The sequence below is a fragment of the Malus sylvestris genome, chromosome 12, assembly GCF_916048215.2.
Source record: "Malus sylvestris chromosome 12, drMalSylv7.2, whole genome shotgun sequence".
NCBI lineage: Eukaryota > Viridiplantae > Streptophyta > Magnoliopsida > Rosales > Rosaceae > Malus > Malus sylvestris.
The window spans coordinates 158,657-230,745 of record NC_062271.1 but is presented as its reverse complement, the minus strand read 5'-3'; the positions used below and the strand labels follow the sequence as shown (position 1 = coordinate 230,745).

At 37.8% G+C, this 72,089-nt stretch overlaps 4 protein-coding genes across 10 annotated transcripts; 1 reads left to right on the top strand and 3 right to left on the bottom strand.

The window, feature by feature from the left end:
* Positions 1–10,799: 10,799 nt before the first annotated feature.
* LOC126593670 (NAC domain-containing protein 2-like) lies at positions 10,800–12,866 on the bottom strand. The gene is made up of 3 exons (XM_050259771.1): positions 12,455–12,866; positions 11,959–12,278; positions 10,800–11,827 (listed from the first exon to the last, which is right to left on the bottom strand). Exons 1-3 carry the CDS (start codon positions 12,615–12,617, stop codon positions 11,183–11,185), a joined length of 1,128 nt encoding a protein of 375 aa, XP_050115728.1. The 5' UTR covers positions 12,618–12,866; the 3' UTR covers positions 10,800–11,182.
* An 8,905-nt stretch (positions 12,867–21,771) lies between these two features.
* Positions 21,772–29,006, bottom strand: LOC126593667 (pentatricopeptide repeat-containing protein At5g15010, mitochondrial-like). Of its 7 annotated transcripts, XM_050259766.1 has the most exons (6): positions 26,404–29,006; positions 25,522–25,732; positions 23,643–23,716; positions 23,435–23,549; positions 22,331–22,395; positions 21,772–22,093 (listed from the first exon to the last, which is right to left on the bottom strand). In XM_050259766.1, exon 1 carries the CDS (start codon positions 28,301–28,303, stop codon positions 26,507–26,509), a length of 1,797 nt encoding a protein of 598 aa, XP_050115723.1. In that variant the 5' UTR covers positions 28,304–29,006; the 3' UTR covers positions 21,772–22,093; positions 22,331–22,395; positions 23,435–23,549; positions 23,643–23,716; positions 25,522–25,732; positions 26,404–26,506. The 7 variants fall into 7 exon arrangements, with proteins under 7 accessions (XP_050115723.1, XP_050115722.1, XP_050115721.1 ...); XM_050259765.1 differs by having other exon boundaries at positions 21,772–22,395; XM_050259764.1 differs by lacking the exon at positions 22,331–22,395.
* Position 29,007: 1 nt separating this feature from the next.
* LOC126593669 (apyrase 2-like) lies at positions 29,008–32,902 on the bottom strand. The gene is made up of 7 exons (XM_050259770.1): positions 31,994–32,902; positions 31,797–31,889; positions 31,215–31,420; positions 30,959–31,050; positions 29,868–30,085; positions 29,525–29,714; positions 29,008–29,420 (listed from the first exon to the last, which is right to left on the bottom strand). Exons 1-7 carry the CDS (start codon positions 32,486–32,488, stop codon positions 29,308–29,310), a joined length of 1,407 nt encoding a protein of 468 aa, XP_050115727.1. The 5' UTR covers positions 32,489–32,902; the 3' UTR covers positions 29,008–29,307.
* Positions 32,903–48,593: 15,691 nt separating this feature from the next.
* On the top strand, positions 48,594–50,427 carry LOC126593559 (uncharacterized). The gene is made up of 2 exons (XM_050259656.1): positions 48,594–49,990; positions 50,325–50,427. Exons 1-2 carry the CDS (start codon positions 49,377–49,379, stop codon positions 50,425–50,427), a joined length of 717 nt encoding a protein of 238 aa, XP_050115613.1. The 5' UTR covers positions 48,594–49,376.
* The last annotated feature ends 21,662 nt before the right edge of the window (positions 50,428–72,089 follow it).

Sequence of the window (72,089 nt, the reverse complement as noted above, 5' to 3'; positions counted from 1 at the left end):
TATCTAGGATTCTAATGTTATGAATATATGTGTGCCAACCCTTGTCGAATGAGGACCTACATATGTTCTAGAGTAGTACTTGTTAATTGTGATTAACATGTGAACCAATTTCTATGATAAGTAAGACAATGCTAGTACTTACGATGTCTTGTGATGACTCAAACTCTTTTTGTTCTTAATGATTTCTACTTGTTAAATCTATGAACACGTCATTCTAGATTGCATGCTAGGGACTAAGTTAAGTTGAAAATGCCATTCTTTTAACATACTACATAAGAAAGAGTAACAGGTTGAGTTCTAACATTAAGCCAACTTGAGCATCTTCATCAAGAAATTAAAAGAATTTGAATGAAACATAACATGTTTGCATGATTATTTGGTGGTGGATAGCAATTCCCCTAACTCGTTTTCTTAATTTGTGAACTACTTAAAATCTGTTTCTGTCCTATTGTTGTTCGATTTAATTTAAATATCAAATCAACTCCAAAAATCCCAAAATTTTGTGTGAGTGTAGCTATGTGTGTTTAGTGTCTTCATATAAAATTTCATAGACTTTAGATAAGTGTAATTCGGTCAAATAATTAATTTTCGGTGGCTGGTCAATAGGGACAGTAACCTAGTTTTTGTGACATTTTAAGTAGTTAGATAAGACAATCTTCCGCGGGAAAGACCCTTATTTTCATATGCTACAATTGACAAATCTTAAGGAAAATCAATAGGACATTTGTGTGCTACTTTGTGGTGTGCTTTTAATCCTATCATTACAAACTACTTTAAAATCTTAGAATGAATACACTCATATTTCTATAGAGATTTATTATCTCTTTTCAAATTTTATTAAATACCCGTTGACTTTAATGGATTCATTTAAAATCTTAATTGAATACACATGGATTTGTAAACTCTTTTAAACTCCTAATTGTATACATCCCTTATTTTAGAAATAAAAATTGAGAATCAAAATATCTATTTTTACTTAGTATTACAGTATAGTGATATTGGTTTTCAGTTATAAGTGAGAGTTTTTAGGTTTAAACCTCAATTAAATACTGAATTTGTACGCAATTTATTTCCACACCCCTTCACTCTATAGATATATCATTGTATAACAAAAAAAAACAAGAGGTGCCATTTGATAACCAATTCAATTTTCATTTTCCAATTTTTAGTTTGCATTTCTTTGAGCATTCAAAATAGTTACTAACCAAGTTTTCAATAAAAAGAAATGAAAATTGAAATTACAATGACCGTTAAAAATAGCTTTTAGTTTTAATAAACAGTTACCAAACAAGTTTTCAATTAAAAATTAAATAAAACATGAATTGAAAATTGAAAATGAAATGGTTATTAAACAACTAGTAGAAAAAGTAGCTTTCATTTTTCGGATTCCAGTTATTAACTTTCATTTTCAATTTTTAGTTTTTGTTTTCAAAGTGAAAATAAAATAGTTATCAAACCAACCAGGCCAACCAGCTGAAGCTTTCTAGAGGGAGAAAGGAAAAAGAATAGGGCCTAGGAAGGAATGTGAAAGAGATTTGCAATCCCTAATTAGAAGGTGTCATTTGCAAATTCATCTTACATGCCTTTGTTCAACCCATGGAGGGCATTCCTAATCCCATTGTCTAATATTTTGTAGACCATTTAGTGTAAAGTATCGATTGTACAAAAAAATATTTTGTTGTCCATTTCTTAATAAGTTTGGCCTCAATCATTTGGAACTCCCCTACCCACCAATCATAAATGAACATTGAAACCGAAGAGATTATCAAGCGATCCTTTATTAAAGTGGTGGTAGCGGCTGTGGAGTAAAAAATAATCAAGAAAATTATGGAGGTGCCACGTGGACTTTTGGATGAAAGGACAAAATTACCCCCAATTCATCGTGGGCACGTGATGCTTTTGGCCTTAATCTTAGGTGTTATTATTTTGCAGGTGCATTTTCGTCAAAGAAGAAGACGGCAGAAATTTGCATCCACAAATTGGTGCTTTCATTGAAGGTCTTGATTCACACTCTCGAAGAAGACTCTTACATTCAAAGATTCTCATTTTTTGTACGTTCTTATTCCTAGAATTTTTTATAAAGTTGATGCCTTCGTCAAAGGAGAAGGCATCACCTTGCAGCTGCAAGCCCAGATCGATGCCAACTTACAGCAACGAGCCTAGGCTCGCACCATAAGGGAGCTTAGCACGGCCTAGCGTAAGCAGGCCCAAGCTGCGACCGCAACTTCCAAGGTAGTGGCCTAAGATTTGTAGGCCCAGGACGCTGCGTAGGCCTAAACCGTGCCAAGGGGAGCCCAGCGCCCATGATTCAACCTGTGTCGACGACCCGACCTGACCCTCTCTTGTGGTCTAACTCGAGGTCTAGCCCACTTTCGTGGCCCTCCTAACATCCCAAACCAGTCCAATACCGGTTTAACCATCATGACTTCAAATTTCTAAACTGACGATTGAATCAGGGATATTTTCACCCATTTCTCCGCAGATTTGACATATCCCAACTCAAATCTTACGCCCAGAGTCCACTACATTTCCACTACTCAATGAGGCACATACCGTCCAAGTTCTTTCAACCCAAATGGCGAACAACACTTGTCCTAACAAGTCATAGAGTTAACAAGCGTCATCATGCAACAGAATACCTTAGTGAATCAGCTTTTGCAGCCCACAGAGATGCAGTGTGCCTTAGACGAGGTATCCTGAAGCAAGACAAGGGTAGATGACGAACCTCTCCAACAGCGTCCCAAAAAGTAGCCTCTCGACCAGCTATGAGCCGAGCGTTCAGGGTAGTGTACACTTCCAACTAGGCTCTCGAGATAGCGTATACTCTCGTTTTAATGCGAGGAAAAGTGTGCACTTTCAGTTAAGCCCACGGTTAAGCATACACTCACGGTTGGGGCCATACTCTGATAATCGACATGAGCCACCTTTCAGGTGAAGTGTTCATTCACGGCTAGGCTTGCAATAAGCATATTTCACCTCACATCAGAGTAGGTAGCAGGACGGACGGAGAAAATCAGTCATTCAATCCGGCTCAAGTTCAATCGATAGCTAGCGAGAAATTTGCTCGCTTGCTAGGAATGTACCGTATGCACCACAGTCGCAGCATAGACGAGCCGAACACATGGAAGAGCAGCCTAGACTAACAAGTCACAACCGGGGGCAGCTGAGAGCTCCGCTACGCCCAACAAAGGCAAATTGAAAAAGAAGTAGAGAGGCTCATAACTGAGCGATTGCGCAATTTCCAACGCAGCGAGGTACTATGACGGGATATGAACAACATAAGTAGGCCACCCTTCATGGACGAGATTGAGCAGGCAGAGCCTCCATGCAAGTTCAACATGCCACATTTCACATCCTTCAAAAGGGATGGAGACCTAGAGAGACACCTGAAGCACTACCAAAGCGTAATGATCCTTTATCGGAACAATAATGCTCTCATGTGCAAGATATTTGCCACCACTTTACAAGGCGAGGTGCAAGATTGGTTCTACACCCTGCCATCGTAATCTAACTGAAGTTTCAATGAGCTTTCTTTGGTTTTCACCAAAAAGTATTCATCTTATCGCTCGATCAAGATGAAGTTCGACCACTTGTTCAACATCAAGAAGTACCCTAAGGAGTCGCTCCACAACTATATGAAGAGGTTCAAATAAGAGAAGGCAAAGATAGTCGGATGCAACGACTCGATAGCTAATGCAGTCTTCCAAAAATGACTTACAGTAAACCACCCCCTGTTCGGAGAATTGATTATGAAAGAAGATCTTACTTTGACAAACTCTTTCACTTTGGCAGAGAAACATGCACTTTGGGACGAGGTTTGGCAAGCAAACAAGACACCCAAACAACCTCGAAAAGAATCAGCAGTAGCTTAAAAGAATAAGGATGAGAAACAATACAATAACAAAAGTAGGCAGGAGGTTGAACGTAGGGACCGATCCTCGACTAAAGGAGGCTTGACGCCCAAGAATTACTCAATGTTCTCGATCTCAATCCACCAAATCCTCTGTGACATCAAAAGTGAACCATGGTTTAAGTTACCGAAGCAATCGAAGGGAGATACCTTCAAGTTAGACCACGCCAAGTACTGCACATTCCATCGAGGTCCCGGTCATACAGCCGATGATTGATACACTTGGAGGAATTACCTAGAGAAGTTGGTGAAAGAAGACAAAGCCAATAGATACTTGGACAAGCCAGTTGCGCAGCTTAGAAGGAATGCAGACGCCGACGAAGAGCTGACAACCAAGACAATTCAGATCAATGGCATTTTCATCGAGTCCGAGCACTTGGGAGCCACCAACAACTCTAAGAAAAGGAAGATCCAACATGCTCTATTAGCCTTCCAGGTTTAGCCAGTAGATAACCAACTTGGACCTATCATTGATTTCACCGAGCAGGATGCCGACTGTGTTGATTTCCCACACAACAACGCACCAGTGATATCTGTCCAAATAGCCCACGCTATAATCGATAGAATGATGGTAAACAATGGAAGTGCAATTAATCTACTTCAGCTCTCAGTAATTCAAAACATGGGCCTAGAAAACACAATCATACGTCAAGCAGAGGTATTCACCAGATTCAACAGACACACCTAGGTTATCATCGACAACATTACACTTGACGTGAGAACACCGCTAGTTGTCTCAAAGTAGAGTTCACGATAGTAAGCGGCATGTTTCCTTACAATAGGATCATAAGGTAACCTTGGTTGATAAAGCTGGATGTTGTAACCTCTGTCAAGTATAAAAAAAAAATTTAATTCTGCATCACAGGATGAGGCGGAGGAGAAATCAAGTCTGACCAGGCCATATCTCAACGATGCACTGTGCAAGTATTGAAGGAAACAAAGAAGAAGATCTTTACCCCCGTAGAGGCTACCGAGGTCCAAATAGGCGATGAAGCTACAAATAGCAATCGTAGCAGACAGATCAAGAAGATAGTGTCACGGGATGGAAACACGAAAAGGATACCGAGCACATCATTCTTGATCCTCAGCAGCAGAAGAAAATTGCTAGAAGTCTGAGCCTGAAAGAAAATGAAGAACTCACACCTTTCCTTAGGGAAAATCGTGACATCTTCGCATGGTCACCTTTCGACGTGCTTAGCATCGACCATAAGATAGCTTGCCACAAGCTAGATGTTGACCCCGCTACCAAACCATTGATCCAAAAGAGAAGACATTTTGCACCCGAACGAGTGGCGATCATTGAAGCAGAAATCTACAAGCTATTAAAAGTCAGATTCATAAAAGAAGTAGCACATTCAACATGGCTTGCCAACATCGTGCTACTAATGAAGAAAGAGAATGGCAATTGGAAGGGTTGCGTAAACTACACCGACCTTACCAAAGTATACCCGAAAGATCCTTACCCAATTCCCCTAATCGATCTACTAGTAGATTCAACTTCCGAGAACCAGCTGCTTAGTTTCTTGGATGCAAACTTTGGCCACAACCAAATAGCCATGCATGAGCCCGACAAGGAGGAAACTACGTTCGCGATTGAGCGAGGCACCTATTGCTACAAAGTTATGCCTTTTGGCCTCAAGAACGCAGGAGCTACTTACCAACGACCGGTAAAAATGATGTTCAAGAAGCAAATTGGAGTAACCATAGAGGTCAAGCAGCGATCAGACCACAATAGCAACTTGGCGGAAACTTTTGACATCCTTAGAAAGTACAAGATGAAGCTCAATCTCGCCAAATGCACATTTCAAGTATCTTCAAGCAGATTCTTAAGGTACCTAGTAACCCAACGAGGAATCGAAGCACATCCTAAGCAAATCCGAACAATCCTAGAGATGAAATATCCAATTACCTTGAAGAAGATCCAAGGCTTAATCGGACGAGCAGCTGCACTGAGTCGCTTCATCTCGCGGTCCATCGATCGATGCAAGCCTTTCCAAGACTTGAAGAAATTTGAGACAAATGGGACAATGAGTGCAAAAGAGCTTTCCAAGATTTGAAGAAATATCTCACATCACCTCTTTCATTATCCAAGCCAGAAGCAGCGGAGGACTTATATATCTACTTGGCAATCTCAGAAGTAGCAGTGAGTTATGCCCTCATATGAGAAGAACTAGGGGCCCAACTGCCGATATTCTACATTTTTAAAGCTCTTCTTGATGCGGAAACCAGATATTCGGAGATCAAGAAATTGATTTTAGCGCTAGTTGTTACGGCTTGGAAGCTTAGACCATATTTTCAAGCTCATAAAGTCATCGTCATAACCTAGTATCCTCTACGATCAATCCTACATGGTCCGGACGCTTCTGAACGAGTAATGAAATAGGCGTTAGAATATGGCTAATACGGCTTAGTTTATCGACCCTGCATGACGATAAAGGCCCAAGCCTTGGCAGAATTCATGCCTAGCCTAGGCGAAGCAACATCATGGCCCAACGACGCCCCGGAGGCAACCAAGCACACCCTAGCTACGCTTGCATCACCTAAGGGAAACTTCTGGCATTTACACTTCGATGACGCATCCAACTACAAGGGCTCGAAAATAGGCATGGTTTTTATCGCCCCAGAGGGTTTGATGCTTGAGTAAGCGATCACTTTATGCTTTAAAGCATCCAACAACAAAGCAGAGTATAAAGCCTTACTAGCAAGCCTTCAAATGGAAAAAGATTTGGCAATGAAAAAGCTTGCAATTTATTTCGATTCCTAGCTAATCACCAGCTAGACTACCGGGGAGTAAATGGCAAAGCATTCGAAGATGGCGCAATACCTAAAGAAGGTACGAAAGCAGCTTGAGGTGTTTCAGACTTACACTCTCACTCAAGTTCTGCAGGCAGACAACGCCCACACAGACGCGCTAGCCAGCCTAGGCTCTACCCTCGACCACCATCACAAACGTTCTATTTCGTGTGAAGTATCTAGATAAACCAAGCATAAAGATGGAGCCAGCTATCGAGGTGTCACAGGGTTAGTACAACTCCAAACTAGCAAGATTCCATTATAGAATACCTGGTCAATGACAAACTCCCCACGGAAAGATTGGAGTCTATTAAATTCCAACCGAAGGCAGCACGATACTACATGTGGACCAACATTATCATCCGAAGACCACATCTTCGCTACATAGCATCTCCCGACAACTTAAAGGTTCTAAGTTCAATCCACAAAGGCGTTTGTGGAAATCACTCTAGAGGTCGATCCTTATTATAGAATGTTCTTCACGCATACTACTACTGGCTTTAAAAATGCACAAATCTCAGTAGCCTCTCCAGAAACAAGCTTAATGGATTTCTCACAACTGCCCATGTGAGCAGTCACCTCTTTCTCAACAGGCGAACCAATCTCAGCAATAAAAGGAATAAGCCTTAGCGCCACTTTAGCAGCGGAGTCCACCTTATCGCTCTTCATAATAGTAGGCTTCCCTGTAGGTGAACCAGACTTAGCTCCTAACAGACATCTTGGCACAGATTTCAGAATTGAGGGCACAATTAAACCTCTACACTGAGTAATCTTATCAATAATCGTACTAGCTATCTTTAGCATGGCAAGTGTTACCGGCTCAGATCTAACAACCTTATCTTTTTTCCCCTTGGAAGAAGTTAAATTAGTCACAAGCCTATCGGCTGCAGGCGAACCCTCACGAGCAACGGATGAAGCTTTCGATTTTTTCTCAACCGGTTTCTCTTGAGTAGGCAGGCCACCTTCATTCATAGCACGCTCCACGACAGTGATCGGATGAGCTAATGCCTCCGCCTTGATCAGCTTTATCTCCTTTCTCAAGAGCAACCTACATTTCTCCCGGTGAAAAGGACTAAGCAGCCAATGCCATTCACAGTACTGAGCAAGGATACCTAAAGCAACATGCACCTTCTTCATATCTGGACAAATCTTGGGAGTTAAGTCGAATTCTAAATCTACATAAGCAGATGAGGATAATCAACAAATCAGATAGTAGCTCAGCAAAAGCACAAAGTAGCCTAGAGACTAAGTAGTCTACTTACGGTGATGAAAAACGTTAAAACGCACAGCTCAGGGCAAGAATCAGACTCCCACCCTCCACTTATCTCTAAAGTCTCCTTAGCCTAGTCATGATCTTCCTTGCTTGAATGATCAAAGAGTCTATGGTGGGATCGCAACTGCCTAACTCCATCCATATGGCCTATGTCAAAGAAGTACTAAAATTCATTGACGGTTAGATCTAAGTTAAAGAATTGGCTTATATTAAAGAATATCACCATCACACGGACCTCATTTGGAGAACATTAAGCGGAGGCATACTTCATGGAGCAAAACACTTCTTGGAAGAAACGTGGCATGGGAAAAGTAAATCCCAACACAAAGTAGTAATGGGTGAAACTTAATAGCTCTCCGAGCCCTACTACATGGCTTACGGCAGCTACCCTTCTTGACACGCTTTACATGTATCCTAGACGGGAGGGTATGCCTATATGCTTCAAGGAAATCTTTAAACGAGTTGTCGAAATTAATTTTGAAGTGAGCTGCCTTGAAGTAGCCCACTTTACTCAAAGACATGCCTTGACAATACAACAACGGCATACCATCATCACTCTTGTGGCTTGAAGAAGACATGCTCGAAGAAATTCTACAAAGATGTGAGGAAGAATTGTTAGATGGCTTCAAAAAGACGCGTTGGCTCCCGTTTCTCTCTCTTGGCTCCTAATGGCCCAGACCTCTTGCCCCAGCGCCCATCAGCCTTGGCCCAAGCCAAGTGGCCCCTAGCCTATGCCAACCAAATCCAAGCCGAGCCCTAGCTCGTCTTCGCGACCCACGCCGCTGCACCCAAACCTCGGCCCATACTGAGCCGCCACCACACTAAGACGACAACAACCACCCAGAGCAGCAGCCATGCTGTGGCCTCCCCAGACATTTTTCACACATCCTAGACCCTCGTCGAGCCAAATTTCTAGCCTCAAGGCTCCCAAAAATTAAGAAGACAAGGAAAATTAATTTTTTTCTTACCTTGGTGTGGCATGAAGACGAAGAAAGCAACGAAATATGGTCCTTTGCATGGGCAAGTGTAGAAGATTGCTAAGGGAGGAGGAACAATTATCCTCTAGCTTTCTCTCTCTTATAGTGTAGAATAAATTGCTCTCTGAAGTTGATTTAATAATCTACTTAAGGTAGACTTAAATTGACTTTGGAAGTGATTTATTTCTCTTTCCTAGAAGAATCTAACTTCCAATTAATGTGGGAATCTACATCAAAATAGGAAACAATCTTATGTTTCCTAAAGCAAGGGAAGATCTCTACACTTGCTACCATTTCTTGCGAGCTGCGAGCAGCCCAACAGATGTGGGGGCATTTGTGGAGCCAAAGATAATCAAGAAAATTATGAAGGTGACACATGAAATTTTGGGTAAAAATGAAAAAATTACCCTCGAGTCACACCGGGATTCCCACGGGCATGCAACGGACAAAAACGGCTCAATCAAGGAAGAGTCAAAGGAGATCAAAATGGTATTTATTCAAATCTCTCTCATCACTCCTTATCAAATCCTTATTCAAAAGGTAACTCCCAAATTTCCTATTTAATTTAGGATTAATTGCCATGTTAATTGCAAGATATTATTTCACATAATATCTTGCAATTATTCACACAATTTCACCATATATGGTCGGCCACTATTCTCCAAATAGGGCCGGCCACTCCCCTCTAAATAGCTCTATTCTCCCACTAAAAGCAAAGCCATTTGCTACCCACAAACTCCAAAACACATTCTTTTCATAATTCTAACTTTGACATCATAGATTCTTCGGCCAACCCCTCCCCCAATTCATCGTGGGCACGTGAGGCTTTTGGCCTTAATCTTAGGTGTTATTATTTTGCAAGTGCATTTTCATCAAAGGAGAAGACGGCGGAAATTTGCATCCACATTGGCGATAGTGGTGGGATGGTGGTGGTGGTGAAGAAGATGGTGGAGATGGTTTGGCGACGGTGTCATGTTGGTGGTGGTGATGGGAGGTGGTAGTGGAATTTTGACCTTTGTTTTATATCTTCTGCTTTCTTAACTCTTTTTTTTTTTTAAATCATTCTTGAAAAACAAATGAACATTCAAAATGATGTTTAAAATAATTTAGGCTAAATATTATATTTCATGCTGCCTTTTATTTTCTAAATTTGTTCTTGAAAAACAACAAACCAAACACATTTTACAGCCATTTTTTGTATCTGTAAAACAAACAAAAAAAACTATTTTTGCACCCTTTAAGCATGTTTGGTATTCAATTTGGATTCAATTTTTCTAACTCAAAAACAATTTTTGAATCTCAAGCCTAATATTCTTGTTTGATATACTATTTCAAAAAACTGAATTGAAAACCAACTTGAAAATATAGCTTACATAGAAAATCTATTTTTAGAATTTTGAAAACTAACACTCTTATCCCATTTCTCTTGGAATCCTCTTTTCTTCGTTCTTTCTGCTCTTTGTCTTACCATTTTTTTTCTCCTTCTCTCTCCTCTCTATGCATTCGCTCGCTCTTTCTGTCAATCACTACTCTCTTTTATGTCTCATCTCTTTCTCTCTTTCTCCTCTCTTCTTCTCTCTCTTTCGATTTTATTCTCCATCTCCCTCATTTGGCTTGAGCAAGGAGTTGCTGACAAAGAGGCTTTTTTTTTCTTCTTTTTTTTAAGTTGTTAAGACTTAAAACTAATTTTGAGTTTTATAAAAAAATTATTTTTAAGAGATGGTCTTTAAGAAATGATTTTTGAAAACAACAAAAACTTTTAGAAGGATACTAAATCAGCCCTTACTTTTTCAAGATAAATATATCAAATAATAAATCTGATATGCCAATTGAACAAAAATCAACATCCTAAACCCTACATAAAGATATTGATTGAGATGGGGAATTGTAATTACATGAATTGGGAAGATGTCCTTAGCTTGTGAAAAAGAATTCAAGTCCTCAATTCTCATGTTCATAATTCATACTAAGAAGTAAATCTGATCTGCCAATTGAACCCATATTAATTAGTATTGTATTGTTTTCGACGATCAATCTCCCATGCATCATGCATGCCATGCCAGATTGCCAGATTGCATATACAAAAAACCAAACTCCTTTCAGTAATTAAATATGTGCCATCTTTTGTTGTGAACTATTGATACATACGAAACAGCTTGACCAAGGCTTGGCAGGTTCGACCGTCCGTAATTATTCTCGTCTTTCTTTCTTTCCTTCTTTTATATGGTTTTATTCTTGAAAATGAAAACTAGGACAACTCAGAAGTAATTGCTGATTCAAGAATGAATTGGCGGTGTTAGTGAAACTGCAGTTGGAGTTTACGTATTTCTTCGATGGACAAAATAACACGCCACGATCATCTGTGATGGAATGCTGGCGCTTGAGCCGGTTTTCGGTGCTTGGAGCTGATGATGGCAAGTTCAAACCGTTGTATTGAGGTAGAGTTTGAAGCAAATGACTGCTGCTGCTGTTGCTGCTAATATCGGTATTGAACAGCGGTTGCGGGTCTAAACCGATACTAGTACTCCCGGTACAGCTATAGCTAAACTTATTAGGAGTAGTTGATTGAAATCCAATTCCAGTTGGGATAGAGTATTGGCCATCCGCCAGAATACTGGTGAGTAATGAGTAGTCCATGGCGTCTGGTAAGTTGGAGAAGGAACAAGATTTCTGAGGCTTGAGACTGCTAGTATTACTGGTACTCATCATGTTGTGATCAAGGCCGGTAAAGGGACATTTCAAGCTTGGTGAAAGGACATCGTGTAGGAAATCTTCTTCTTCTTGAACTTCTTGGTTTTGATCACTTGGCAGTGCCACTGCTGAAGTCACAACATTCGACTTCTTGTAGATTCGACAAAGAACCCAATCATCCAACTGGAGCCACAAACAAAGTTCATATAGATATAGATAAGGTTATTGTTAATGACTAAGTATATATGTGGATGATATCAATTGGACAATTGATTATGTAAATCAAATGCTCATAAGATCAAATAAATGCTCACCCTCATGGATAAATCTTTGAGCTTCATGGCTCTGTGGTGGTTGTTGGTGGTGGTGTGGTTATTTGGGTTTTCTGGAAGGCGATACTCATGCATGATCCAGTTTGTCTTGATTCCCTTAGGGGGTCTCCCCTTGTAGAACACAAGAGCCTTCTTCACACCAACGTTCTGCCGCCGTCCTGATGGTGCCACAATCGTCTTATCGGTTCCAGTTGCCTTCCAATACCCTGATGCGGCGGCCCTGTTTGGCCTCGCACCATTCGGGTACTTGCGATCTCTTGGACTGAAGAAGTACCATTCTTTCTCACCAAACGCAGCTTTGGCTAATTAATTGTCGATATCAGTATGCATGAAAGAGCACAGAATTAGCCATATATTAATTAATCAACTGAAGCACTTAGCATGTATATACCATAGAGGCACGCATATGTGATATGTATTGAAAACATACAGTTGAATCAATTAATTAATAATTAAGGAAATTAGGTAGGTACCTTACCTGGCAATTGCCATGGATCAAACTTGTAGATATCAACTTCAGCGATGACGGAAACAGGTAAGGGAGTGCAGGCCACCTTCTTTACAAGGTAGTGAAGGATGAGCTCTTCATCTGTAGGGTGAAACCTAAATCCTGGTGGCAGGCTTGATTCTGGGTTTTTCATCCTCAATCAACCAAATATTTCCTTGCTAGCCACAGATACCTAGCTACCTAAATTGAACCAAATATTGACCAAGAAATTAAGGAGGAACGAGCGACCGAACAAACAAGCTAAAAATTAAACAAAGAGAAGAAGAATTTGAAATTTATTGGGAAAGCACGAAAGGAAGGGCTTTTATGGTTGTGAGAATTTGTCGGCATGCGGAAAAGAAAGATTAGGCCAATGGGTTCATTGGGTTAGTATCAACCAGATGATGTTGATGAAGATAGAAAAAAACAATAATCAGTTACATTTTCAGCTGAAACAAATATAATATATATATATATATATACACACATATATATATGTGTGTGTGTGTTTTTGTTTGTGTGTATTGCTGATAGAGACTAATTACATGCACCGCAACAAGACTTTAAGGTGATAATGTCTTAAATCCATCACATATTTTAATGTGTTTTAACTTGTTTACGTAACATAATAAAGTAAGTTTATGTCATATGTAAGGGTAAGAGTGCCAGCTGAAAGGCTTTTGGCGTATGGAATGCAACTGTTGGTTTTGTCCTTCCCAAATTTTCTGAGAGCTAAGTTTCTATTTTCACGTATTAACAAGGAAAAGGGAGAAAGACTCATGGGCTCAGGAGGGAGGAGCGAGAGAGATGAGATAAATACGATATGGGAATGGAATAAAGAAGAAGATGCATGGCGGCTGGACAAAGATGTAATCTTAATCTCATGACATCATACCCTCTTCTCCAAATTGAGTCGGGACACGTGTCCTTTCTTGTTTGGACGAACTCTCCCCCATGGATCAGGATCCTCTCCTGATCTTTAAAAACTGAGTCTACTGAGCAGGCAATTGTGATCGTTAAAATTTGATCGAAGGCTACAATTATTATAACTTTTAGAGGGCTCCTTGTTTGTAGTCATTGGATCAAATTTCAACGATCACGATTGTCTGCTCAGCAGACTCAATTTTTAAGGGTCAGGAGAGGATCTTGATCCCTCCCCCACTTCCAATGCCAATTAAGTCCTCCAGTCCACAGTCTCACAGAAAGCAGAAGCAAAGGCTCTTGTGGCCTGACCTGAGGCTGAGCCTAGTCATCAATCATCCCCATCTTGTGCCGTAACAATGCATCTCACTTTGGCTTTTTTATTTTTCTTTCCTTTTTCTAATGTTTTGATTACTTTAAACTAGGGGATGAGTTGAGTTTCATTCGGTTAATTTTTTTTTTAATCGGAAACCAAATTAAAATTGCTGGTCGATTCAATTTGATTTTTTTTTTCAGTTCGATTCGTGTGCCATTTTTTTTAATAAAACCTGAAGATTGGTTAATTACAAAAATAAAAAATAAAAAATAATATTATTTTTACCATCTATTTGTATTATTATTTATGTCATTTCTTTAATAGAGATGAGACCTATATGTATTAGTAAACCCTACTTTTATTATAAATACGATACAGATAATTATACAAATATATGAGCAATATAGCATCACTCAATAAAGAATCTGAAAAAGTAAGGATTTCTTGCTTTAGACTTTTTAATTAGGCCTGAAATTGGGCTTATGTTAAAATCAGGCTACTTGACTTGAAAAATAAATACACAACCAAAATAAATATTAATCTATATTCTTTCAACTCAATTTTTTTTTAAACAAACGATATTATATACACCAAGGGAGAGGAAATAGGTTTAGCCTCACAATGAGCTAGTAATAATGTGGTTCAAGTTCGCATTTGACGAAAATCGAATCTAAGACTTCTTACTTACAAGTAAAGAGAAATATTACTAGACTGTAGTACTAAGTGGCAATTCAGTTCAGTTTTTAAACCTCTAAAACTGACACAAAATCAATAGTTTTTGGTTTGGTTCAATTTCTTCATATTCATTTTTTTTTTCTTTTTAAGTTTGGTGAATGGTTAAGTTTTTCGAGCCAACTCAAAGTTCAAACCTCTTCACATAAAAATTAAGGTTTGAGAGACTAAGTTTCTAAAGTAAAAGATATGATTGTTGATGATTGGATTATTATTTAAGTATTAATTAACGTGTTTACTTTCTATTAGTAACACATCATTTAATTTGCTAATTTAGTATAAAAATTAGGCCTCCATAACATTATCCACACATAAATAATATGAAAATTGCCAAAAATGATCAATTTTCTTAATCTTAGGATTGAAATAGAACAAATTGGCCATGCACACTATGCACAAAACTGAAATAACGAAAGTACCCACATATAAATTGTAAAAACTCACAGGTGATGACGTCATTTTTCTGATTTCAAAGAGAGCGAACAAGGTCGCAGAAAAATTTCATCCATATCCTTCTCTCTTCCTTCTTTCCACTCTGATTTCTCTCTTTTCTCTCAAATTTTTCTCTTCTCCAAAAGCCAAGGAACTTTAATACGTTTTTTCTTTTAATTGCAGCCAAAGCCAAACCTTATTTTAATGCTTGTAAATTTGAATCGAGAGAGGGGGAGAAGGCAGAAGAATTAAAATCACCAAGATCAATAATTTCACATTAGAAGCAGCAAGGCTAGCTACGCAGCTACAGAGACGGCGTCGTAAAAGTCTTGAAGGTTATCCGCCTCATTTTCTGATGGTGTGCAGGAGGGAGAGGACCTCAAAGAATGTTTGATAGAATGGTCACATAAGATATTTAGACGGTAACTAAAACGCATGAGCTTTGGTTTTATCACTTTAGCGATCTATATAACTAAATCCGGCAGTAACTGAAGGATTCGGAATTGGAAGACGATTCGAAATTGGTCAGCATAGACCTTACTTTTTCTATATGCAGACCCAAAGATCGATCAGAGCTGACAAACTTGACAAAAATTGATGACAGAAAGCAGGGTCAACTAATGGGATTAGGGATTAGGGGTTAGGGTTCTTTGAATTTGGATTGGGCGAGAGAGATTTTTGGAGAAAGGTGCAAATAGTGACTAGATTAGAGGAAATAACCCATTTATATATAAGGGCAATTAGGTCATTTCAAGGTGTTTATACCATACTTAGGGTCTTCGTATTTAGATCTCGTATAAATACTCGGAGGACTCAAATGTAATTATGTAATAAATGGAGGGGCAAATATATAATAAGTGAGGATCTCTTATTCTATAAAAGGACCCCTCACCCTCACAATTAGGGAGGCCAATTCCTAGGCCGTCAGAAGCCTCATTCTCTCCCTCAAAGGCTCTGACTCTCTCTCCCTCACATAATAAGCCACAAGGCTCATAAACAAAGAAATACAATATCATTGTGGACGTAGCCCAAACCTTGGGGTGAACCAATATACATCTTATGTTATTTACTTTCATGCAGATTCACGGTCAGATTTACATTGTTCCAAGACCCCTTCGGTTTTGTGCATCAACATTTGGCGCCGTCTGTGGGAATCGATTCGAAAAGTTTTGTCGGTTCTCTTTCATTTTTTCATCTCACCACTATGATCTGTAGAAACCAAGAAACAAACACCTACACTGCAAAACCAAAAAAAAAACTCGATCTCTCTCTCTCGGTCTCTGCCCATAAAAGAGCCCCAAAGATTCTTTTTTTTTCTGCTTTTTAAATTTGTGACAACAATAAATTTGTGACACCAATATCTCTTATGTTTTTCTTTCTCTCTCTCTCTATGCCATGAGTCTGTCAGCTTCAAACGCCATGACCATTGGAGCCACAGCTGCAGCTCTATCTCTGCCAATATCTTTTTGCAGAACGACCAAGCTTAGCACCAGGAAATGCTTAAGATCAATGGGCCGGCGCCAGCTCAGGCGTCCTCCAGCTCGGCGACTGCTTCGCCACCGTCATCTTCGAAGGCTGTCGCGTATCCGACGAGGCCTGGCTACGGGAAGTTCGGAGATGTCAGGACCAACCAGTTGATAGTGGAGGTTGCAGCGGCGAGAGACCAATACCACTACGATGGTGGTCCTTTTTACTTTTTCAAGTCTACTGCTTGTAAACCTGAGTCGCTTATGGCGTTTTTGGACCCTGTGGGAAATATATTCCCCGGAAGCATATTCACAGCATCGGCGAGGTCAGAGCTTGAGCTCAGTGCCGAAGAACTCTGATGAAGGCTGCCTGGATTTCTTCTCGAATAATCGCTTAGTGTTGCTCCGTGTTCAAGGTTGTGCTCGCCAAGGGTGTGATCTCGGCCAACGAGATACTCAGTTCCTAGCTCATCCTGCAGATTTCGAAGAGCTACAATGCTTCATATGTGTCCCAATCTCCCAGGAAGCTGCCCTCAGTGTCCCAATCTCCCAGCTTTCCAATGATAACTTCACACATGAGAACATGCAGTGAACAGAGAGAAAGCAAAAGCAAAAAGAAAAAGAAAAAAAAAAGTAAGAATGGATGGGCACGACCAGGCTGTCCAAGAAAAGCAAGTGGGTTTGCAAACAAAAAATACCTTACAAAACAATATGGTTGGACAGAAAGAGATGCAGCAGAAAAGAGAAAAGAAAGAAAGCAAAAGCAAAGCAGAAAAAATCGAGAAAAAGTAGAAAGCTAAAGAGAGGCACATGGGGACACTGCAAAAGTAAGGAATAAACACCCCACCAGAAAGATGTGATTTACTTTTCTTATTTTTTGAATTTTGAATGATGTAATTTATTTTTCCTATCTTTCGGAGACATCTGTATAAACCCCATTAGAGGGTAATAGTAAAAAAAAAACGGCAAAGCCCAAAATAAATGGGCTGGCATGTTGTGAAGGACGAAGGCCCATAAGCCCAAAATTGCACCAACCAGGTGATCAAAAGTATGCCCAGTACTCCAAAATTATTCGGCAACCTGCCACTATCACCACCAACCAGATGATCAAAAGTACGCCCAGTACTCCAAAATTATTGGGCAACCTGCCACCATTACCACCAACCAGGTGATCAAAAGTACGCCCAGTACTTCAAATTATACATGAGCATTACTCATGTCAATCATACATAAACATTCATGAGCATCACTCATATCAATCATACATAAACATTCATGAGCATCACTCATATCAACATTCATGAGCATCACTCATGTCAATCAGCTTCAAAAGCTTCATTTACAAAAGCTCTAGCTTCAAAAGCTTCATTTACAGAGCTCTAGCTTCAAAAGCTTCATTTACAAAAGCTCTAGCTTCAAAGCTTCATTTACAGAGCTCCAGCTTCAAAACTTCATTTGCAAAGCTTCACCTACAAAGCTTCAGTGCAGGGTATACAAATACCGTCTCCGAACAACCGCCACTTCGGCCAACACATGGATTCAATCTGAAGTCTCCAGCCAACAGACTCTATTGACCGAAGACTTGGTGGACTACATTATGTACCATATATTGGGCCTCAACTGGGCCTCATGAAAAGTACAAAATACTTGGGGGACTTAGCCCATCACTTATGTATTGAGGAGCGAGCCCTTATTTTTATAAAAAGGACTCCCTCACTTTTATTAGAAAGCCCTCATGAAAAATACTTGAGGGACTTAGCCCATTATTTATGTATTGAGGAGCGAGCTCTTATTCTATAAAAGGGACTCCCTTACTTTCATTAGAGAGCACCCATTATTCATGTACTGAGGAGCGAGCCCTTATTTTATAAAAGAGACTCCCTCACCTTCATTAGAGAGCATCGTCGCCAACTAAGCAACCGTCTCGCCGCGAGCATCAACTCTAGCCCATATTTATGTATTGAGGAGCGAACCCTTATTCTATAAAAGGGACTCCCTCACCTTCAAACACCACAAGCCGAGCCAACCAAGGCAACATAAGCCACAAGCAGAGCAGCCTCGTAACATGTGCTACTTCTAGTTGAGCATCATTTCAGATTGGGTACCACCTCATATTGAGTATCAATTCTAGATGACATCTAGTTACTTCGGCCCACACATGAACTGAATTTCAAGTCTCCAACCAAAAGACTCTCTTGACTAAAGACTTGGGGGACTACTGTTTATACCATACTTACGGCCTCCGTATTTAGATCTCGTATAAATATTTAGGGGACTCAAATGTAATTATGTAATAAATGGAGGGGCAAATATGTAATAAGTGAGGAGCCCTTATTCTATAAAATGACCCCTCACCCTCACAATTAGGGAGGCCAATTCCTAGGCCGTCAGAAGCCTCATTCTCTCCCTCAGAGGCTCTGACTCTCTCTCCTTCACATACAAAGCCACAAGGCTCATAAATAGAGAAATACAATATCAGTGTGGACGTAGCCCAAACCTTGGGGTGAACCACGATACATCTTGTGTTATTTACTTTCATGCAGATTCACAGTTAGATTTACGTTGTTCCAAAACCCTCCGGTTTTGTGCATCAACACAAGGTATAGGAAAAATTCTATTTCTGTTCTATTGTTGTGCATGGCGTGTCCATGCTCTATGCATAATCAGTTTGTTCTATTTCAATTCTAAGGTTAAGAAAATAAGTCATTTTGGGCAATTTTCCTAAATAATAACCATTTTTATTTTTATTTTATTTTACTTTTTATGCTTGAGATATGAAGAAAATTGTGGGAAATAAATCCCACATAAACAAAGAATAACTCTGGTGTCCATGCAACCAACAAAGAAAAGACAGGCGAGACCTCGTCACTCCAATGTGGTGTAAGCCAAAAGGCCCTTTGATGCCTAAGTTAGATTTTATTGTTAGAAAAATGAATCTCAAGTTACAAGCTTCTTGACTAAGGAACAATTACATTTCACTTTGTGTATGCATGCCTTTATATAAAGCAAAACATGAGCTTGAAGATGATTCATTAGGGCACATGTGGTGCTCCCTAAGTGGTTGGTTTGAATCCCACGTTATCCTGCCTATTTAGCCAACAACGGTTGACCTTGGAAGACGTAATGAGGGGCCTAATGGAGAGTCCTGTTTAGAGATGACTATTGACAACATTGGTGATCATGGCCTATATCTAGGCCATGACTTTAGGGTCATAATATCTTGAAGATATTGGATCTTGCCTGCTAAGGCCTTTCTGGGTTCATCTCGTCTACGAGCCCTTATAAGCTGATGGAAATTTATGAGGAAATATCCCTCTTGTATTTAATGCTCAACTCATACGAGGGTTAAGCTTTGGCGAAACCAGGGTACTTACATTATGTTTGCTTTAGTACACATGACGTCCCCCTAAAGCAGGTGAATTTTGTTTACTACAAAAGTATATGGAAGAAATGAGAGATAAAAAATGATGAGAAAAAGAGGAAGAAATGAAGAAAAAAGAATGAAAACAAAATTTTGTAAGTAAAAATAACTTAAAATGGTATTTGTACAAGAGATAGGAAGCCCACGTGGGCATCACAAAAAGCGTTGTCGTATAGCTAAATATAGTCTGCTTCCTGACTAAGAATACATCCTCATTGCTGAAGACGAACTTTGCACATTTTCGAGCTAAAAATGGCCTATATATAGTCCTTAGTTTTCATTTTGTGTCATTCCTACTATATTTATTATCTCTCTCTCCTGCCATTCTTCTTCCACTCTTCTATTTTGCTTTCTCCCTTTTATCTCCAAAACAAAAAAGATAAAAACTAAAAGCCAAATAGTTATCTAATCAATTTTTTTACGTTTGCTAAAATGTATCTTTATCCACATGAACTGTTGAGGAATGATGGAGGGTATGTGGGGCGATGGGATTGGTTAGAAATCTATAAATGAGGAATGACGGCTGGAACAAAATTATATTTAAATTATGACATATTTGTGTTTTGATTAGTGGAAAGTAAACACATAGAAAGAGATGCATGCATGATATGTTGTTTGGTGGAAACTTATTAATCAAAATAAAGATAAGCTGAAATAGTTAGCTTGCACAGAAGACTGAAAAGAAAATTAAAAAATTAAAAAAAAAAAAATCAAGTTTCAAACCATATTGAAATATAGTAAGAAAACAAATGAAAGTCGTTTTTGTTCTTAATCAGTGCATGCAATTCCTCTAAACTGGAAACTTACTTATATAACCTGAAGGCTAAGGCCTTGTATGGTGCACAGAATTAGATAGATTACAATCTAGCAATACCTTTAGACTGGATATTTTTAATCCGGTGTTCCATATGGGAAAAGCAATCTGGATAATGTTATATAGTAGCTTCAACCTTGTAAAATAGCATTAGTTAACATTATCCGACTTGTTCATTCCATTGAACACCAATTGTATGATAGGATTAAAGTTATCCAGTTTAATCTAATGGTAGTTAGTTATCCCATCCAATCCAACATACTAAACTAGATGTAGAAATGAAACCTACAATTTCGAACATGTGGTTGAAACTCAGCCCTAGCAAAATTATAAAAGCTGCTTTGCTTGTAAGCAACTCAATCGTGTAGTTTGAGGTTTGTTGTTTGGATTTTGGACCACCCACTTGTATTCTTAAAATGCTTCACACACACACACACACTTCACAAGGAGTAGTAGATGGTCAAGCTCAAGCAGGTGGTAAGACAGACTTGGAGTTGGAAGTGTTTAATTTTCTTTGGCTTAGGTGGACTCAAGTGTTTAATCAACGCTATCATATCATGCCAGCTAGCCTTCACATCCGCCCTAATTAGTAATTACTGATTGGAGCTTTGATTTATTTTCAAATTGAAGACTTTGACCATGATTTATGCATCAAGTTAAGAAAAACATATGGTTATGAACTTATGATTTATTTCATGAATAAAACTATGATTATTCACTCATGCGCGTGTGAGCTAATCCTAATAATTGATGCATTGAAAGTCCTAGAAGAATAATCAGCCAAAATCAAGACACCCTTAGGCACGCGACTGTCCCTATAGTTGCCCCTAATTTCATTCATTCATCCACCCACAAATACTGATTCCTTTAATAACGGTAACATCGAGTAGCTCATATCAGCCAGGGAACCTTTCACAAAAAAAGCATTGACAAGGACTTGTACACCATAATTCATAATACAAATTAAGGAGAACGTGCACGAGTTTTATCGATGTTTTGACTTGACCATTAATTTGTTTGTTAATTGTTACTGATACCGAACAACACTACTAATTTTCAGATCAGTCTAATCCTCTAAAAGAGTCTCTTTACGAGTCACATCCTTATTTAGATATTTGTTTTCAGCCAAATCAATAATTCATTACTTCATTCATCTTCCAAGCCAAGTGCCCCAATCATAGCTAACCAAATGTCCAACCATTTCACTTACTTCCCAACCCTTTTGTCTTTTTATTATGAGAAATTTGGAGAAATATGTTTATCATCCAAAGTTATGGTATGCCCCAATCCATAACACAATCCTAGGTTAGCGTCTTTCAAGAATTGTCTCCCTAATGCGGAGTTTTCCCAGTTCAAACCGGCAAGGCCTAGTTTGCGGAATCACAAAGTATCTGCATTAACTAGTTTCGGTGCAAAATGCTTATACCAAATCATACTTTGAGGCCGCCGGCATGATTCCCCAGGAGGAGGAGAAGAAGAAGAAGAAGAAAACGACAAATAGGTGCGGTATGCAAGGTTTTTGGAGCATCTGCAAAGAAAAGGAATACTAATTTGTCCATTAGGAAATGAGCAGAAGCCAAAAGATATTCTACACAAGTCCTATTAAATTAATTATTGTTCTTCAAATATGCTTTATTCAACCCACAATGACAATGACAATGACAATGACAATGGGCTTCACTCACATTATCTTTGGTTTTATGCACGAATGCTCATTATAAACTCTTTAAATATTATGTCATGCCTGATGCAAAATAAGTAGTACCTGGGATTTTTAAATGCTCTTCCCCTACCTCCATTCCTCTCCTAAATACTAGGTAACTTGTTCACCTACAAATCAAATAATCACGTCTAATATGCAAACACCGAAATCAACAACGCTAATTACTATCCTGTCCTATGATAATTGACCAAGTATCCCAAACTTGAGCCTCCATAGGGTACTAGTTTGAAAACTACACATTAAATAACCAAGAAGCGAGGAGTGTTAAATTACCATGGCTAAGGTGGCGATATAGAATAAATAATAACAAATATCCTCTCCGGTTAGAAACTTAGAAAGCAAAAACGGACTAACAAAAAAGTAGTGATGACAATGAGCAGCCCCTGAGTTCAATATTCTCGTTCAAAGCCACCATAGCGATCCATTTCAACACTAGGTTTTACAACAATTATATTCTTTTTATCTTTAAACTACAGATTAGGTCAATGATAGGCATTTCTGCAACACCCGGTTTCACCCCAGCATGCATGAAGCAACTTCAACTCCTAGCCTAAACCAAATGTCATTGGTTGTTAGATAAATTGACTAAGCAGCAAGGGGGGTAATATTACACACACACACACACAAATATACGTATGTATATATACACACACACACCATATAAAGAAAAACAAATATATTGAACTGGTCAAAAGCATGGCCAGCATTGGCCGATTGCCAGCTACAAAAGTCGTGATCGTGACCCCCAGTAGTTTTCCACGTGCAGTTCACCTAATCTAATGGATAATGCTTATCCAATGTCAAACGCTCATGCACCAAACTATTTATTTATTTATTTTTTTGAGACAGTAAAAAATGAGCTAGGACTAACCAGAAACCACCCAAGAAAGTAAAAGAGTTGGTTTCTCTTTTCCGAGCCACCGAGCCACATTGACACAGTTAAAATGCTATAGGAAAGGAAATTCCAAAATTATATTCCAACAATATAGGAGGTTTTCCATGCTATCAAAGAAAACGAAAAGGAGGCTTTTTCCATGAGCATTTAATTTTACAATGGTGCTATACAAGCACTGTTATTAAAAAGGCTTATCCAACACAACAGGATCACGACTAAGTATAAGTGGTAAGAGACTGCAGTCGACTAACCGTGAATATGAGGAATTGATAAAGGCTGCAACATAGTTTCTGAATTAGAGAAGCACGGCCTCAACACAAGTTTGGAAAGAGTTTAGTTTCAATATTCCTTTAACAGCACAAAAATCTGCATGTTATAAAACTTCACCTCAATCAGCACGAAATTCATAGCACTTTAGCAAAAAGCTTTATTCCAATCCATTAACAGGTGAGCACATACCTGCAGTACTATAGCTTCGGTCTGCCAGACGGTGTCATAAAATCACCCATGCACCTATCTAATTTAATTGGATGCTGCAGAAATTAGTGTAAAGGTGGGAAACTTGAAAGTATACTCTTGATAATTCAAAACGCACATGTATTTCTCTAATCTATTATTACTTCAAAATAAACATGTTTTTTTTTTTTTTTTTTTTTCAAACAATGATTACATATTTTCTTTGTTTATTCTGTTCCCATTACCTTCTATACCGTTATGTTAATTGGCCGACATGAAACATAAATCATATTAACTTTACTTAAAAATGATAGCTTCATAGTTAATAAAGTCCTCAATCACTTTGCACCGAAATAGCGGAAGTGTAATCACAAAAACTAAAAAGACTAAACGCCAGAAATTCTCAAAGACATTCGAGAGAAGATAATTGCCCCCTTGACAAACTCCCTCAAATGGGATTATCCACCTTCTACTTTAATTTCTGAATGATTTGATAACTTTTCTGAACTGGATTATTACAAATGAGGGGCTAAGCCCCCTTTTATAGCTGCTCAAACAAATTTCTTTCATGAATGAGCTGAAGACCATTTGCAAGGAAACATCAATGTGAAATACCAAAATCATCTTCACACATGTTTTGGTACATGGCTATCTATTCCTATACGCATACCAAGAAGTAAAATTACTAGTTAGTAGATCTAAAAAACAGAGAAATCATCCGCGGCAAAACTCAATCACACAGGTCAACTTTGACCAGAGGTCTACCAGTAACACAAACATAGTCTACTACAAGTGGCTCGAGAGGTGTAATATTTGAGGCCTATTTGGTATCCCTTGGAAGTTACATCTGGGATTAGTTATCTTACTCTTTTTTTGTTGTCTCTGATAAGAATGTAATCTGACACTTTATTTGTCTAGGTTTTACAATAACTTCAGAACTACCACTTCTGCGAGCAGAAAGATACCAAATCCCACAACCTAAATGAGATCTAATACTTTTGCTCTGATACCTGACAGTCATGCCCAAAATTCGAGAAACGTCATTTGAAGTGTTAAATATGGAATATGAAGTAATCCAAATAGTTGACCAGTCCTTTTTTTTTGGTTGAATAGTCTTAAGTTTTTGAACGACTTCAAGACTTGTTTCAATGCAATTTCAAAAACTACAAAGTAATTTGACAAACTTAATTTCAAAGATCATTGTCAGCTAAAAAGAAAATTTATAGATCATTTTCAGACTTCAAGATCTATTCACGTATACTTTAATCATCATGATTATGACCATATTATGCAAAATTGGCATCATATCAACCATCATATAGCATAAAGGTCGTACCCAGTGCACAAGGCTCCCGCTTTACGCAGGGTCTGGGAGAGGTGAATGTCGGCTAGCCTTACCCCCATTTATGGAGAGGCTGCTCCCAAGTTTCGAACCCGAGACCTACCGCTCATGGGCAAAGGCACTTGCCATCGCACCAAGTGCGACCTCTAACCATCATATAGCATCCATAAACAAAATCCAAGTCAAATTACAAAGAACAGTAAGTTTCTGTTTTTATAATAAATGTGCCGTTATTAATAATAAGAACATTACATCAATAGTACAAGTTGTCCAATGGACAAGCTAGACTACTCAACTATAACTGCAAAACAGAGCTAAAACATCCTGACATTACATGAATGAAAACTAAGACACAGCAGTACTCCAATCATAAAATGGAGCCTGAAAATAACTATTCCTAAACTCCAATTGCAAATAAGACAGTCGCATAATTTTTTCGTATAAAGATTATCATTTCTAGTAAGATTATCCCAGCACGTATCAAATATACAATTTTGAGTAAATATGATGTCTATACCATTTTCAAATTACTATACATACCTATGGCCACTTGTCACCAACTGCAAGCAAAACACTACACAGCAGCACACAACACATCGATTGTCACCAACGTATACTGCAGGGATATTAATAAAAGTTGCCATGATAAGATGCCCCTCAGTCAGTCGTAACAGCACACAAAGCCACCACAATTGTGTGCATGTCATTCCCACCAGCCATCGTCGTATGAGCTAACTGTGATGACTCAGTCCTGGTTGAGTCACCAATAATGTCAGTTCAAATATATGTGGTGGAGTCACCACTAGAGTTTAGGGGTTATGTGATATTTTTGTGCTGACCTTAACACATATATCATAAATTCTTGAATATATTGATGTTAACTAGAATAATGCCCAACATCCATCAAAAGGTCCCAAAAACAGTGAACATGATCACCCTGCCAAGTAATACACTGCATGTACAAACAAAAATAGAAGCAGTGTACTGGAAGTGTTTCTTGTAGTTATGCATTCATAGAAGTTTTTTATGTTCCAATTTCTTCTGAATATTTTTCTCTCTCTCTCTGCCCCTCTTCTCCAAACCATTTTCTGTTCAAACGTGTAACTTCCAGTGTATGAAATAAATTTGAATCAAAATATGTACAGAAAAATAAACAAATAAATAAACAGAAGAGGGGATGATAAATTGCCAAAATAAAGAATAGAATCTGATTTAACTGAGGATATAACCCAAATCACAAATCCATTTGCATGATGTCAATGCCCATGTTGGAGTTCACAACATGCTTGAGTTGACCCGTGAGTCTAAAATATTTCAGTTCTTTGTTTGTGAGTTGACCCGTGAGTCTAAAATATTTTAGTTCTTTGTTTGTGACAACAAATGTAAACAGTTGAGTGTACACCGACAGAGAATGATATGCACCTGTATAGAGTCCACCGAAACTTGATGCCGAATGCTGGTGACCAGCCATGACCATGTGCATACCAAGATCAGCCACTACTGAGATTGCTTATTTCATTGAAACCTATGGCTCCCAGAAAGAAAAGCCCCGCTCTCTTACAACTTTCCTAGCTTCCGGCTGCCGAAGGAAATCCTTTTCCTGATGAGATTTCTTGGGGGTTACTCTAGCGTTCATGTCCAGGTGACTCCAGTCCAATTGATCATCTTCTTTATCTGTCGTATGGAATGTGGAAATCTGCTTACCAGACAACCATGACTGAAGCATCTCTTCTGTCCTTGGTTCTGGCAAATACTGTTTCTTTTTCATCTCTATATAATATTTGTAGGCTTCCTCCAACTTGCCATTCAAAAATAGCCCATGTATCAGCACAATATATGAGCTACGATCAGGATTTACTCCATTCTCACTCATTTCACTCCACAACTTGAACACGTGATCAAGCTGGCGCCATCGACAAAATTTTCGAATCAACATTATGTAGGTATCAGTATTTGGGTGGCAACCCAAACTTTTCATCTTCTCCAAGAGCTCAAACACTTGCTCACCAGTCCTTAAAATACGGAAGAAAGCATGGTAAGTCTGAATTGTGGGAAGAAGGCCTTGGTGCAACATGTCATCAAGTACGCGTCTAGCCTCATCAATTTTCCTGGCCTTGCAGAGAGGCTTGATGATGGAGTTAAAAGTGACAACATTGGGAGTAAGGCCTTTATCTTGCATTTTTTTCACTAGATTTATAGCCTCATTCACAAGTCTGCCTTTTCCAAGAGCATAAATTAGCGCATTGTAAACTTTCCTATCGGGCTCAATCTTCATTGCCTTCATCCGATCGAAGAGCTTGAGCACCCTGTTAAGGTTAGAGGCTTTTGAATAGCAAGACATGAGACATGAGTAGGAGACAGCATCGTGCACAACACCTCTGTTGGTCATCTCCATCCAAATTCTCTCGGCCTCACGGGGACTGACGATGATATTGCACCAACCATTGAGGATAATGTTAAAGCTCTTGGTGTTAAAGGGGAAGGTGTTTCTGTTGCAGAAGAGCAAGTGCTCAGCTTCTTGGACATTTTTGTAGCGGCAAAGGGCAGAGAGAAGGCCATGGAAGTCATCCATGGCAGCCACAAAGTGAAAGCGTTTATAAGCATAGAAAGTATTGATAGCCTTGCCAACATCATGAACGCAAGAGTACCTCCTGATCATGATCAAGAGAGTGTGAGGAGTGACGAGAGAATGACCTGTCATCTCATCAATCAAGGCCCAGGCAGTGTCAAACTTTCTCATTTTCCCTAGAATGGAGATCATGGAATGGTATTCCCGCACAGTGTGAGCGTAACCCGGCTGCTGCTTTCCGGCCCAGAGGAAGAAGGTGAATGCCGATTCCCAATCATTGCGAACGCGTGAAAGAACCGCTGCCACCAGCTCTGACGAGGCTGCTATGCCGCATTGATCGAGCTTCCTCTTCATCTCAGAGCCCAGCGACTCGCTCCGTAAACTTAAGATGTCGATAATGCTTTTCACATCTCGAGAAAGACCCGAATCCGAGACTCCCAACTCAGTATCATCATCATCTTCGTCGTCGTCGTCGTCCTTGTCGTCGTCGTCAGCAACAGCAACATTGGCATGTGATTCTTCTGCTGTGGAATTGTCATCAGCTGAGTTTGGAGACTTGGAGTGTGAGCTAGTCGAAGAAGAAGACCAAAGGAGGACGGGAGTAAAGAAATGCGTTGGAGGTGCTGATACAGCAGCAGCAGGGGATTGCTTCAGGGCAAAGGCAGCAGCAATGGACACGACAGAGACATGGCTATGCGTGCCTTTACGTAGCAAATTCGAGTACAGTGATGTAATTCTCGCCATTTTTCTCATTTCTACGAAGCCTACCAACTGTTTGTGAAAATAACCAATCCAATCCTAAATTCGAGTAGTAAAAGATGTACCTGTTTTCGACTGCTCTTCAATTCGGCAGAGGCAAGCAATCCTAAATTCTCACTCCTGTATAATACCTCAAATTCTGAATGATTTCCACCTCTCTTTTTATAACTTCATACTATCACTATCAATAGGTGTCGAGCGACGAGTCTGTCCCCAGTCTGGCTCTGGCGGTGTACGGGTGAAGGCTTGGTTTTAGACCAGGTTGTGCAAATAAAAAAGCCACAAGCAAATTCTCTATTTTTTGCACGGCTCACAACTGAAAAATCCGACTTGGCCCAAGGAAGGCCCAACTATAAACCCCACCGTCTCAAGCCCACATGTTATCCTCTGGCCATGGTTTGAGCTTCTTTTACACAGAAGTACTTTTTTTTCTTCCAAATTTTACGCTTCTGTTTATTTATATTCTTTGATTTTATTCAAATCAAAAGTCATGTTTAAGGATGTGTAAAGAAAGACAATTCTAGACGCAAAAACCATCTAAGTAAGAACATGTGTTTGATTTCTGTTTGCGCATGTAATTAGGGTTCCAACAACTTGAATTCAAGTTGGAAACTCAAATATAGGGAAATGAACTGAATGGCAACCACAAATTAGAAACAATTGTACTTTCTCCTACGACAAGGACAGACACGCAAACGAAAAAAATGGAAATGGTATGATCATTTTGTTTACTCAGCGACAAAATTAGTACAACTAATTGAATCAAATTGTTATCTCAAGAATAGTTAAGTCTGAATAATTACAAATGAAAACAAATTCAACCATATTCTCTCATTATTCCCATAATTATAGACCAAATCCAATTCCCAATTCAGCTCAATATCAGTTTATGAGGGCTTCTGAGGCAGTACTGATCATGGAGCCCAAAGACCGCCGGTGCCAAAAATTCAAGGGCTTGTCTTTCCAATAGGTGATTCAGCTGATAATGTAACTTGCATTTATAATGAGGACACAGCCTCTATGGCACTCCCTAGTGGCCATGCTGCTTCAACCAAGGAATTTTGATACTTAACTTTCTTCACCAATGTAATCTCTTGCCAGGGATCAAGACCTGTTTAAGATATTGAAGCAACCAGTTCGAACATATTAGAATTTTATTTAGATGAAACATCATTTTCCAACTTGCTTAACTCGCTAAGTATAACTAAGACCTACCAAATCCATCCACAAGCAATGTAGATTGGTAAACTAGATCCATGCACAAGAATGGCAGGTTTCCCTCCTCAACTCGTGGATACGTTGATTTAGCATCCTCAAGTTTAGTTTCACAAGCACGCTTAGCTGCCTCCTCAAAGTCACCAGGGTGAACTTTGGCAACAGGTTCGTCTGGGTTAACAAAACCAGCCTGCATTTGTACGACATTTTTTTGTTTTTGTTTTTTTGGTAAGGCATATGCATAATACGTGGTTAGCAAAACCATTTTGTTGTCTAAAATAAACCCTAAACTTTTTCATGCACATCAAGTAATAATATATAAAAATTAAGGATGGTGAAATACCTCAGCAGCTCTGTCAAAGAAAAATGAAGCCACAAATAGGTTCCTTTGTCCATCCCCTCCTCCACCATTCCATACCCCACCAAATGTGCACTTCATGTGTGAACATGTTGCTTCGTTTACTTTGAGTGCCCTTGTAACTACCCTCCTGCACTCCTCAACACTTGATCCAGATGAGGAAGCTGATGCTTTATAAGATTGTCCTCCATATGTGTAAGAACCTGAACAACATACCAAGATTTCCCAACAAACAGCATATTATGCACTAAATCCACAAACAGAAAGTAAAAGCATTAACACCCTGTGCTTCACCTCTTAACAATATAGAGCTGCCACCCCACATCTGATGATTTCTCACTCATTTAAAATATAGAACAATGGTCAATGTTCTGCAGTCAACAGTGTCGCAGACTTTACGACAACTTTGATATTCCAGAGGAGCATTGTATACAAAACAAAGATATAACAAAAAATATATAAAAGCTAGATGGTTCAGCTAGAGGGATGAAGAACAAGACTTGGGGATTTAAAATATAAGAAAAAAAAAAAGTTGTTCAGATGAAAATGGAGCAACTCTTGTTTTGTTGTTTGTTCTTGAGTTTTTGTTAAATTCTTGTCCACTTGTGTATTTTTATTGTCTTGAGTAGGCCTGGCATTTTGGACCCAACCCGTTAACCCGACCCGACCCAACCCATTAATATTTGTATTTGGATGGATGCTTAACGGGTCGGGTCGCTAACGGGTGAACCCGTTAACAACCCGTTAAATAACGGGTCACTTTGGGTCAACCCGTTAGACCCGTTAGGACCCGTTAACAACCCGTTAGCACCCGTTAGTTGAGGATATTTTAGTAATTTTAGTAAAGTCTTAATAACAAAAAATAAACTTTATGCAAACAAAAAAATAATAATTGTTAACGGGTGAAACGGGTGATCCGTTAGCTTAATGGGTTGGGTTCGGATGACCTGTTAACTTAACGGGTCGGGTTCAACCCGACCCAAACCCAATAAACCCGACCCGTTTACAGGTCTAGTCTTGAGCAATAAAATGTCGTTTCTTTCTCAGAAAAGAGAAAATGGAGCAACTCAGCATACCGTAATATCCAGCTAAGATGCAGGGGTTGGCAGAATCTTCAGAAACCTTTAAAATCTCTGCTCGAGCTGCTAGTAACCCGTAATGCAAGTAGCTGCATAAAAATAATACAAAAGCAATTAACCTAGGAAAACCATTCTACAGTAGTTATGTTAGAATGAAGTCAAGGAAACTACTGAATGCAATAAACAAAATAATGAATTATTAACACACAAAACCAAATCCTGACATCAATTAAGCAGAAGGAAAGAGGAGAACCTGTGAACATAAAGGTTATATTTAGCTCCCTTAAGATTCATTTCCCTTACATATACATCCTCTCCATCTGATAACTGGGGTGCTTTTGCAGCATCTGCCTCTGAGATAGCATAAGCCATCTGAACAGATCCACCCCCAAGGTCAACCACCCCTACAGTATCTGAATATTTCTTCCCCAAATTTCCTAGTAGATAGTTTATTGTCACCTGAAAAACAAGAAGGAAGTTAATGTGTAGCCATGACTGCTCTTGTTTTTTTTCCATTACCTTTTAGTTTTAGATAAATAATATGTGTGCACATTGCTTCCCCAAAATTTTGTTACTATACTCTCTCTCACATATGCAAGCTTCCCGGATAACAAATTTCAAAACGTGCTTGGTTTTCCAAAATTGTTGAGTTATTTGATATACTCAGACAGTCTAACACACACAAATGAATAACTAGATGTGACAGAATAAAGTACTGTGATCCAAAGTGCTGAATCATAATTATTATTCTTCTGTATAAAGGCATTGTACAGATTACTACAGGTACGGGTACAACTAGTATATAAATGAGTTAAAAAATTGGAGTAAAACGTACCCACTGGAAAGAACCCTCTTGAGTTCCATCAATGACAGTAACGGCATCAGGGCGGGAGCTGAGGCTGCTTCTTTGTTTGAGCAGATCCCTAACCTTTTGAAATTTGAAGTATTAACATAACAAACATATGAATGAAACAGTGAACGCTTTCGAAAATTAACGAAATTGCAATTTCCAAACAAGAAAAAGATGCATACGGCCTGGAGAATGCGGTCAGAAGCATCGCCCTTCAAAGACCTCAGGCCAGCCGTAGCCCCAACGCGGACGGGAGTGAAGGAACGTAGCTCCTTGGGAACTGCGCTCTCAGCCTTATCGAGAAGACCGGTGAGGGACTCGGCAGCAGAGCGATGGTCCTTGGCATAAGCGCTCAGGCCAGGCTTGACCTGAAGAAAGAGCTCGAGATCTTTGCCGATGGGAAGGAGCTGGAGGTTGTTGTCGAAGCAGAAGACGTGGACGCGGCTGCCGGAGCTGCCGGCGTCGAAGATCACGGCGTAGGAGGTCTTGGAAGGCAGCTTGTGAGGGAGCTGGTTGCTCAAATTACCCCCGGGGGGCATGACGTAGAGGACCATGGTAAGGAGGAGGAGAGGAATTGAGATGACGAGGATGACGCTCCTGTATCTGTACATTTTGTCGGAGAGGGAGTCGTACTGGGGATTCCCCATTCCAATTCCCCTGCCGGGACGCTTGAGCATCTTGTTTTCGGAGTCGGAGAGGGGGTCGGGATCTGAGGGTGGAGAATTGGTCTGGATCAGATTCTGAGCCTCGATCAGTTCAGCCGAGGAAGGCGATCTGTATCGGATCTGACCGTTGAGATTGAGGGGCTGCTGCTTCCCTTCCTCCAGATTTGAGTATTAGTCCTGGGATTAAATAATCCCAAACTGTCCCAGTCTCTCTCTTCTTGACCAACTCCTCAACTGCTGGTGCCTGCTGCCAGCCGCCTGCTGGGATCTAAATAAAATGTCCTATCTCTCTCTCCTCTCTCCAAGTCCACAATGCCTGCCTCCCTTTATCAGAATATGAATATCGTCAGAGAGAAGCCACTGCAATCGCCCGCACTGCAAGAGCAAATGGCTTTTTTTTTTCAGGATCTTTGCAAACTTGTATGAATTGAATTCTATATATGAAGGGTAAATTACATTTACCCCCATTTTCAGCTTTGGACTCGATTTCAGTTACTTACAATATCTTTAAAACATTTCAATATCATATATTTACTATCATTTTATTTTAATTTCATATATCTGTTAGAAAATCCGTTAAATTAAGTGATGACGTGACATATATAGGATCCACATTTGTGTTGACATGGTTGACAAATTTGTTCCAAGTGGCAAAAAAAAAATTTTTATACATTAAAAATATTATAATAATTTACCTTACTTAAAAATAAATAAAAAATATAAACCCCACCCCCACCTTCCCGCAACCCCCCACCCCACCAAAAACCAACCCGTCTTCTACCTTATCACCCCCACCCCTTTTCTCCCTCCCCGACCTGGAAGAAAACCCATTTCGAATAAACCCAATTGAACGCACCCTTAACCCCCAAGGGTGACGCACACAAATACTCCAACTGCATATGTGGTGCTGTAACAATCCAAAATTTCTAATTCGAAAGACAAACACACATGCCACAATAAAATAATGGTTAATTATAATTCTAACTAACCACACTAAAAAAAATAATCATTTTGTTTAATTTATGGCTACATCTAACATCCTTGTTAGACTGCCTACGTACCCTAAACGAAGGAATCAAGCCATTCGTAGTTCACCTTACACTTCTAGAACAACATACTAAAATTTCATTCTGATACAACAATCGGATCTCCGCCAATCACGAAATCAAGTGGCGGTCTACTTTTTATTTTACGAATTTACAAATCTAATTCGGGAAGATTTGTACGTGGGATTCCCGATCCGTAAAGGTCCTCAAATATTAAGTATTATAATGCCTCAAAGTTTGGTGACAATCTAACGGTCATATCATCTATTCATATATTGTCCAAGTAACATATCGTAGTGAATTTTGGTTCGAAAAAGCAACCTACGTCATACAAATATCCAAACTGAATTCAAGACATCTAATTTAGCCAAAAAAAATAGCATTGATGGCCTTCTGGCCACATGCCGCCGTATGCACCGCTGTGGGTGGCGGTCGGCCGCCAAAGCTAGTTGGAAAATTCAACTATTTTTAAAAATTCTCAAAAATTATAGAAATGAAGAACTCAAAGAGTAGAACAAACTTTATAACTGCGGCCAAGTCTGATTTGGCCGGAAAAGCTCCAATTTCACTCGAAACCCGCCGAAACCCTAGAAATTTTGATGGCCTCGATCATCCACCTCCAGTGCTCCGGTGCCCCAACCAAGGCTTGGGACACATTCATGGGTTCATGAGGAGTCGACTCATGGTGGTGGTCGATGGTGGTAGCTTTAGAAACGGAGGAAAATGTCGTGGGTGCCCTGGGACTAGCTGGAGAAGACAACGTTGGTTCATCGTGAAATGGTGACCCATAGCAGTCAAGCTTGGGTGGAAATGGAAGCTGGGATAATGTGTAGTCGTTTGATGGTGGTGGCGATGCCCAGTTCACCGGGAAGACTCCGGAATCCGCGTCAGGATTTTGTAATTTGGGTCGGGTCACGTGGGTTGAGGAAGCCCAGTTCCAATCCCCCTTATTTTCTCCCATCTCATTTCCCTCCATCCTTGTTTTCTGATTGGGTAGTCCTCTCTCTCCCAACCAATTCCACACACATGGCACCTCACAATTATCTGGAGAAATCCATATTATGGTTAAATGACCATTTCACCCCTAACTTCGCTCATTCATATCTCATTCGTTATAACTCTGTTTCACAAACGGTTTGCGCCTACGTGTTCATGAGATTGAGCTCTATCCAAATATGCCAAGAAATATGATAAAATATATAAGGATAAAATATGTCCTCACAAAATTATGTTTAGCCAACTAGGAGCATTTTCGTCATTTCCCCTTATCGATAAAGTTTTTCCACATAATCACATATTTAAATTTTTTCAAGGTATTACAGGTGCGGTGGGCTCGACGTTGTCGTCGGTGTTCATCATGCTGGAGGCGATGCGGTGACATATTGCTGATGCGAGGCCTAGCATTGCGGAGCCAATAGAGGTGAGGCAGCTGGTGGCTCTATTGGATCTGAGGAGGAGGACCCAAGTGAACTGCTTGGCATTTTTTCCACGGACCCGACCAGGCGACTCAGAGAAGAGGAAGTCCTTGTCGGTAGGGCCTTCGAGCTCGACCATGGACCAGTTGGGGTTCTCCATCTTGATGATGACGGGAGTGCCACGATGGGTGTCTTTATTATTATTCCACTAGCTGGAGAGATAAGGGAGGGAGGGAGGGTGGGGTGGGGGTTGTGGGGGGAGGTGAAGATAGTGGAGGAAAGGGAGGCCACATGGCACAAATGTGGTAGCCACGTCAGCTCTTAAAGGATCAATGGATGGAAAATGTCACGAATGTACTATATTGAAATAAAATAGTAGATGAGGTATGAAAGTGAATTTTTTTAAAGATGTTGTAAGGAATTGAAATCGAGCCTAAACCTGAAGTGGTAAAATGTAATTTACCTATATATGAATGAATGACTTAACCAACATTAGCATTACCCATCATGGCTCACCCTCCCTGCCTAAACATTTTTATTTTTATAAAAATAATCCCATAAATAATTTTAAAAAATAGGAAAAGAGAAAAAGCTTGGGTGATGTAAAGTGTACAAAGAAAGGAATTTCATTAAAATTACAACCAACCTCACATTTCTTCTAATTACTGTGAAGTTCTTCATGCCACCGTATTAGGTATGGGTTGGGTTGGTCCCCTTTTAAGACCAACAGAGTGGGATTCTCTCATCTCCTCTTTCCATCCCCTTTTATTCCCTTTTTTCACATTCTTTATTCTATCTTTTTCTTTCTATAAAAAATTAATATAAAATGTTGACGTAGTTATACCGTGACTATTCAAATATGAGGGGAGGGAAGGGGAGGGGAAAAAAAGAAGGGTAAGAATAATACTCCCAGACCAACTCCAATGGTTTGGGTTAAAATTCAAAATTTAAGTTTTAAACTCATCTAAAGCTTCTCCAAGATTAGCGGCGCTGGGACCCCGTTACTAATATTGTCAGCCATTTGAAGAAAGACAAACAACTACCCACATGTTGGGACTATTGGTTTAACCACGATCTGGATTCAGTATGTTTTCAAATCAAATTTATAAATACATCAAATACAACGATTGTGATCGAAAATCTAATGGTAAAAAGAAAATCTAACAACCCAACATTAACTCCATCGGCTAAAACAATTAAAAAATTATTTAAATCAAAATTCATTCAATAACTCTATAAATACCTACGTATTTTTTCAAACCTTCACACAAAATTCACTTTCATCAAACAATTCTTCCTTTTTCTCTTTCTATCCACCTATGTATTTGTGTTCACAAGTATTAGTAGCAAACAATAAGGGTGTCTCATTTGTTGGGAAAGGGGAAATTAAGTTAATCTTAGATCAAATAGAGTCAACGGCCTTGTATGTTCCTTCATTTCCATTTCAACTTTTGTCAATTGGAAGAATCACGAAACAACTAAATTGCCATGCTATTTTTTCTCTGATATGGTCATCTTTCAAGATATATATAGTTACCAAGAGAAAGATTGGTGAGGGTTTTTTCCTAAATGGGTTGTACTACCTTTCAAAGGACTTCCAAACACCTAAGAGTTTTCAAGTCAGCTCAAGCCCTTCTCAGGAACAACTACTTTGGCACCACCGTCTTGCTCATCCCTCAAACCATGTTTTGTCCATTTTGTTTCCCACATTGTGTATAAGTAATTTAGAGTGTGATACTTGTCACTTCTCAAAATCAAGTAGGTTACCCTTCAATTCCTCAATGTCTAGAGCTAGTAAATTGTTTGAACTTGTTCATTCAGACATATGGGGACCTATAATTGAATTTGTAAAGTCTAGTTTTAAGTGTTTGGCTTTCCTTGTAAAATATTATATTTATGTACCACATGCTCAATTTAGTTCTAGACTACATTATCTGATTATGGGATGCTACTACTATAATTAAATGTTCAAGGACGTGGCTTACCTTACGTCAAACATTTGTTCTTGCATGTGCATCTCATATCTCTATTTGTCTTGCATTCTATCTAGGTTAATTAATTGTCTACTCAGTTTTGCGCACTGACTTCCAACTGTCTAGGCACATAGATTAAGACAGCCTATATGGGGTGACTAACACCTTTTTGATGGTAGTCAGTTTATGTCCATTGATTTGTCTAGATTTCTTTTGCAGTTAACAAGTGTCATTGGGACAAGTTGGCTAATGGAAAATCAGATTTCCTTGGGTATATTTGTTCCCTAAGGTTTCATTTGGTCTTTGGGGGTTCATAATTTATTTTAGAGAGATAGTGCCTTCATAACTTTGAGCTTGCCTCTTCTTAATTTATGGAACCCTAGCTGCAAAACCAAGTTCATGCATTAAACTCCCAATCATTGTATATTAGGATTGCATTGTTTTAAGGTTTTGCATAAAGTTCTTGGTTTGGTTTTCAGCTTTCAATCCGTTTTAAACCAAGTTTTTTTATTCAAGTTAGATTCTTCCTTCAACTGTTTGATTGGAGAATCTGACTGGTCGATTGAATCCAAATTTGCATCAACTTCATTATAACATCATTTGCATAAGTTGACATTAGTGCCACAAGGTGAAAAGCTCAGGAGGAGCTGCCACTTCGTGAAGGGTGAAAGAGTTCATCTCGTGTAAGGCAATGTTGCACAAATCTAAAGCTACTATATAAGTAGGGATCTAGGAATTGAGCTTGTGTGGTCTTTGTATGAACCTTTGTTTATACTAGTGGATTAAATTCAATGGTGAATCCTTGGTTTTTTTTAACCCAAAGGTGGGTTTTTCCAGCCAAAAACATCTCGTGCAATTTATCACTTTTCAAGTTTACTTATCTTACTCTTTACTTGTGATATATGTTCATCATTATTGGCAAATAAATATGTCCATGCAACTCAGATTGTCAGAGTTATAATGTACATTAAACCGGATCTTAGTTAACTAGAAACACTTCAGTAAACTGAGCTTTGAATTGACTACTTCCGCTGTTAGAGTAAACTAACAGATTTGATCTTAGTTGATGAGTGTTGCTGACTAGTCAGACAAGCACGTATATAGATTTTAAATTACAGGGTATTCCACCTGGTACTAATTTCAATTGGTATTAGAGCTTTGCTCTAGATATACATAGAATGATATCTGGGAGCTACTGGTAATGAGCGGAATCTCACCATGGATCGTGATCGTGTTGTGAGATCTTGCAACTTTCCTCCATTATTTAATGGTACAAATTATGCTGCTCGGAATAAGAAGTTTCAAATTTTTCTTTAGGCTAAAGATCTTATAGCGGTTGATTATCTCACCCTTGAGTGGAAGGCTCTATCGAGGCTAGTCAATGAAGAGTCTATGATTAAGCCAAAAGGTGAATGGACTCAAGGAGAAATTGCTTCGGCCATGACTAAAAGGAAAGCAAAGAATGTTATTGTTTTTGCCATTTCGCCTAATCAGTTTGCTTACGTTCGATATTGCACAACTGCTAAGCAAGCTTGGGACAAACTCCAAATTCTTATGAGGGTCATAAACAAGTGAGAAAACTAAAGCTCTAGATGACTATTTCAAAATTTAAGGATTTGAGAATGCTCGAGTTTGAAACCTTCTTCGCCTTCTATAAGAAAGTTGAAATGTTGACAAATGAAGCCTTGGGGTTAGGGAAACCTATTGATGAAACAACCATTGTTCAAAAGATTTTGAGATCCTTACCCAAGAGATTTCAAGCAAAGAAGACTGCCATTCCTAAATGAGATAAAGCTTGGAAAATTCGTTGGAAAACTTATCACCTATGAGATGGAGCTTGATATGGATGAAAATGACTCCAAGAAGAGAAAAGAAGTTGCCCTTTAAAGTGTTGTGAACAGTGAGGGTGTAAGTGAATTATGTGGACAAGCCTCAAAAGATGATCTTGCCCTACTTGTCAAACAATTTAGAAGGATTCTCAACAATAAAGAAAGATTGGGGAGTCCTATAGAAACTCAAATCACCAATCACATGGAAAGTTCACTTTTGGTAGAAAACAAGGAAAATTTACAAGTATAAATGACAGATCTCCCTCAAGAGAATCCAGTCTCTGCATTTCTTGTGGTGGTAGTGGACATCGTGTTGCTAAGTGTGCAAACAACAGGGAATCAAGTCAGAAAATGGACAAAGCAATGATGGCTACTTGGAGTGAAAGTGAGGGTGAATGGTCTATGCATTCTGATGAGTCACTGAATGATAAAGAATAAATTGTTGCTTTTGTTGCTCCAATGGAGGAAATGTCTCCAAGTGATGATGATTTTGTGTTGAATGACAATGAGGAGATGACTTATGATGAGTTATGCATTAAGTATAATACTTTCTTTTATGGGACTTGTGCTACAAAAGTGGAAAAGATGAGCTGACCAAGAAAGTTGTTGAGTTGCAGAAAGAAAACAAGTCTCTTCGTCTAGTCAGAACTAAACTAGATGAAAATATTGGTTATCTTGAGGCACATATCGAGGAGCTGAATGAGAAGGATTTTCATTACAATGACAAAGAGGAAAAAGACGATGTTATTGCTGCTCTTGAAGCTCAAGTTCAAAAATTGTTGGAGTCTCAAGAAAACTTGATGAATTAAATTCGTGTTGAAAGCAAATAATATTTTGTATCATGAGACTAATCGAAAACAGCTACTTGAGCTAAATGAGGCAAATGACAAGGTTATTCATCTTACTATTAAGGTTGAAAAAACTGACAAGATGCTGAGTCTTGGGAAGCTTCATGGTGATAAAAGTGGCCTTGGTTACGTGGAAAATGACTCAAGCTCAACGAGTACCAAATCAAGATTTGTTAAAGAATATTTTCCGATAGCACGTAAAGTCAATCGAAGCTTGAAGTCTAGATTTATTCCCAACATGTAATCACTTTAGGAAGAATGATACCTTTAAAAATCAGGTGAATCGATTGGTCAATGAAGTCAACAAAATTGTCCAACTTGTGCAGTTATCCAGTATGGAAAGTATGAAGCCTTGCTCCAAATGGGTTTAGAAAGTCCCTAACAAGTGCCTTGTTGTTCTTAATGCTAGCTCTGCCACCAAACCAAATGTATAATATCTTGACAGTGGGTGCTCTCATCACATGTATGGGGACAAAGATGCATTCCTATCTCTTCCACCTTTCAATGGTGGTGGCGTTGTTTTTTGTAGTGGAGACATGTCTCAAATTACTGGAAAGGGTAGTGTTAATATTCTCGGTCTTCCTCAGCTCAAGAATGTTAGTTATGTAGAAGGGTTGAAGTCGAGTCTCATTAGCAGTAGCCAATTATGTGATGAAGTGGCGGATAAAGTTTGCTTCTCTAAGAAAGGTTGTTGAATTATGGATGAACATGGAAAAATATTCTTGTTCTTCCTAGATCTGGAGACAATTGTTACATTCTTGATACTTCAAAGGTTGGTGATTCCCTAAGGTGTAACAAAGCTTGCGATGATGTTAGTGTGTTGTGGCATAGAAAACTTGGTCATGTCAACTTCAAAGATCTTCAAATATTGTCTAATTGTGAGGCTGTTAGAGGCTTACCTTATCTTTCAGTTTTTGACTCATGTGTTTGTGGATCTTGTCAATTGGGAAAGCATACCAAAGTGGATCACAAGAGACTAAATGACATTGCAACCACCAAGCCTCTACAATTAGTGCATATGGATCTTGTTGGTCCAATTTAAACATAGTTTATGGGAGGGAATAAGTATATTGTGGTAATTGTGGATAACTACTCTAGATATACTTGGGTGTTTTCTTGAGGAAAAAATTAGATGTATAAAGTAGTGCTAAATGAATCTTTGACCAATCGGCTTTCTCTTGTCAGAATCAGAACTTATCATGACACTGAATTTGAAAATGCTCAGTTTGATGAATTCACCTCAACCAATGGCATCAACATGAATTTTCAGCTCCTACCACTCCTAAAAAAATGGGGTTGTTGAAAGGATAAATCGTGTTTTGATTGAGATGACTAGGGTGATGTAAAATTGCAAGAATCTAGCAAAACACTTTTGGGCCGAAGTCATGAATAGTGCATGCTACATTTCAAATCGTGTGTTTCTCAGGCCAATCACTGATGTGACTCCTTATGAACTCTGGAGAGGTAAAAAGCCAATATTGAAGTATTTCAGAATGTTTGGAAGTGTTTGCTATATTTTGAAAGACCGAGAACACCTAGCCAAGTTTGATACTAACTGTGATGAAAGAATCTTCTTGGGGTACTCCAACACCAGCAGGACATATAGGGTCTACAACTTATGAACAAAAACCATCATGGAGTCCATAAATGTTAAAGTTGATGACTATGTTATTCCTCTTGCTCCTGATGCTGGAAATGTTGATTTATTATCTCCTCCCTCGAATGATAATGGTGGTGTTTCTAGTTTGTCAGGAAAGCAGTCAGAAAGTGACACAGAAAGTCAATCTAGCTCAAATCAAGATTCTTGTATCGTGTTTAGGGATAAGCCAAAGTGGGCTTAGGGTCATCGAGTTGAGGAAATTATGGGTCCCGTTAACCAAGGCATTAGAACTCGAAGACAACTAGTTGATGAAGTTGCAAATGTTTGCTTTGTCTCCTAGATTGTGCCCAAGAATATTAAAGATGTCAATTGGGTTGGATGCATTGATGATCGAAAGAGTACTTCTGGGTGAGCTTTCTTTGTTACGAACAATTTGGATGCTTGGCACAACAAAAAGCAAAATCGTGTCTTTTTGTCTACTACTAAGGCAGAGTAGGTGGCTACCTGGAGCTGTTGCACTCAATTAATGCGGATGAAGCAAATGCTTAGTGACAATGGTATCTCTCAATCCACCTTTCTTGTTTATTGTGACAATATGAGTGTTATTGATATTTCCAATAACCCTGTCTAACATTCAAGAACCAAACCTATTGATATAAGGCATAATTTCATTAGAGATCTTGTGGAATGTAAAATTCTTACCTTAACCTTTGTGCTAACTAAAAAATAGCTAGCTGACATATTCACTAAAGCCCTAGATAATCGAAGGTACGAGGATCTTCGACGGTCTATTGGTATCTGTGATATGATTTGAATAGGTTGTATAACCTTGCTTCCAAGAGTTGAATATTTTGTTTAGTCTCTGTGCATGTTTTGTGTAGACATTTTTTTCTCTTTGTATGCATCTCTTATTTATCATACATTGTTAGTAATATATGGATTAACCTTGGATAATCTTTCATTATGATGTAAAAGGTTCTCCCAATTCTCTCTTATGGCCTCTGAAAAATCATTTTTCCAATCATCCAAATCTAGTGATGTTTTTGAATTTAATATTGCTTTGGTCCTAATTGAGTGGTAGTGACTTTACTTACTCTATAATCTGGACCTTGTGCCAATTCTCTTCTTTTTGTCTTCTCTCCAAATCAAAACAAAAATTTAAATGGGAGTGTCTTGTGAAAAGGGAGTCTTCAAAAGAAATTATATATTATCAAATGGGAAAGTAGGTCATGTATCAAATTCTCTTAAAATATCAATGGTGATTCATCAAAATTTCACCTCATTCAAATGACATTGGCATTTCTCAAATTGGTGCCTCACTCAAAGTTCCACACCAAAGTTGGCTTTTCCTTCAAGGCTTATGCCTTACTTTTTGCGAGTCTTGTCCATCGTTGATATTATGTAGGAAGTGTTGTCTCTTAAGGTTAATGGATTACTAAAAACTTGGTTAACTTTGAAAATGCTTTTGAGATTAAATGCTTGCTTCTATGATTTCAAAATGGCTGTCTCTAATCTTATCCCCTTTACTTGACACATCACAGTTGTATCATGAGTAAGTGTTCATCTCTATATTATTGTCTCTGTATGACCCTGAAGAGTTGTCTTTTGAGAATTGCATTGCATATTGTTTATGTCAAACACTTGTCATATCAATATCTCTTGGAAGCATCGATATTCAAACTACGTTTTATTATCCCTTTCATGGCTTGTGTTTTAGCTGTTGTTTATTGGTGCAAAGATTCAACTGTTATCTTGATCTCTACCTTCTTAAATAGCTGCCTTTGGTTGTTTCGATACATTTGTCTATGCCTATGCTCAAATTTATGTTTCAATGAACATCTTCATTTTCTGTTGAGTCACTGTCCCTTGTTAGAAAAATGAAGTCATGATTTAGGATTATGGGGGAGTGTGTTTTCATGAAGAGCATCATTTATGGGGGAGTTTCCATTATGGGGGAGTTAAATCACAACGCATGCATCTTTTTGTGCTTACTCATTGCTAGTCTCACTGTTGCTACACCTTGCTTGGGCTTATCCATATGATCTTATTTCGTTGTGTTTCATACTTTGCAATCTTTTTCTTACCCATGATAAATTTCACTTGTTCTTGTCAAGAGTTATTCATATGCAGGATTCATTCCTTGTCAAGAGTTATTCATATGCAGGATTCATTCCTTGGCTCTTATTTTGAGTATGAAGGAGTGAAATTAGTTCTAGGCTTAGGGTATTTTGTCAAGGAAAGCCAAATGGGAAGATTGTAAAGTCTAGTTTTAAGTGTTTGGCTTTCATTGTCAAATATTGTATTTGTGTACCACATGCTCAACTTAGTTCTAGATTATATTATTTGATTATGGGATGCTGCTACTGGAATTTAACGTCTATAACATCCCACATCGACCAACGGAGAGGGGGTGATGTGCCTTATATGTACATGCCTACCTCCATATAGCACGAGGCTTTTTGGGAACTCATTGGCTTTGGGTTCCATCTAAACTCCAAAGTTAAGCGAGTTCGGGCGAGAGCAATCCCAGGATGGGTGACCCACTAGGAAGTTGCTCGTGAGTTCCCAGAAACAAAACCGTGAGGGAATGGTAAGCCCAAAGCGGGAAATATTGTGTTATGGTGAAGCCGGGACTGGGATGTGACAGCATGGTATTAGAGCCACTCTGCCGTGTGGTGCAAGTGTGCCGACGAGGACGTCGAGCCCTTAAGGGGGTGGATTGTAACATCCCACATCGACCAACGGAGAAGGGGTGATGTGCCTTATATGTACATGCCCACCTCCATATAGCACAAGGCCTTTTAGGAACTCACTAGCTTCGAGTTCTATCGGAATTTCAAAGTTAAGCGAGTTCAAGCGAGAGCAATCCCAGGATGGGTGACCCACTAGGAAGTTGCTCGTGAGTTCCCAGAAACAAAACCGTGAGGGAATGGTAAGCCCAAAGCGGGAAATATTGTGTTATGGTGAAGCCGGGACTGGGATGTGACAGCATGGTATTAGAGCCACTCTGCCGTGTGGTGCAAGTGTGCCGACGAGGACGTCGAGCCCTTAAGGGGGTGGATTGTAACATCCCACATCGACCAACGGAGAAGGGGTGATGTGCCTTATATGTACATGCCCACCTCCATATAGCACAAGGCCTTTTAGGAACTCACTAGCTTCGAGTTCTATCGGAATTTCAAAGTTAAGCGAGTTCAAGCGAGAGCAATCCCAGGATGGGTGACCCACTGGGAAGTTGTTCGTGAGATCTCAAAAACAAAACTGTGAGGGAATGGTAAGCCGAAAGTGGACATTATCGTGTTACGGCAGAGCCGGTTTGGGATGTGACAACGTTCAAGGACGTGGCTCACCTCACATCAAAGGTTTATTCTTGCATGTGCATCTCATATCTCTATTTATGTTGCATTCTGTCTAGGTTAATTGTCTAGTCAGTTTTGCACTCTAACTTCCAGCTGTTTAGGCACACAAATTAAGACAACCCACATGGGATGACTGATACCTTTCTGATGGTAGTCAATTTCTGGCCATTGATTTGTCTATATTTCTTTTGCAGTCAACAAGTGTCCTTGGGACAAGTTGGCTGATGAAAAATCATATTTCCTTGGGTATATTTGTTCCCTAAGGTTTCATTTGGTCATTGGGGATTCATAATTTATTTTAGAGTGAGTGTGCCTTCAAAGCTTTGAACTTGCCTCTTCTTCATTTATGGAACCCTAGCTGTAAAACCAAGTTCATGTATTAAACACTCAATCATTGTATATTAGGGTTGCATTATGTTAAGGTTTTGCATAAAGTTCTTGGTCTGGTTTTAAGTTTTCAATCCGTTTTAGACCAAGTTTTTTTATTCAAGTTAGATTTTTCATTCAACTGTTTGACTGGAGAATCTGACCGGTCGATTAAATCCAGAATTGCATCAACTTCATCATAACATCATTTGCATAAGTTAATGTACACTGAATTAGATCTTAGTTAACTAAGATCACTTCAGTAAACTGAGCCTTAAATTGACTACTTCCGCTGTTAGAGTAAAATAACATATATGATCTTAGTTGATTAGTGTTGTTGACTAGTCAGACAAGCACATATATAGATTTTAAATTGCAGGTTATTCCACTTGGTACCACTTTCAGAATCTTTTAATGGTTATAAGTATTTTGTAACCTTTGTGGATGATTATTCAAGGATTACTTGGTTATATCTTTTAAAGTGCAAGAGTGAAGTCATGAATGTGTTCAAAGATTTTCATAAACTTGTAACAACTCATTTTGGTTGTCATATTCACACTTTAAGGTCTGATAATGGCACTGAGTATATGTCAAATAACATGTCTCAATACTTAAGTTCCCATGGAATTTTTCATCAAACAAGTTGTGTTGGCACTCCTCAACAAAATGGAGTGGCTGAGAGAAAAAATAAAGATTTGCTTGAGAAGACTAGAGCTCTAATGTTGCAAATGAATGTTCCTAAGAAATTTGGTCTCAAGGGGTGCTTGGTGCCACCTATTTGATCAATAGACTGCCTAGTAGGGTGTTGGATCAAAAAGCACCCTATGAAGTCATGAAAGGAAGAAAGATTGACTTCTCTCACTTAAAAGTCTTTGGTTGTACTCATTATGTTCATGTTGCTTTAATACATCGAGACAAGCTTGATCCAAGAGCTAGCAAATGTGTTTTTCTGGGGTATTCTTCAACACAGAAAGGTTACAAGTGATACAACTCTTCTTCAAGGAAAATCTTTGTCTCAAGGGATGTAAGATTTGATGAAACAACACCTTTTTTTTAAGAAGTCAGTGGACGATTTCAGTAAGGGGGGTATGTCTTTGAAACCTTCCCTTTGCTAAGTCCAACAATCAATGATGCAAATGTATACATGCCTACTGATAGAGAATATGGCAGCCCTCTGAGTAATGGAGAAGAAAGTTTGCCAAAATCATCAACTCAATCATCGACATGCCATTCATCCTTTGCAATTTCAGAATCATCACATGTCTTGCCTCAAGGAAAAAGAAACCCATCTCGTGATCGTCTTCCTCAATCCAGGTTTTTAGATTATGTGACTTACAATGCAAGGTATCGAGTTGCTAAATGCTTATCATACCAAGGATGACACTTAAGCATGCAATTTTTCTTAATTCCATATCCAATGCTTATGAACCAAGAAACTTTCAAGTGGCAGTGCAGCAAAATGAGTGGAAGTCGGCTATAGAGGAAGAGTTAAAGACCTTAGATGACAATAAAACATAGAGTATTACCAAACTACCACAAGGAAAAAAGGATGTGGGACGTAGATGGGTATATAAAACCAAATTTCACTCTGATGGCACCTTGGAAAGACGCAAAGCTAGACTGGTAGCTCATGGTTTTACTCAAACCTTTGGGGTAGACTACAAAGAGACTTTTGCTCCTGTAGCTAAGATGAACACAATTAAAGTGTTATTGTCTGTTGCCATTAATCATGCATGGCCCTTATACCAAATGGATGTAAAAAATGCATTCCTGCACGGTGAGCTTGAAGAAGAAGTTTACATGAAACTCCCTTCTAGTCATCCCCAATCTAATGATCCAGAGTTGGTCTGCAAGTTATTCAAATCCATTTATAGATTAAAACAGTCTTCTCGTGCTTGGTATTCAAAGTTGAGTTCAGTTCTTGAAGAAGTTGGCTTCAAGAGAAACAACGCAGATTCCTATTTCTTTGTTCGAATTGGTTCTAGTGGAACCCTAGTGGTTCTTATTTATGTGGATGATCTCATTGTCACTGGTGATAATGCCAGTGAAATTGTCCTACTTAAGAACTCTCTCAAGCAGAAATTTGCCATCAAAGACCTTGGGACACTCAAAATATTTCCTTGGCATTGAAATGGCAATTTCTAAGAAAGGACTTTTCTTGAATCAACGAAAGTATATTCTCTATTTACTTCAAGAAGTAGATATGGTGGACTGCAAACATGGCCATACACCTCTTGATTGTAAACAAAAAAATGACCATGGATGGAGAACCACTAGGTGATATCAGTCACTATCAAAGGTTGGCTGGGAAACTTATTTATCTTACAATAACAAGGCATGACATTGACTTTGTTGTCAGTCTTGTGAGCCAATTTATGCATTCTCCAACGCTAGATCATTTGTAAGTTGTTAAGAGGATACTCAGATACTTGAAAGGCTATGTGGGGCATGGCATTTTGATGCAAAATAATGCTCACACACACATCCTTGGTTACACTGATGTTGACTGGGTAGGCAACTCTTTGGATCACAAGTCAACTACTGGTTTCTGCATTTTTGTTGGAGGTAATCTGGTGAGTTAGAAAAGCAAGAAGCAAAGTGTGATTGCTCGGTCAAGTGCTGAGGCTGAGTATAGGGATATGGCCACTACTGCTTGTGAATTAATATGGCTCAAAGGCCTCCTCTCTAATTTAGGGTTCCCTAGTTCTCAACTAATGACTCTTATGTGTGATAACCAAGCAACCATGCATATAGCCTTTAATCTAGTTTTCCATGAGGGGACCAAGCACATCGAGGTTGACTGCCATTATATTCGTGAAAATGTTCAATCAAAGATCATACAAACTTGTTACATTCCAAGTTCTAGACAATTTTCTAACCTCTTTACCAAGCCATTGGCAACTGTTGCGTTTCACGGTCTTTTGTCCAAGTTTGGATCAATCAATCTCCTCGATCCAAGCTTGAAGGGGAGTATTGAAATATATTAATAGATTACAAGGATAGGTTGTAATTATCACTATAGCTAGTCATGGGTTAAAGTGATAATCACAACCATACCTGCTTGACATTTCTTGTCAATCATACTTACCCACTTGTCAAACTTTTCCCTTAATTCTAGGGTTACTTTACTTGTAAATTGTACTTAGGATTTGTCCGGTTGTTAGGTCATAAATATGGGATTGTGTAGTGGTTGTTTGTCCACTGGTTTATGATCAGTTTTCTTGGCTTGCTATAAGAGCTTTGTTTCTCTCTTGTAAAGTTCATGATGAATATACAAACCTTGAAATTCAACAGGTACTCAGGTACTACAATAGAAAATATTTCATCATTGTATACAAGGTTCATTCCTAATACTAGGAAAATTGCAAGCGAAATCGTTCGCATTTTATAATATAAATCTCTAGTACAAGCAGTCAAAAAAGCAAGACACATAGCGTAATAGAAACATTTTGTAAAAGTGTAATTATCACTACCGGATCGTAATGGGGATGTTGTATTAAGTTTAATAAAATTCCTTCTAGTGCAAGGAATATATATGGTTATGGCGAAAAAGAAAGAATGACATAACAACTTGATATAAAGAATGATAAAGATAAGAATGATGGAGATAAGAATTAAGCAAGTTTGTCTATTGTGGATACAAAGTCAAGCAAACAAGATCGAGCAAAATCATACTTTGTGATTACAAAGTCAAGGGTCTATTGTATAGGCACTCATTGTTGTATAACTTAGCTTTTATTACATGTAGTTGGGAGCTGCTGCCTTTATTGTTGTAAGACCAGCACTTATATATAAGGAGTCCTTGTACCATGTTGATATAGAAAAGATCAACAGATTATTTCTCCAAAACGGAGCTTAATTATAAGTTTCAAATATCATTCTCTTCATGGTATCAAGAGATATTTCTCTAACGACAAACCTCTGACTGAATTTTTTTTTTCCCTTCTTCTGCCTTACCTTCTAGTCGACTTTTCTTCAGCTTCCATGGCTGCTTCTTCTCTTCTTACCAGTTCCCTTCCTAATATTTCCTTTTTGGTTTCAATCAAACATGATCGAACCAATTATATGTTGTGGCTTGCCCAATTTAATCCCTTACTTAAAATAATGATCTCGTTGGCTATGTTGATGGTACAAAATATGTCCAGCAAAGTTTCTTGAGGATAATACTACTCTCAATCCCGAGTACGTGACTTGGCAGTGACAAGATTAACTCAACTTTGACACCAAATGTGCTTTCCATTGTCATAACTTGTGAAACATCCCGAGCTGTTTGGGATACTTTAAAAACACGATTTGCTTCTCAATCTCTCACTCGTATTCTTCAACTTAAGCACCAAATGCAGTCTACTAAAAGAGGTAACATTTCCATTACATGGTACGTTGATAAATTGACTAACTTTGATGATCAATTGGCTCTTGCAGGAAAGCCCGTTGATGATGGTGATCTTATGGAGCTGATTTTAAATGGTGTTGGTCCTGCTTTCGAAAGTACCATTACTTCGGTTAAAGCAAGAGAAAATCATGATTTTTGACGATATGGTTGCTTTGCTCTTGAGCACTGAATGTCGTATGGAAGACCACAACACTTCTTTCCATCCAGATCACACTACTGTTGCTCTCTTTGCACCTTCTGGCTTCTCTCCAAATCATGGTCGTGGAACCACACTTCACCTTAGCAATGGTCGTACGTCTTCATTCAGTTGTGGTGGTTTTCAAGGTCGTGGCTCATTTCATGGTCGCGGTGCTGGTAATCCTTTTGTAAGCCGTTGCAGTGGTTCGAATGGCGATTTGTTTCATGGTGGATCCGGCTGTGGCTTGTTTCAAAGTCGAGGAATTCTTCCTACACCCGCTGCTGTTTTTCCTCACTTTTCCTATCTTCCCAACCATGTTACGGTTGCTTCTTCATCTTTTGGATATCGTAACATTGGTTCTTCCTCTAATGGTTGTAACTATTGTGGTGATCATCGTCATTCTACTGCAAATTGTTTCAAGTCTCCTTTCTCTGAAGGTCGATATCTGTCTCCACAATCTCATGCTATGATGGCCTCTCCTATGGGCAATGACCAGTCCCCTACATGGTATACCGACAGTGGCGCATCGTCACATATCACCAATGATTTAGCTAATTTTAGCCTCTCCACATAATATACTGGTCAAGATCAAGTCGTTGTTGGTAATGGTACATGTTTGTCTATTAATCATATTGGTTCCTATTCCGTGTCTAAATTTCCTTTAAATTCTGTGTTGCATTGTCCTTCTACTTCCGCTAATCTACTGACTTCATCGATTTTGTTGTGATAACCATTGCTACTTCATTTTCACTCCTACTGATTTTTTTTGTGAAGGCTCTATCCACTGGGAAGATGCCTTTCCACGGCAAGAATGAGAATGGATTGTATTTATTTCGTGTAGGTTCGTCGAAGTTTCCCTTCAAGACCGTGGCTTTCGTTGGACAACGAACCTCTTCATTTGTGTGGCATCAGCATTTCGGTCACCCATCTCGTGCAATTTTTAATAAAATTATGTCTTCTATTCCTATTAAGGATTCCAATTTACCTAGTTTTTGCTCTACTTGCCCATTGGGCAAAAGTGCTAAATTACCTTTTGCTTTGTCTCCATCTGTTTCCGTTTGTCCTCTTCAATTGATCCATTGTAACGTTTGGACTTCACCAATTGCCTCTGTTAAGGGCTCTAAGTATTTTATAATATTTCGTGATGACTATTCCCATTATACTTGGATATTTCCTATGGGATTTAAACATGAAGCTTTTTCTTATTTTCAAAAATTTAAATTGCTTGTTGAAAACCTTTTATCTATACATACTGTCTATAAGATAAAATCTTTACAAACTGATGGAGAATGTGAATTTATGAGTAAGGAATTTCAACAACTTTTAACTGATAATGATAATGTCATTGAGCACCGGTTAACATGCCCTCACACTCCTGAACAAAATGGTGTTGCTAAACGGAAACAATGACATATTGTTGACATGGGTCTTACTTTACTTGCCACTGCTAATATGCCTTCTTCTTTTCGGGTGGATGCTTTCAACACCTCAGTCTATTTAATTAACCATCTTCCGGCACGCCAATTGAATTATGTTTCGCCTTTATGAAAAAATGTAAAAGTTGTAGGCCTTCTTATTTATGTTTTCGTGTTGTCATTTGTGCTTGCTTTCCTTATTTACGACCTTATAATAAAATAAATTGGAGTTACATTCAAAACAATGTGTTTTCATTGGTTACTTATCATCATCGAGGCTATCGCTGTTATGATATGTCAAATGGATGAGTTTATTTGTCACGCCATGTGGTCTTTGATGAGGAAACTTGTCCTTTCAACAACCCTACACAATCCTCCTTAGTCTCGCCGTCAGAAGCTTCTTCTCCCGTGGTTATCACTCCTTCTCCCTTACCACTTCTTCCTCAGGTACCTTCATCATCTCATATTTCTATTTCTCATAATCTGACATCCTCTTCTAGTGTAGCACCTCGTTCACCCATGCAACCCTCCACAAGTTCAACATTGCCTACACATCCACATTCCTCGCCACCTCATTCTCAACATGTGTTAGAATCAATCAAATATCAATTATACAATATATAATAATTGCATAGTTTATTTCGAATTACAATTTCACTATATATACAATATACCAAAATATGAACAATTAATAAAATTACATGTAAAATCACAACAATAATCACTGACTTGTTTATGGAAGATAGAGGCTTACAGTAGTAATCTCCTAATACAGAAATTTGCCCCTACACCAGTGCAGTAGTTCACGGACGTCTATCTTGCAGGATACAACTATCTAACCCAAGTTTTTGCACTCAAACTTGGATTATTGGCGAATTTACTATGTGTTTCTTTGTGAAGGATCAAAGAGAGAGCGATGGAATTCTTTTTCGTTTCTGATATCACAGCCATATATATAATGGCATTTTTGAACAGTTATGGCTGTTCATTCTTATCCTTTCAAAACAGATGTAACTATTTTTGTAAATGGCCTTATCCTTTCGAAAAAAAAACTGAATCCTAAAATCAAAAACGTAAAAATCGTACTTGTATTTTTCGTCCATCCAAGCCCAAGAGCCCCAAGGTTTTAGGGCCCAAGGTCCACGATTTGACACTTAATATATACACCCAAACCTTCCAAGTCCATGGCCCAAGGTTCATGGGTCAATTCCTTTCAAACAAGAAGTGAGTGAACTCACTTATAAAGGGGAATTAGATAGAGTATATGGTTAATGTGGGACAATGGTCCCTCACAAGTTCCAATAATACCCCACATTTTCTATTCAAACTCTAGCAATACTCCACATTTGAATAGAAAATAAGATACTAAATAAATTAGTAACATATTTCCAGATAACTTAGATACGATGCACATCGAGATAGGTGTTTTTTTGCACTTGAACCTTCTCTAGTAAGTACTCATCGGATTTACCTAATGAAGCAATGAATTTAATATCTTGAACTGATCATTTTTAGCAGTAAATCGAAATAATAAGTATCACACATATCACATCTTGACACACTTCACATTCATACGGTTGTGTTCATTTTGGTCCTGAACATATCCTGATTTCATGAGACCTTTAGAGAATTGTAGCCATATCAATTCTCAAAGATGCGACCCCACATCAATCTCATATAGGTAATGCTAATCAAGAATATCATGTTCTATTCATGTTAACCATAAGATATTAGCATTATTAAGAATAACGATTCACCATCCTCGTCTTACAGGCAACACACTGTTTTCCATCATAGGAATGAGTAAGGATTGTGTGTCTCGTACCTTGAGTTTTCCTCAACTAGTTTGCTTATTGAACCTAGACCATGGGATCTCCAATTAGCAAGGTTAGGTTTTCGTCAAGTTATAACTCATTAAGTTGGCTTTAAACCAATTCCCCTCAATGCAAATGCCACTTGATCCTTGGGTAGGCCTTTAGTCAAAGGATCAGTAATGTTCTCCTTAGATTTAATATAGTCAATGGAAATAGTTCCATGCTTGAGTAGTTGTTTAATGGTTCTCTGTCGTCACCTTATATGTCTTGACTTCCCATTATATTCAGCATTTTTGGCTCGACCTTATGCATCCATGCTATCATAATGTATACATACTGTAGTCACAGACTTGGGCCATAATGGAATATCTTCCAGAAAATGTTTAAGCCATTCAACTTCATCAATAGCTGCATCCAAGGCTATAAACTCTTATTCCATTGTCGAACGTGCTATACATCTTTGCTTAGATGATTTCCATGACACAGCTGCTTCACCAAGTGTAAATACATATCCACTTGTGGATTTACTGTCTGTGCTCCCTGAAATCCAATTTGCATTACTATATCCTTCTAATAATGGGGGATTTTGAGTGTAATGCAAACCATAGTTCATTGTATGCTTTTAAGTATCTTAATACTTTTATTAAAGTTTTCCAATGATCTCTTCTAGGATTACTTGAATACCTTTTTAATCAGTTTATTGAATAAGCGAGATCAAGTCTTGTACAATTCATAATGTACATCAAGCAGCCTATAACTTAGGTATACTTCAATTGAGATACGCTATCTTCTTCATTTTTAGTAAGCCTATGAATGGGATCAAAATGGAGTTACTGTAGGTTTACAATCATAATGTCCAAACCTTATTAGAACATTTTCAACATAATGTGATTGAGTTAGAAGTAGAACATATCCATATGAATTCCTTAGAATTCGAACTCCAAGAATCACATCAGCTTTTCCCATATCTTTCATATCAAAGCTAGAATTTAGCATTTTCTTTGTGGAGTTAATAACATCTTTGCTTGTTTCCATTATGATTATGTCATCAACATATAGACATACAATAACATAAGCATTTTTCGTTTGCTTAACATAAATGCATTTATCATTTCATTGATTACAAATCCATTTGTGATCATTTATGATCGAATTTTTCATGCCATTGCTCAGGAGCTTGTTTAAGTCCATACAATGACTTAATTAATTTGCAAACTTTCTTTTCTTGACCTTTGACAATGAAACCTTCAAGTTGTTCCATATGTATTTGTTCGTCTAATTCACCATTTAAAAATGCAGTCTTAACATCCATTTGATGTATCTCGAAATTGTAAACAGACGCTATAACTATTAACAACCTTATAGATGTTATTCTAGCTACTAGTGAATAAGTGTCAAAGTAGTCAAGTCCTTCTTTTTTATGATACCCTTTGGCAACTAGATGAGCTTTATACTTGTCTATGGTACCATTCGGTCTCAATTTCTTCTTGAAAATCCATTTGTGTCCTATTGGTATATTCTTCGGAGGCAAATTAACCAATTCCCATGTATTATTTTGCATGATGGATTCCATTTCACTTTGAATAGCTTCTTTCCAATAAGGTGCTTCAGAGGATTCTAATGCAGCCTTATAAGTTTGAGACTCTTCTTTGGTTAGATAAGTAAGGAAATCAGGACCAAAATTCTTTGCAAATTTTGCTCTTTTACTCTTTTGTGGTTCCAAATCTTGGCTTTGGACTCTAGAAGTTGAAGTATAATTATCGTCATTATTTCTTGTAGTATCATTATGTACTATTTTATTCAAAACATATGACCTATATTTATAAGGAAAATTTTCCTCAAAGAACTCAACTTCTGCAGATTTAAGTATTGTATTTACATGAATGTCTGCAATTTCATATTTATGAACCAAAAATCTGTATGCTGAACTATTATTGGTGTGACCAATAAATATACAATCCACTATTTTTGTCTCTTTGGAAGAGGCACTTGAACTTTCGCAAGACAACCCCACACTTTCAAAGTTTTATATGTAGGTAACCTACCTTTCCAGATTTCATAAGGAGATTGATTAGTTTTCTTATATAGAATTCGATTCAATATTGTGTTGGCAGCAAGGAGTGCCTCACCCCATAAATTATGTGGTGCATCAGAATTGTTTAACATGGAATTAATCATATCTTTCAATGTTTGATTTTTACGTTCAGCCACTCCATTTTGTTGAGGAATATATGGTGTTATCGTTTGATGTATTATTCCATGTTTTCAACAAAATTCTGCAAAGTCATTAGATTCGTATTCACCACCTTTATCCGACCTTAAGACTTTTATTCTTTTGTCTAGTTGATTTTTGACTTCGACTTTAAATGTCTTAAACACGTTTAAGGTTTCATCTTTGCTATGAATCAAATAGATAAAATAGTATTTGCTGCATTCATCAATGAAAGAAATATAATAATTCTTTCCTCCACGAGTTGGTGTGGACTTGAAATCACAAAGATTACTATGGATTAAACCAAGTACTCCATTGGATTGTTCCATTGATTTATATGACTGTCTTGCATATTTAGATTCTGTGCATATCTCACATTTTGATACTTTGTTCATAGAACATTTGGGCAATAAGCCTAAGTTAACCATTCTTTGAAGAGAACAAAAATTAACATGTCCTAATCTTGCATGCCATAATGTAGAGGACTTAATCAAGTAAGTAGAAGAAGCATTGGGCTTGTAATTATTATTAATAGCATCAGCAGAAAGCACATTCAATTTGAAAAGCCTCTCAGCCAAGTAGCCCTTTCCCACATACACCCCACCCTTGGTGATTACAAACTTATCAGATTCAAAGACTAATTTGAAACCTTTGTTACTCAGAAGCGATCCAGAAATTAGATTCTTGCGAATATCAGGAACAAGTAGAACATTGGTGAGTGAAAGCTCTTTTCTAAAAGTGAGTTTGAGCGTCATTTTCCCCTTCCCTACAACGTAGATGCAGTTGCATTTCCCATGTACAGATTTTCTCCACCATCAATTGGTTGGTAAGAAACAAATAAATTCCAATCAGCACAAACATGCCTTGTTGCTCTTATATCAACCCACTAGTTATTGGAATTAGTCAATATATTGACCCCAGTTACAACAACAACAACAAACTTGTCTTCTGCAATGTTTGCTTGATTGGAATTCTCAGTATTCTAATCTTTCTTGTGGCGGCAATCCTTTGCTCTATGACCTGTCTTTCCATAAAACCAGCAACCTCCTTTGATTTTCTTGAAGATTTTCCCTTTCGCAGTAATTAGTGCTTTCTTTGCAGCATCATCGTCTTTGTTTTTATGATGGTGTTTTGCCTTGTGAAAGTCTCCTCCTTCCACAATATTGGCGTTTTCCTCCAGCAATGAGTCATCATACTTTTCATTTTTTCGATGATCCTCTTCCACACGCAATTTGAGAATCAATTGATCCATGCTCATGTCTTCAGATGCTTTAGATAAATCTGAAAGTCCTTCCAATTTGAAGGCAGTTTCTCTATAATAGAGCCAACCACATAGCCTTCTTTTAGACCAAGATTCTCTTTATCTAACTCATGAACAAGCACCTGGAGTTCTTCAACTTGCTTGACAATAGACTTGGTGTCACTCATCTTGTAAATCAGAAATTTTTCGATCACAAACTTCTTAGAACAAGCCACTTCAGACTTAATTTTTTTGTCCAAAGACTCCCATAGATCTTTAGCCGTCTAATATGATGAATAAACATCATATTGAAAGTCATCTAAAGCATTCAAAATGTAGTTCCTACATAGAAATTCATTGGGAGTCTAGGCTTCTATAGCCTGCAGAATTTCGACAGGAATATATCCCTCTTCTGGGGCTTCAAAGGCCTCAAAAGTAATGACGTGACTCAAGTTCAGAGTTGTCAAGTAGAACAACATCTTTTGTTGCCAACATTTAAAGTCAATGCCCTTGAATTTCTCAGGTTTCTCAACGTGTTGCTTGACGACACCAACATTTGATGGATCCATGGAATAGAATTTATGTCTTAGATTGTTAGAATCGATCAAATATCAATTATACAATATATCATAATTGCACAATTTATTTTGAATTACAATTTCACTATATCTACAATATACCATAATATGAACAATTAATAAAATTGCATGTAAAATCACAACAATAATCACTAACTTGTTTATGGAAGATAGAGGCTTGCAGTAGCAATCTCCTAAGATAGAAATTCGCCCCTACACCAGTGCAGTAGTTCACTGATGTCTATCTTGCAGGATATAACTATCTAACCCAAGTTCTTGCACTCGAACTTGGATTCTTGGCGAATTTACTATGTGTTTCTCTGTGAAGGATCAAAGAGAAAGTGATGGAATTCTTTTTCGTTTCTGATATCACAGCCATATATATAATGGCGTTTTTTAACAGTTATGGCTGTTCATTCTTATCCTTTCAGAACAGATGTAATTGTTTTTGTAAATAGCGTTATCCTTTCGGAAAAAACTAAATTCTAAAATCAAAAACATAAAAATCATACTTGTGTTTTTCATCCATTTGAGCCCAAGAACCCCAAGGTCCACAATTTGACATTTAATTTATACACCAAAACCTTCCCAGTCCAAGGCCCAAGGTCCATGGTTTTGGCCCAATTCTTTTCAAATAATAAGTGAGTGAACTCACTTATAAAGGGGAATTAGATAAAGTGTATGGTCAATGTGGGACAATGGTCCATCACAAGTTCCAACAACCTGCTCATGATAGCTCTCCTAGTTTGATTTCCATCAATGAGGCCCTTCCATCTTCTTCAGCTTCTGATCCCCATCCCATGCTGACTCGTTCGAAATCTGGATTTGGAAAACCAAACCCAAAATATGCTTTATTGACATCATTACAAGCTCTTGATTCTGAACCAACCTCGTTCCGAGAGGCTAATCAATTATCTCATTGGCGTGATGCAATGACATTGGAGTTTAAGGCCTTGAAAGATGTTGGTACATGGGAGTTGGTACCTTCCTCACTTGCTACTCATGTTCTTCCTTACAAGTGGGTCTATCACACAAAGCGAAAATATGATGATATGGTAGAGCGATACAAAGCTTGTCTTGTTGCAAATGGATTTCATCAAAAGACGGGTGTTGATTACATAGAGACGTTCAATCATGTGGTTAAGCATGTTACCAGCCGTCTGGTTTTTGTCCTTGCAATCTCTTATAATTGGTCTATATGCCAACTTGATGTACAAAATGCATTTTTGCACAGGAATCTGTCTAGAGAAGTTTTCATGAAATAACCACGTGGTTTTGAAGATCCCAAGTATCCTCATTAAGTTTGTCGTTTGCACAAGTCCCTATATGGCTTGAAACAAACCCCAAGAGCCTGGTTTAATCGCTTTTCTGAATATCTTAATGATTTAGGCTTTGTGGCATCACAAGCTGATCATTCTCTCTTCATTTTTAGTAACCATGGAGTGTATTTGATTCTTCTAATCTATGTTGATGACATCCTTATCACAGGAAATCGATGCTCTTATGTTGATTCATTTATCCATGCACTTGGTCAAAGTTTTTCTATGAAAGATTTGGGACCCCTCTATTTTTTCTTGGGTCTTGAAACACCTCGTGGAGATGATGGGTTACATCTAAAGCAGACAAAATGTATTGTTATTGTTGAAGCGTGCAGATATGTTGGAAGCCAAGCCTTGTGCTACTCCAGTTCAATCTAGCTCCCCACTTCGCTCTCTTAATGGTGTTCCCTTAAATAATCCTACTAGCTACCGAAGTGTGGTAGGCGTTGTGCAGTACTAAACCATCACCAAACTTGACATCACGTATGCAGTGGGTATGTCAGCATATGCACCAACTCGCCTCAATTCATTGGATTGCAGTCAAGCGAATCCTTCATTACTTAAAGGGCACAACTAAGGAAGGGCTTCTGTTTTATCGTGGTGGTACTAATTTGGTTGGATTTTCAAACATGGACTATGCTGGGGTTCTGGACACTAGACGCTCCACTGGTGGTTTCTGCATATATTTTGGTCCAAATTTAATTTCTTAGAGTTCCAAAAAGCAACGCACAGTTGCTCGTTCAAGTATCGAATCAGAATATCGGTAGTTGGCCATCATGGTAACTGAACTTGTTTGGCTCCAACATCTGCTACAGGAGCTTTGCATCCCTATTTTGACTCCTTTGATTTGGAGTGATAACACAAGTTCCATTGCATTGGCATCTAATCCCGTGTTCCATGCTCGAACAAAACATGTAGATGTGGATTATCATTTTGTGCGTGAGCTTGTAGTGGCAAGGTCATTGAATGTTCGTCATGTATCTACTCAATTTCAGATTGCAGATATCTTCACTAAGGGCTTGTCTGCTGATTGTTTTCATTTTTTAAAGTCCAAGCTCATTTGTTGTCCACTCATGAGCTTGCGGGGGATGATGAAGATAAGAATGATGGAGATAAGAATTAAGCAAGTTTGTCTACTTTGGATACAAAGTCAAGCAAACAAGATCAAGCAAAATCATACTTTGTGATTACAAAGTCAAGGGTGTATTATATAGGCACTCATTGTTGTATAGCTTAGCTTTTATTACATGTAGTGGGTGGAGTTGAGAGCTGCTGCCTTTATTGTTGTAAGACCGAGTCCTTCTTGTACTTTCATAATTTGATTTCGAGTTACCTGCTTCTATTTTTATGTCCCTTCTTCTTCCTTGCTTCGGGTCGGAAAATTAAAGAATTGAGTGAATCAAAAACCAAAAGAGGTTCATGGCTAATGGTAAAGATGTCCGAGTAACAGTTATTTTGGAATGTACCAATTGTGTTCGAAATCGTGTTAATAAGGAATCAATGGGCATTTCCAGATATATTAATCAAAAGAATCGACACAATACGCCTAGTCGATTGGAATTGAGAAAATTCTGTCCCCGTTGTTACAAACATACGATTCATGGGGAGATAAAGAAATAGATTGAACCGATCGCTCGTGTGTTAGTCTTCCAAGGAACCATTTTGATATAGAAAAGATCAATAGATTATTTCTCCAAAACAAAGCTTAATTATAAGTTTCAAATACCATTCTGTTCAAAGAAAACAATGTTGGATATAAGTCAACAATCTGTTATATAATTATATATGCTAATAAATAATAAATGCGAATAGAACAATTAACAGAGAATGAACAAAACAAAAATATAAAACAGACAACTTGAAGATTGAGGCTTGCGTTCCGCAATGTCCTTGAAACAGAAATTTTGTCCCTACCTAGTGCTTGTAGTTCTACAGTCGTCTACTTCACCAAGATTCAACGATCAAGTTAAAATTCCAGCATCGGAAAACTTAAGTTCTAGCAAATTTTTGTGTGGTTCTCTCAATAAGAAGGTTTAGGAATGTAGAAGAAGAATTTGATATTTTCTGTGTTCTAAATGCCATGCAGATGGATATATATATATATATATATATATATATATATATATATATATAATATGATTATACATGTTCTGAAGGGAAAATAATGAGTTTTCATGTGGAATTTCTAGTGACTAGCATGCATATACAATTCAAAATTTATATACGAAAGCAACGGAAGCATGTTATCAAATAATATCAAAGCTATAGTCATGCAAATCCCCTTCAAGATGCATAGGTTTATGTAAGATGCATCAAAACAATTTATTGAAGAACAAAGTGTAGGAGTAGTTTTATACCTCTTGATCTAGACTTTAGACCAAGGATGGACCACCTCCAAGCCCTTTGTTGTTGGAACTCCTTAAGCCTAGCCTCCCTCCTTGCCTCCTCCACTTTGTTAGAATGAGTGCTCCTTGGTTCTCCTTAAGTCTCCAAAGTTGAAGACCTCTAAAGATCCTCACTCACTAGAGTAGTGAGAAGGATGAAGGAATAACCAAAAGGGTGAGAAGATGATTAGCTAAACCCCCCTTTGGTGGCCGGCCCTTTGAGTGTTGAGAGAGATATTTTCTTTTTCTCTTTTGTTGTTTTAACACTTTAAAAACCCTAATGAAACTTTGTGCTATAAAGTTCTTTTTATAACCAAAAAGAAACAAGTCAACATTTGACTCTCTCTCTCCCTCCTTTGGCCGGCCCCTTTAGTGTTGTTTGGGCTTTAGGCTTTTATTATTTCAAGTCATCATATGCTTGAATAAAAGCCCAATGGGTTTAGCCCCAATGGGCCCAATTAGACCCGAACTTTTCTTTAAGCCCAAAACGATCTTTTATCGCTTTTATGATTTCTTTAGACATTCTAATTAATCACAACACTTAATTAATCCAATTAATTATTTCCATCATCCATTAGTTACTCACTACAAGAGTGTATTGGTGAACAATCATTTTAGGTTCTAATTAGCAAGGCAGTGAGGTGATTGGCACCAATCCAATTGATTATTTTTAATCCAATCACTTAGTGAATTAAAACTTACTTTTAATTCTCCTTCTTCTTTGACGACTACATTTAATCATCTAGAAGAACTCACAAGTCATGAGTGACATCTAACCATATATCATGGCTACCCAAGTTAATGTAGAATTTGTTCGGAGAACCTATTCAGTTGGAATTACAATGTAATTCGATCCTTCTCTAAAACAATATTCTCAATCACATTACTAGGGTATGGATATATTATGTCAAACCCCTAATGTGATTATTCCATCTTATATGATTCATTTGAGTCGTATAGGAACGCTTTCCTTTATTACGCTCGATACTTCGGCCGAACATTCCCGAATCATATCTTAGAATATTCATCCTCTCTTAACGAGGATTAGAGATTCCTTGTTGCGCATTCACTTGCCTCCATGACTAAGTGGCTTAACCCCAACTATGCCATGGACACCCGCGAATGGAATGACTTTGACATAATCAAAGATCAAGTACCTAACCACAAGACAACTATGATGCCTCAGGTCAAAGGACTACTTACATTATTCCAACCATTAGAGTTACTTGCTTGACATGTGAGTAGACCTCCATGCAAGTACTCTCGTTCGATTGTGTTCAGTGAACTCATTCCCTTAATGAGCACCTACATACCTGTCTTAGTGTCACTACACGAATGAGACGAGACTTTCCATCCTTCCAATTGAAGCGGACATAGTATGTACCGGTCTATGCATTGTCAGTATCCTTCCGACAATCCTATGACCAGGAACCTTTTGGACATGATGGTTATGTAAAGAAGGTCTTTGTAGTCTAACATCATTAGATTACTTCTTCCATCAATCCATTGTCCATGGATTCACTATTTAGGACATATATCGTGTGTTGAGATAGTCCTAATTAGTATCTTTGCCATTTGATGTACAAGAATCATCTATACATCCATTCATTGTCCTGAAAGGTTTCTTCCAAAGATTGACTTTCAGGGCATATTTCCAACAATCTCCCACTTGCACTAAAGTCAATTACTAGTGTATCTCATAGATACTAGTTGAGTGAGCTTATGCTCGTAGGTTAACTTGGTTATGTATTAATCCCTTTAATTTATAAAAGGGATTTACTTATCAAATGTTTCTAAAACATTTGATGATGTCTCTTTCTTGTGTTCAAATACTTTGATGAGACCTTGATTCCATGGCGTGAGCTATCGCCCCATTACGTCGTAGTGTCCAACTAACGACCTTATGGTTTGGATTCAATCATTGGTTCTATAAGAACCCCTTATATTCAAAACACCTTTTGAAGCAGTTTCTAAAACAATATATCGCCATATATTTCGTTTGTATACTTTATACATACTTTTCTCCAACCTTGAGACCATTGTAGTACAATACTAACAATACATTCATATGATTAGTACTTCATCCATTATGAAGTTCCATTTGTTAAAATGGGTTATTTTCACTTTGGTTAATAACCTAAGTGAATGCACGCTTCCAGAGTCCTACTCTGATGTTCATTTCTTAAAGGCAATAATACTCTATCAGTTGTTATGGTTCTGATCCTGGGCTATAGTAATATCTTAAAGTGACAACCCCTGTGGTTTTTCACCTTTGGATATCTACTCACAAGTCCATACATGTGTCCCTTTTGTGATTTTATGACACATTCATTATAAGGGTTATGAAAGTGATTTTCTATCATATAGGAAAACACCTTCTCAAATCTTCAACATTTGAGATTTAATTTCCCCAAATAACATCCTTGAGATAGCCTTGCTATATCAATAAGTCCAATTTCAAGTCTATACTTTAAAATTGACCGTGTCACGTTTTGTCATTTTTCGAGTAACATCTATGTTTTATCAAGTCTATCAAATAGACTTTATTCATATCTTGTTGCTCAAATTATGACATCATTCCCACTGGCCTTGTTGTAACTTAGCATTCATTCAAAAACTTAACACTTATATTTTCTTGATTTGAATGCATATTGCTCCCATTAACTTGTCTTGGATCTATTGACAATCATTAAGATCCATTAGCTTATTGATGATGTCTCAACAATTTTGGGACTATCAACAACTCTAGCTAACACAAGTTATTTAAACAAACATACATAAAAGAATTCCTTCTCAAGTAATTCCATTTGAAATGTGTGACTTGCTTTATCAAGTCTATTCATTTAAATCATATGGTGTCATACACCATACTCCAAGTTTTAGTCATACTAAGACCTTTAATGTAGTCATATAAGAATTATCCAAGTCTTAAGTGGAAGCATGGCTCCTACTAAGGATATAGAAACTCAACCATTCCTTCTAGGTGGTTGATATAATTCTTTATCAAAACTACATAGAGCGTTATAGTTACATGAGATGTTGAATTTGGATTGTCTTGTTGTTAAACCATATGTTGTGACTCATTTTAAAACTATTCCCTTTTGTTTCATCAAATTTTTCCATACGCTTTGTTATTAGCTTGTTCTCATAAAAGAGAATGATGGACAACTCCCAATATATAACCATTTTATGTTAGGTTGACGACACCAACATTCAAAGACTATTCTTTAGAATGTTACACAACATAGAATTTTAACTTTTGAAGAGCTTGAGTCCTTTAACAATTAAAATTACAAACTCTTAATAATAGTCGAGTACTATTATTCTTTAGACAACTATAAACCAATCATATTCAAGTTTATATCCTTTTTCACACCTCCCACTATTTCTCATGACTTTAATGAGAAATCACTTCATACATTCAAAATGTATAAACGTGGAGTATACGGGTAGAGGACATTGTGTAGTAGCTTTAAAACCTTTCAAGCTCGTTTGTTTCAATCTTCACTAAGTTAATGTCTCGTTATTAAGTGACTAAAGTCTTTAAACATCTTATAGATTTAGAAACTTCTTTCTTGGTTTAATCACTAACACAATTGACATTTTAAAACCAATTTTAAGAATGCCTAATTAGTTGTTCAAAACTACTAATTGAATCAAGAGTGATCTTGATTATTGTGGTTTAAGTGATAACCATATAAGAAACGTTTTTCTTATTACTTATATCATTATAATGTGATCTTCCTTTTCTTCAAGAAAGGAATTTCTAGACCTTTATCAATTCATATAGAACTCATAGGTAGACAATTGGAACCAAATCTAAAGATTCATTGTATCCTTCTATGTCTAACACATGAGATCTATCCATAATTGATAAGTCTAAAGTTTGGTTATCACATTACAATAACTGATATAATTCTTGTATCTCTACTAGGATACAACAAGACAATATTCAATTCATAACACTACTTTAAGGAAATAATATATTAGAAGGCATTCATCACATTACATTAATATGATAATTTAAACATTCATAATGTTTAATACAAAAAGAATTAGCTCTTTACATTTAGAGACTAATTAAATACCTTCATACGTTTAGGCACTAATAGTGGTCTTCCATCATATGAAGCCACTTAATAAGTTCTTAATAAAATAAGAAAGTTTAAAGACTATCTTTAAATGCCTAACAAACTTCCTAAGTAGTAAGCAAAAAACATGGTGGCCGAACCCTTCTCCACACTTTTCTTTGCTTGTTCCTCTTCTACTTGGCTCCTCCACCTATATACAATTATACAAGTGATTAGCCCTTTATATCAAATATAAATTTTTAGAAGATCTAACAATTAGAATTGAAGATAAGAACATAAACCATACCTTGTGGCTTGTCCTTAAGAGTTGCAAGGTATAACCTGCAATTCCTCTTCCAATGCCCCTCCTTTCCACAGTGGTGGCAAGTCCCTTTGGGCTCCTTTGCCTTCTTTTTCCTCACTCCTCCTTGCGGCTTAGGAGTGGGAGACTTCTTCTCCTTCCCTTTGCCTTTGCCTTGCGACTTAGCCTTAGAAGAGGATGGCTTGTTGTAGGCTACTGCAGAAGTCCCTACAACGTTCTCTTTCTTCATAGTCTTCTCGGCAGTTACTAACATGTTTAGTAACTTAGAGAGAGTATTATCCATCTTATTCATATTGTAGTTCATAACGAACTGCGAGAATGAATCAGAAAGAGAAGCCAAAATGAAGTCCTGGGCCAATTCCCCGTCAAGTGGAGTACCTAGGTTCTCCAATTGTTCAATGAGTCCTATCATCTTCAATACATGTTGATGCACTGGAGCCCCCTTGACCATCTTGGTCTTCACAAGTTCACTAACAGTGCTAAAGCGACGGTTGCGCGTCCCTTCACCATATAACTCCGTAAGATGGAGTATTATGGAAGATGCGCTGTCCATGCCCTCGTGCTGTCTCTGCAACTCCTCATTCATGGAAGCCAACAGATAGCACTTGGCTTGTGTATCATCCTCAACGTGCTTGTCATACTTAGCACATTCATCCTCAGTGGCCTCAGGGCCAAGAGGTATGTGAGGTTAAGCCTTGTCTAGTACGTAAACAATCTTCTCCAAGGTTAGGAGAATCTTGACATTACGATACCACGATGGGAAATTGTGCCCCTCTAGGCAATGTTTGTCAAGTATTTTCGCAAGAGTGCTTCCAGCCATATCTAAATACATAAACAATAAAAATAATTAGTTTGATTGTTGATTAAGTCAAACGATTCGGGTCTTTAAACCGAATGACACAACCCACCATTTTTGGCAAATTCCATATCCCTCAAGATGGAATTCGGGAGATTTCAAAGAAAGCTCCTAGCGGGTTACGGGAGGTTCACTATTACCAAGCCCACCTCATGATGATACGATGTCGACTAGCAAAAATAATAATGAGAGGATACACTTACCCATTCACAACAACCTCTTGTGATTACCCATCTATTTGGCCTCTAGAGAACAATGCCTCACGATGATACAATGTTGGCACCATTTCTCTTAGTTAAGTTTCGACCCACCATGCCGGTTTAGATAGGGGTTCAAGTATGACTCACGATGATACGATGTTGGCCACACTCGTTGCCTACCTTCACCTCATCAAATGTTTATAAAGACTCCTCCTGAGTATAAGCATGCACTTTGCACTTCCCCATGATAGGGTGAAGGCGGTGTACAAGTCATAAACGATTGGAGCCTACCATGGTGGAAGGCCACGAAGAAGTGTTCAAAGCACCTCTTCGCTTTCAACTTAATATTGGATATTGGTTGAGGGATTTTAAGGTCTCATCATTTTATTTATTTCATCACATTAAAATAAATTGTGTCCTATTATAACTACTAGTCCAAAGTTAATGAAATTAGTAGCATATGATATCCCCACTATTTGTTTTTATAAAACAAATCAATATCAAAATATTTTTCAAAATATTGGAGATATATATAACTACTAATTATATTCATTATAGTTTAGTAGCGTATGATACTCCCACTATTTGTTTTGAGAAAAACAAATCAATATCAAAAACGAATTTTTCAAATATTGGAAGTAACTACTTCTACTACGGTTTTTGCATTCCTTTGAAATTGGACTTTATAGTTATCTTAGGCTCTTGGATGACCATGGACTTATTGGGTTATTGCAACAACGAGCCAACATTGTTGTATAAGAACTCGGGGAGGTTGTGTCATTTTAATTACGAGCTTTTCAATCCAATTAAAACAATTTTTCATTGAGCCATTTGAAATGAAAGACAATCATTCATTGCTAATTAGGGCGTTGGACCCATTTAATCTTTAATCTCATGACAAAACCCTCTTTCAATCATGTCACCTTACCATTAGTTAAAGAAACTCTAGTCTAGTACTAGAGGGAATCAACCAATTAAAAGAGATTAAGAAGTAATAAGAATTACAAACCGATTTGTACAAATTCCTACAAATTACATATACTAAGAGGGAGAGAAAGATTAATGTTTATCATGACAAGGTCCAATTGAAACAGTAATTAAAACACATTCCCAAGGTTCAAACAATTTGAGTTTAGCGCCCTTTCTCATAGCTCAATTATCGTTTAAGGCATAAGTCCATAGTCAACCATTTTTCTAATTACTTAATCACATTAAATAATTAATTGGAATGCAACATAAACAATTAGATTTAGTGCATATGGGCATAATAGTATTATGAGTTTAAACAACTAACAAAATTAAAATCAAATATTTTAACTTTCTAGTTAGTAGGGGCCTAAATGCAAATACAAAAAGTTAGGGGTCAAACCGTAAATACTTGAAAGTATTATCAACTTTTTAAAATTTACAAAATAGCTCCACAAGTGGATAAATCCACTAGGGTGGCCGGCCACATTAAGAGGGATGGGAGGTCTCACCCATATTGCATTAAATCAACATAAAGTAGAAAAATCCAAATTTTACTTGTCACTTGACTTAGGCTTTAAGGACTTTAGAGTAATGGTGATGGAAATTCACCTAGTCAAGTCTAGGGTTTAATAAATTTTGGGAAAGCTATGGATAGTAAGTCTACCATCCAAAACCACAAAACAATGTATGAAAAACAAATGAAACCATTTTCACCAAAAACCAAACCATGAACACCAAGAACAAAACCATGAATACAATTTCAAGATTTGTACTTTCTTGGTGAATTTTTCAAACCCAAAAACAAAAGTGACAAGATCTATTCTTTCTAGCTTCAAAGTGTGTGTGTGTGTGATTCAAAATAAAACACAAACACTTAGCCAAAAAACCCCCTTTGCCGTGCCCCCTTTTTGGAACAAAACCCCAAAATTTTGTTCTAAACTCAATCTTCATTCATGCATCCAAAACACTTTTGCATACATATCTTTTCAACTATTGATTCATATTTTTGAACATTTGAAAAACAAAAGATAAACATACTTTGAATGAAGCAATAACATGTCATACATAAAATTAAAACTCATATGCATAAAATCCAAAAGGACACATCAAACATAAACCTTTGGCTCTGATACCACTTGAAGGGAAAATAATGAGTTTTCATGTGGGATTTCTAGTGACTAGCATGCATATACAATTCAAAATTTATATACGAAAGCAACGGAAGCATTTTATCAAATAATATCAAAGCTATAGTCATGCAAATCCCCTTCAAGATGCATAGGTTTATGTAAGATGCATCAAAACAATTTATTGAAGAACAAAGTGTAGGAGTAGTTTTATACCTCTTTGATGCGAATAATATAAGCACACACAAATTAAACCCTCTTTTTGACAATTGTAGTATAGATGTAAGTAGGGTATCGTTCTAGGCCGGGGATTAGGAGGGATTGCTAATCTATTCTAAATTAATTTAAAAATATTAAACAAGACTCAAGGATACAAAACTAGGCTAAAAACTCTAATAACTCGAAACACACTTAGAATGACTCAAAATAATGAAAACAATCGAATTGGACACTAGGAACTGAAATGGACGGAAATTGAATTAAAAGACTAACAACAATGAAAATTAACTAAATAATATAATTTAATAATGGGGGGGGGGTTTGGTTTTGACGAGAAATAAATTAAACTTAAATAAATTACAGAATTGATAAAAACATGAAATTAAGATAAAAGGATAGGTGACGGACTGGCTAGAGGGTTCTTCTCCACACATGACACATATGCAACCTAAATTGATTTTCAGTTGTTCTTTCAATAAATTGTGAATCTCAATGCCCCAAATTAACTAGATCGACCAATTAATTCTCAGATTTCCCTAGATTCATTGAATTGAATGGGATACGCATTACAACCAAATTATTCTTATCAAGGACCCTAACTATGGAATACGCATGATAGAGACACATATCAAAGATCATTAAGTTTAATGGAAATCATAAGCATTGACGAGGCATTCATAACTATGGGATACGCATGTTACTCTTGCCAAGAATTTACTTAACGTGATTGTGACTAGCAACCTTCACTACTTGTGAATATAAGTTCATAACGATTAGGTGAAATTCACTTATATTCTAGCATCAAATTCATGCATGTAAATTAAGTATGCATTCTTAATCGACATACAAAAATAAGTTATCAATCAAGCAGTTAAGCAAATTAAATCATAACTCAGAAATCACAACTGAAGGTAATCAATTCATATTACAAATATATTCATGGCTTTGAATTAACCTCTAACCAAAATAAATTTAGTTACACATTATTTTCAAATTAAACCAGAAATTAAACATGAGTTTGAGAAAATATACGACCCTTTTGTTTTTCTTCTGCTGCACGTTCTGCCCTCAGTCCCCGCTTGTCAGCCGTGCCTGGCGCTGTGCTCCCCCTGCTCAAGCTGCCAAATGGCAGCTTTCCTCTGGACTCTCTCCTCTCCGTTTCTCCTCTCGCCCCCTTTCCGCGTTTTCACGCTGCCCAAAGCAGCCCTCCCCCTTTGTCAGTCGCTGCTTTCCTGCGCCTCCTTGGTTTCTGCTGCCGCAAGGCAGCTTTGCTCCCCGCAAGGCTCTCCTCACGCTGCCCTCTGCTTCTCCCTCCAATCCGTGCTACTCTCCCCGTCAGTCTATTATATTTTCTTCTGAGCTGCCAAAGGCAGCTTGGCTGCTTCTTTCCGTCCCTCTCTCTACTGACTACCTTCAGCTGCCAAAGCAGCTCCTTTTCCTTCTCCATTATGCCGTGTCCCTGACCTCCCACTTCTCTCTATTCTTTATTATTTTTCTTTTCTCCACTTCTTGCGCACTACCGTGTGGACTCCTCAATTTTTGCTGCTTTTTCTATTTTATTTTCTTTTTCTTCCCGGCTGCCAAAGCAGCCTACCTCCCCTTTGGAATCTTTGCACGCTTTGGCAATTGGATGGTGGTTGCAATGGGGTTGTTAATATGACATTATCAGCATGTGAAGCCAAAGTTATGATTGGAAACATGTGGGAAAAGTCGACGATAATCATATGGGGAAGATGATTAATTCCTGACTGACTCGGCAGCTTCACGTCCCATGAGGCATATAAATTTATTGGGAAGAACTCTTACCATTCTGAAATTGTAATAATAACTTGTTTATAAAATGTACATTAGTATTATCATGTGACAATAAAAGGTAAATTTGCATAACAGATCCTATAAACACAAAAATAACGTAAATAGCTCAAAAATATAAGGAACTAACTAAGAAAAGACGAGTGAATTCGAAGTAAAAATATATATAAATATGATCCGATCAAATACCCCCACACTCAACTTTTGCTAGTCCTCGAGCAAAACAAAGAAAACATGAAAAAGTAATAACATGAAAAACATTAGCTTCCCTCTATGTGACCCTCATAGAATTTCATTCAAGAAAACAAATCATCAAGAACCATAGCTAGCATCAAAGAACTAATCCAAGTTCATCTTCCTTATTCAAATATTAGCAGTAATCTTTGAATCATCCTTGAGGTGTAGTGTGTGAGATAGTCATGCTAATGCAATTTCAAGTTTTTATTTTTAAAATCATCATATGCGAACTAGCGACCTTCTCACGGGATATGCACTCAATCACACATGTGTTTAGTTTAAATGTGTTTCGCTCAAAGAATCAAATGTGAAATTTCTACCATAAGCTTGCATAAAGATCACTTCTCCACAGTCATAATTGCAAAACTTAAATCAAGAGGACTTTTATTGGATGTAATGAGGCTTATGGATATGGTTATTGAAACGAAAGAATAGGAAAACACAAGTTCCAAGCTACATTGCAAGCAATTCTTTTCTTTATATTTATAAGAACTCAAGCTCTCCAACGATTCTTCTTAAACCTCCAACCACACCCTTAAACTGAAAATTAAACAACTTTTTATTTCATTTGTATACAATCTTTCTTTTTTTTTCTCTTTTTTTTTTTTTTTTTTTTTTTTTTTTTAACTACAAACATGAAATACCCCCACACTTATTCTTTTGCCAAACACCTTCAAAGTACTTCACAAACATTTTTCATAAGACAATCTCACATTGCTCACTAGCTTGCTTGGAAAGGGTAAGGAAAAATGTTTCAGGTATAAGGGTAGACATATCTGGTGATAAGAAATAAAAGGCTCAACATACACGGCTCAAATTGGCAATCTAATGATATCATTTTTATTTGGGAAACATGGTTATTTGGGCCATAGTGGTAAACCTAATGCCTCTATCATTTCCAAGTTCATGCAATCAATGACAAACATTTCGAAAGATCGTTACGCAAGTTCTAGAGATGTATCTCACATAAGTTCATCACACATGAAAGAATAGGAGTGTATGAAAAATGCACACACTTTCAATCGGCTCAAAAACTCACATAGGATATATATGGTCACTAAATTCACATATGAAGCTTTTAAGTCATACTTTAGTTTCACATTAACAAGGCTATGTGCATTTGGTTTTTCAAAGATGATCAAACATGTACAAAACTAACAAGAGAATTAGGAATTTCACAAAACACATGTTAACTAAGTTCTTGATGATCATGGTTCAAATTTGATCCAATTATATCATTGGGTCGGGAAACTAACAAAAATCTAATTCATAACAATAAGGGAAACAAGACAATATTTTTTTATTTTTTAAATTTTCCGATTTTTTAATAATTTTTTTTTTTTTAAAGAAAACAAAACTAATTAAGAAAACAAAAAGCAACAACACAGAAACAAATGAAACCAGTTCGTAGTCGAAGGTACAAAAAATTTTAATTTGGTCATTTTTTATACTCTTTACCCCCAAACTTAAACTGGACATTGTCCCCAATGTCAGAAAACACTATAATGCAAATAAAAATAAAATAAATAAATAATAAGAAACAAAATAAAACAATTGGACTGAAAACTTCCCTAATTTGCAGTAAAATCAAGCGATGACCCCCAAGCTAAAATTCTGCAATCAACTTCAAGGGTGGAAATAACCAAAAGTTCCTGCAAAGAAAAGAAATAATTCAGTTAAGTAACACAAGAAAATATAAAAAAATTGCAAACGAAAAATTGAAAATCACGATAAAAGACAATGAATAGAACTAATAAGTGATCATTGGTCGTGCTTGTTGATTTTCCACAGCTTTCCTCTTGAACTGGGTGACACTTAGCTTTTTACTTGCA

Excerpts from the sequence above, each read along its gene's own strand:
- LOC126593670 (XM_050259771.1), bottom strand. The coding sequence starts at position 12,617 with ATGAAAAACCCAGAATCAAGCCTGCCACCAGGATTTAGGTTTCACCCT. Across the intron at positions 12,279-12,454 it reads TGATCCATGGCAATTGCCAG|CCAAAGCTGCGTTTGGTGAG; the intron begins GTAAGGTACCTA and ends ACAATTAATTAG. Across the intron at positions 11,828-11,958 it reads TCAAAGATTTATCCATGAGG|TTGGATGATTGGGTTCTTTG; the intron begins GTGAGCATTTAT and ends TTGTGGCTCCAG.
- LOC126593667 (XM_050259765.1), bottom strand. The coding sequence starts at position 28,303 with ATGAGAAAAATGGCGAGAATTACATCACTGTACTCGAATTTGCTACGT.
- LOC126593669 (XM_050259770.1), bottom strand. The coding sequence starts at position 32,488 with ATGCTCAAGCGTCCCGGCAGGGGAATTGGAATGGGGAATCCCCAGTAC. Across the intron at positions 31,890-31,993 it reads CTGACCGCATTCTCCAGGCC|GTTAGGGATCTGCTCAAACA; the intron begins GTATGCATCTTT and ends AAATTTCAAAAG. Across the intron at positions 29,715-29,867 it reads TCTTTGACAGAGCTGCTGAG|GCTGGTTTTGTTAACCCAGA; the intron begins GTATTTCACCAT and ends GTACAAATGCAG.
- LOC126593559 (XM_050259656.1), top strand. The coding sequence starts at position 49,377 with ATGGTGTTGGTCCTGCTTTCGAAAGTACCATTACTTCGGTTAAAGCAA. Across the intron at positions 49,991-50,324 it reads AATGACCAGTCCCCTACATG|GTTCGTCGAAGTTTCCCTTC; the intron begins GTATACCGACAG and ends TATTTCGTGTAG.